Consider the following 72,089-nt stretch of genomic DNA (forward strand, 5'->3'; position numbering starts at 1 on the left):
GCACACTTATTATAACAAAACTTGTAGAGAAGCCTGCTTTAAAAGTGGGTAAGGCCCTGCCTCCCAGCTGTCTTGGAAGGAGGCCAGGGAAAGTAGCAGGGCCTCACCCCCTACGAGGAGGCCCACAAGTGGCAGGATGGGCTGCCACCACTAGCAAGGAAGCAAAGAAGGTGGTTGGACTTGCCTACCATATGGCAGGCACAAACAGGTTGGAATGAATCACGGAGCCTCACTGGAAGATGGAGCCAACCTTCCCGGCAAGACCCATAGTTGGCCCTCAGTGGTGGATGGCTCTCCCACTGAGTGCCAATCAGAGGTCCAGGGGAGAGCATGCCAAACTTCTGATTGGCCCTCAGTGGAAGGGCCCTCCCCCTGAGGGTTATTCAGACAGCCAGCATATCGCTGGAAAGACAGTCATGATTTTATGTAATATCATTATAGTGAGATCTAGTTAGACATTGTATTTTTGTATACGTTTTTTATTTTTAGTTTTTTACTGGCTGGTTTAAACGTTTGGAATAAAACATAATAATTTAAATAAATATTGATTTTTAACAATGAAAAACTTAATTTTCTGTTGCAAGAGTTCCTTAATGTAAAGGTAAAGGTATCCCCTGTGCAAGCACCGAGTCATGTCTGACCCTTGGGATGACGCCCTCCAGCGTTTTCATGGCAGACTCAATACGGGGTGGTTTGCCAGTGCCTTCCCCAGTCATTACCGTTTACCCCCCAGCAAGCTGGGTACTCATTTTACCAACCTCGGAAGGATGGAAGGCTGAGTCAACTTTGAGCCGGCTGCTGGGATTAAACTCCCAACCTCATGGGCAGAGCTCTCAGACTGCATATCTGCTGCCTTACCACTCTGCATCACAAGAGGCTCTTAATGTAGTTCCTTAATGTAGTTCATAGTAAAAGTTAAGATTCAACATACTAATTGAAAATTATAAAATATATACCTTCAACTGAAAACCAGTCTAACAGAGATTCGCTGCTAAATACATCATGGAATTATCTTCTAAAGCTTGCAGTAGCAGATTACACTGGGAAACCAGGTTGTCATTATGGAAAAGATCTTACTTTGTATATCTGCAAACTCAGCCTTCACATACAAGTAAATGCCCAATTGACTGACACTTGTCAAAAAGATTAGATACAGTAGAACAAAATCATAAAAATCAGCTCTGAAACGTAATCACTTGCTAGTTCTAATGGTTGGATCCAACCAATTTTTTTGCAGGTCTAAAAGACAGTGGGAAGGCGGCATAGCACAGCCTGTTCTCATCAGGTCTCAGAAGCAAAGCAAGTTCAGCCCTGGTTAGGACTTGGAGGAAGGCAACAGCAAACCATCTGTTTCTCACTTGCCTTGAAAGCTCCTCACTGGGGTTGGCATAAGTGAGCTGCAACTTGGTGGCACTTGATGGCTACAAGAATCAACACCCCCCCCTCCCCATCCAGGGTCTGTGAACTTTATGGGATTAAAGTAGAGCACAATGCATGTTTCTAGCCTTTCTAAATAATTGACGTCTTCATCATGTATACTAGTAGTGCCAGTGATTCAGTATCCTTCTCCACATAGTGAATACTGGAGTAGTCTTGCTACAAAGCATAGTAAGGTGTGACTGCATTTATTTTTCAAATTAGGATGGTACACTGCAGTGGTGAAAAGTAGGGTTAGAAAGGAAGAATGCACAGACTTCAAGGAGCTAGAGTTTTGACCATTCTTCCATCCCAAAAAGGAGCAGGCATGTTAGTATTCCATAATGTCCTACAGACTGTGGGGCCACTGTGTGTATATAAGGCAAGGATGAACCAGCCCAAAGATTCACACCTATACCAAATTTAGGAAGACTGGAATAGAGTTCTTTTGGCAGTAAGGCCACGTAAGTTTGAGGAAGGTTCCTTAAGGCTTAAGAAAGATCCCAAACTTTGCTGAGCATAGTAAGATAGCAGGATATTATGAGTAAACCTGTGCTATGTGCAAAAGAGAGGGATACTGTATAGAGATACAGTCTAATTTTTTAAAAAATCCTTTGCTAAACAATAGGCCAATTTTTTAATCAAGAACCCATCCCCCCCACCCCGGTTAATGGTGTCCCACTTTACCAATGTTAAAATCTGGTCACCTTAAGTGAGTTACAATTAGAAGAACTGTTTTTTTGTACCCCATTTTACCCAAAGGAGTTTCAAAGTGGCTTACAATTGCCTACTCTTTCTCTGCCCACAACACCCAGTAAGATAGGTGACGCTGGGAAAGCTCTGAGACAACTGTGACTAGCCAAAGGTCACCCACCTGGTTGCATGTGGAGGAGTAAAGGTAAAGGCATCCCCTGTGCAAGCACCGAGTCATGTCTGACCCTTGGGGTGACGCCCTCTAGCGTTTTCATGGCAGACTCAATACAGGGTTGGTTTGCCAGTGCCTTCCCCAGTCATTACCGTTTACCCCCCAGCAGCAAGCTGGGTACTCATTTTACCGACCTCGGAAGGATGGAAGGCTGAGTCAATCTTGAGCCGGCTGCTGGGATTGAACTCCCAACCTCATGGGCAAAGCTTTCAGACGGCTGCCTTACCACTCTGCGCCACAAGAGGCTCATTGTGGAGGAGTGGAGGAATCAAACCTAGGGCACTGCTCATAACCACTACACCATGGAACTGGCTCAACGGAATTAGTTCGTCACCTTGCCAGGTTGATACCTGAGCATACATAATTAGCATAGCAGTTCCTTTTTGAATCATGACAACTATTCTAGTATGTCCAGAGTGGCCTCTAGTGACATCACTGAAGTCAAATCAGAGAAAGTCACGCTTAGGCCCTAGTTAAATCAGTAGGACAAGTTAAGGAGAGCTGAGGGGGGATTTGTACAGTCTGTTGTTATCGGATGTTCATTTTGTACTGTACAGCAGCAGTCCCCAACCTTTTTGTGGTTGAGGACCGCCTCCGGGGGTGGGGGAAAGCTGGCAGCCTGGACACTGCACACGCATGGCAGCTGCATGCAAATGTGCATGCGCAGAGTTGCTGCGCATGCACATCTGCACCAGCAGAGGGCGCAAACGCGCATGTACGGCAGCTCCGTTTGTGCGCGTTTCCGTCCACCGGCATGCCGGCGGCCGCACCTGCCTCTTTCTCCCCCCCTCACAGTGAGAAGCTAGCCGGGCCGCGAGCGAAATGGCCGTTTTGGCCACGGACCGGGGGTTGACGACCCCTGCTGTACAGTACAAAGAACATCAATGGGTATCAGAATACAGCATTTTGCTATTTAAGGCTATATCTGACATGACACCTTTCAATTAAAATTTATTATCTGCTGCTACTGCTGCTGCTGCTGCTACTTATCAAGTGCACGATGCCATGAATATTCAGGAAATGGACAGGAGATGGGCTATTCCTCCGGAGTTGCTCTGGCATCTATGTATGCATGTGTGCATTAACTTTTCCATATGCTCTTTCACTGAGTTCTGGCAGCGGCCTCTTTCCAAAAGTTAACAATCTGAGCTGTGACCGTTCTAAGAAAAATGAGTGACGTCTTCCATCATCTTATGACTCAAGATGTCTCATGCTACATGCTGTTGAGATTGCTAACCCTTTCACAAGTATAAGAACAATAGCCACTTGTCTTTTAAAAATGTAACTTGCTCTGTTTGCTCTACCCACATTTAATTGACATATTGCCTAAAAGAGATACCTGATTATTTAAGAGGCAAATAGTTCACTGTGATTTTTTGAAATACTTTTTCTGAGTCTTTCATTTGTACAATGAATATGCATACAGTCAGGCAACAGAATCCAATTGTCCTGTTTCATTTTGCTTAACAGTAGGCAGTGTTATGAACCAGAAGCGTTGCTGTCTCAGTAGTATGTGATGCTTTTTATCATTTGGTACCCAAATATCAGAGAATATGCTGTCAGCTTCGGATTTTCTGAGCCTCTAAGAGCTGCGTATTCAGGAGTGACTCAGCAGAGGAGACACTACTAACAAGAGCACCGTTGAGATGGTACATGCCACTCTTCAGAGCTGAGCATGAGAAGAATGCAGAGCTGGATACTCTTGGTTCAATGAAGTCTGTTTTCTTTATTTATGCCTGCTTTCCTGACTGTGCTAATTCCCGCTCTTACCATAACCTGCACACCATTTGGAAAAAATGATGTTCTCTGCATGTAGAAATACAATTCTCATTTTTAGTCTTCCCTAGTTCTGTAGGCTTTTAAATCTTCTAACCAACACAGGAAATGGCAAACTACCCTGAAACCCCTATAGCAGGGGTAGTCAAACTGCGGCCCTCCAGATGTCCATGGACTACAATTCCCAGAAGCCCCTGCCAGCATTCGCTGGCAGGGGCTCCTGGGAATTGCAGTCCATGGACATCTGGAGGGCCGCAGTTTGACTACCCCTGCCCTATAGGATCAACCATAAATTGAGAACAAATTTGCAACAAATGAATCCCGTGACATGCCATGCAACAAGTGAAAACATTATTAGGGGGTCAAAGTCTGCATTTTCTTCTGCTTCAACCAAGCCTACTGGGAACTAGAAGAAGAAGAAGAGTTGGTTCTTATATGCCGCTTTTCCCTACCCGAAGGAGGCTCAAAGCGGCTTACAGTCGCCTTCCCATTCCTTTCCCCACAACAGACACCCTGTGAGGTGGGTGAGGCTGAGAGAGCGTTGATATCACTACTCAGAACAGTTTTATCAGTGCTGTGGCGAGCCCAAGGTCACCCAGCTAGTTGCATGTGGGGGAGCGCAGAATCGAACCCGGCATGCCAGATTAGAAGTCCGCACTCCTAACCACTACACCAAACTGGCTCTCTACTACTATTACTACTACTATTATTGATGTGGGAACGCATCTTATGCCACGTTTGGGGGCTGGAGAGAAATAGAAATGACTACGGATGTGACATGCATCCATCCCGCCCCCTGCCCTTCCTCTCTAGCCCCCCCCCCTCGAGAGTGGAATAAGAAATCACACAGATTCTGCATTGGGGCAAGAGGGTGAGGAAGAAGACAAGGACTATGATGATGAGATCAAAGAAGGAGACCTTGACAAGGTGAGCAAGAGTTCCTCCCACTCACCCAGGCTCTTGGTGGTGGGGCTGGGCACAGAAACGGGCAGTGGTGGTGGCAGAAAAAGCAGGGCTCAGTGCCAGGCCTGGCCAGCTGCTGCCACCTCCACCACCCATCTTCCATGCCTGGCCCCACCACCAGGAATAGGGGTGCAGGAGGAATGGGTGCAGAAGACGGGCAGGAGAGTTGGCAACTGGCCAGGCCTGGCACTGAGCTCTGCTCACTCCACCTCTGCTGTCCATCTTCCACGCCTATTCCTCCTGCACCCCCACTGCTGGCAGCGGATTCGGGCACAGAATATGGGTGGCGAAGGCGGCAGCAGCAGCAGAGTAAGCAGGGCTCAATGCCAGGCCTGGCCAGCCCAACCCCACTGCCAGGTGTGCGGGTGAGTGGGGGGGAACTCTTCCTCACCTCATTGAGTTCTCCTCCTTTGGTCTCCTTCTCGTCATAGTTGTCTTCTTCTTCCTCCAATGCAGAATCCTCTCAACCATTGGTGCCCTCTACTCGACTATCCAACGGCCCATACTCTCATCTCTATACCCATGCTGCCACCTCCCTACTCTTCCGTGCCTAGCCCCCAAGGCCTAGGGCCCCGGTCTCTTTCTGGCTTCATGCTTGGGAAGGAGGCAGCCACAAGGACGGGGTGGCCCCTGCCACAGTGGCCACCAGTGAGAATCAGATTGTCCCAGATTATGTGCTTCCACATAATTTGCAACAATCTGATCTTTGGCAAATATTTTAATTTATTTAATTTCTATCCCGCCCTCCCAGCAAGCCAACGCAGGGCAGTGTACATTGATTAAAACACACAAATATGCAATCAAGTCAGTTTAAATCAAATTTTAAATACAAATTCTAAAATCATTAGGATAATAGGATAACTATTTAGGATAACTGTCAGGGCAGTGGGCATCTTCAATGGGGGGGGGGGGAAGAAGTAGATATTATTTCACTGACCCCAATCAAACATCTCAGAGAAGAGCTCCATTTTACAGGCACTGCAGAACTATGACAGTTCTGAATAAATGTAAGTCTTATGATCTGATTTTTTTGTTTGTTTGTTTAACAGAAGTTGAACAATACTAGTTCAGGAAAAGCTAGCAGTTGAATTTGCTGCTAGACTGGGGGGGAAATCTGGGCATAAGATCAAGCTGTCAGTTATGAAAACTGAAAAGTAAAAAGAAAACCCCTTTAGATCCCAAGCAAATAGTGCAGTGTTTAATTTTTGAAATGCAAAAAACAGCCTCTGTTGTCCGTACAAACACTGGATTTTATATAAAAAGAGAGCTATTGTAAGGTTTGGTTCACATTTGACTTTCCTTCAGGCAACTCCCCCCCTACTTGAACTGTGATCTCTCTGGCCATTCTCAAGCAAGCAGCTTCCTCCCCAGTGTTCACTTCAATCACCTGTTTACTCTGACTCAAGTAGTCCTCATGCAGGCGCACCCAGTTTTTGACAGAAAACCTCACTCAGGTAACAACATTCTGCCAATATCCTTCCAAAGCCATGTAATAACATGTCTTGCATTCAGCATTTGACGTTATTCATTCAGGCCAGCCACTTGGCTGACATGTCAGGGCTTTGAGATTATAGGCACAAATCTGAGTAAAAGATCCCGAGGGCCTAGTTCACCATGGTACTGCTGTGCTGATGTGCGGGTGTAACTGTTCATCTGATAGGAGACAGAATGAGAATATTGATGTCTTGTGTCACACACAGGGATGCGGATCAGATCATCCGAAGGAAAGTGGGAATCTTGTCACTATTCCAGGGCTACAGCCACACGGTAAAGAATCAAGAGTTGCCTAAACTCAGACTGTTTCCATACTAGAAATATTGTTCAGATTTGCATTTTTAAAGGGATGTCTTTTCCCTCCGTTTCTGCATTAAAATTCGTCTTTCCAGGCACAATCTCAACTTGCCGTGCACTTTGTGAATTCCCGGTTACAGAGATTTCATCAGTCAAGGCAGAGTCTAATTCACGGCTGCCCAGTGCGGAAATGCATGCATTCAGGTTTTTCCTAGCACCTGCCATTTTGAGTGACTTGGGCATGACCCTTTCCTTGTTGCCATCCTCCCTCTCCCCTCCCCCTCCAGTGGGAAAGGTGCCCAATTGTCTCCCATCCGCTGAAATAATTCCCAATAAGCCTCTATTAAAGGTACAGGATTTGTTTTCCCCTTCTGATAGTTGGAACCCCCTACAGCAGGGGTAGTCAAACTGTGGCCCTCCAGATGTCCAGCAAATGCTGGCAGGGGCTCAAGGGAATTGTAGTCCATGGACATCTAAAGGGCCGCAGTTTGACTACACCTGCCCTACAGGGAAGCCAAAAGGGCAAGAAGATTAAAGGATGAAGAGGCGGGAGGGAAGATACTAACAATGCTAAGAAGGGATTTCAAGGATGAGGAGAATAGCAAGACACTAGAAAGTACTTACTCTGAAGAAAATATGGTTAGGATTGGGCTACATGTCCACATTTGCACCCAGTGTGGGGTCTGTCAAGCTGGGGGGGAAACCAGTTCTTTGGAGGAAGGAAAACCTCTCACAGGTAAACAACGGTAGGCTTGGAGCCTGTTAAAAGTTGAATCTCAGTACATGAAAGCAGATAACTTGCCTCTGCACTTGTTTTGGCATCTCCCAGATAAAGAAGTTATGCAGTTTGACAAGGCACTTTGCTCTTACAAGTCGTAACAGAACCACAGTGGTCCCCCCCCCTTTTTCTTTTTACATGCCTCCATTCCAGCACCTGTTGCAGGAAAGACGGGGGTGGTCTTCCTGCAGTTACCCTCCACTTCACCCTCTTTCTATAAACCCGTTTTATATCCAACAATCCATATCCTTTAAACTGTGAAGTCTTTCAGCATGCTTAGGAGCATTCCGTCTTGAATTTCATGTCAAATGTTAAACTGTGTGGATTTATTTGAAACTGTCCACAAAGATACCACTGACCATTGGTATTGTGTCACTGCTGAAAACGAGTGCTTTAATATTACCTGGAAATGGGGTGAGGGGGGGGGGGTGGGATGGCATGATATAGCCCAGTCTAGGAAGCTAAACAGGATCTGTACTTGGAAGGCAGCCTACCAGGGAAGACTATGCAGAGGAAGGCAAACCTCTTCTGCTTAATCACTTGCCCTGAAAACCCTCCAGGATCCCTATAAGTGGCCCGCAACCTGGCTGCACTTTACCTGCACAGCTACCAAATGGGACAATGAACCAGTCCTTCCTGATATGGATGCTGGCTGAAAGGAAAACAGAAATGATCTTTTCTTTCAGCTCAAGCCTTTTTGTCTGGTAACAGGGCCAGGATCCAGAGTACGCTCTGCTCAGCACCCCTCAATAAATAAATGAAATTAAAATCAGCGCTGGCTGCAAATACTGCACCAAGAAATGTAAACTTCTTTGCATTGCATTGATCAGCCATCAAGGGCTCGTGAAGCTTGAAGGAATTTAGACGTAAATGGATCTGCGCTGGACGCAACTTTTGCTCCTGTGCAAGTAGGCACAGAACTGCAGCCCTACCGACTACAGCGCGGGAGTTCTGCAGACCAGAATCAAAACTTTCTGCACGGATCTGAGTTGCGGCAGCGGGCGCGCCGCAGGAGAAGTCTTCCCTTAATGGCCCTGATCCAAATGAACGGCAGCTGCTCCTACTTAATTCCCATGGCTTTCAAAGGGACTTAAGCGCCTTTCGTTGGATCGGGGCCATGGTTCCGTGCAGCCCGCTCTTCCAAAGGCGAAGTCTACCCGCTGCAGGCTGCACCCGCCTGCTCCGAAATCCTCTTCCCTTCCCAAAATAGCACGCCCCACGTGATCCGGCGAAGGCTCTCCTTGGCCTCTTCAAATGGCCTGTGTGCGCTCTTGGCACGACTGCCCCTGGCCCTGGTTTTGGCCCCGCGGAACAGCGCGGTATCCCCGGCTGCGCTCCCCAACTCAAGAGCAGCGGAGACCGCGGCTAGAGAAGTGCCGCTCCGTCTGCAGCGCTCTTCCCCGTGAGCGGGCATTGGAAGCGCTTCCCGCGAAACCCCCTCCGCGCAGCGCTCCTTCCCCTGCTCCGGGAGCCCGGTGGGAGGAGCTGAAACCCGAGCCGCGGTTCGGAGTCCCGCGGCGGGATTGGAGCCTCCTCGCCGAGCGCAGGCGGGACCCTCCGGGCCGAGCAGGCCGAGCGCGTCGCCAAGCTCTCCGGCGGCGACCGCTCCCCTGATTGGAGGGAAAGGAGCCCCCGGCCCGCCCCGCCCCTCCTGCACCTGACCCGCGGGTATTTACAGCACTTTTCAAGGCGCCGCGGCACTGCCGCGTTTTTTCTGCGTGGGGTTAGCGGGGCAGGCCATGCTCTAGCAGCCGGGCTGTGTGCCGCACGCAAGCCGGGGACCGTTATCCTGCCCGCAAAGGCGGCCGCGGAGGAGCAGGGCAGCCCGCGATCAAGATGCCGCGATCCTTTTTGGTCAAGAAGCATTTCAACTCTTCCAAAAAGCCGAATTACAGTGAACTGGATACGCACACAGGTAACGGGGATCTCAAGGAACGGCTTGCGTTCGCTCTCCTTTCTCTCTCTCTTTCGCTCTCGCTCTCTTGCTTCCACGGCTCCAAAAGTAGGACTTGCTCGCTAGTTTTCACACGTCGGTGCCAACTTTCCCCCGTGTTCCCCTGCAGTGATATGTCAGTGGCTGCCAAGGCAAAAACTTCTAACTTTAGAGTTTTCAGTGCTTGAGCCGGAAAATAAATGCTTGGAAGATAATTTAGCGTTCGGGTTCTTTTGCGCTCGGTTTGCGACAGGAGAGTTTGAAAAATGTAGGGGAAGGTGATGTGGACTTTGAGGGCTGAATACATTTGGGAGCTGAGATGCAGGGAGGAAAACTGAGTTTATCACTTAGCGGGCCCCTTCTTGAACTTCTGACTGTAGCGCTGCAGACACCCATTGACACCTCGGTATGTTTCCTGCACACATTTCAGCTGGTTCCAGCATTTCTAGCCTGTGGTAGTGCTGGCTGTGTTGCTCTTCTGCAAAGCAAATCTCTTGCCTTTTTGAAATGAGTTTCTTTTTCCTTCCCCAGTGATATATTCCCCGATTCCCCTCTATGAGAGCTACCCAATGCCTGTCATTCCTCAGCCAGAGGTCCTGAGCTCAGTCGCTTACAACCCCATCACCTTATGGACTACAACTGGGCTGCTGCCTTCCCCCTTACCCAGTGACCTCTCACCTCTCTCGGGATACCCTTCCTCACTGGAAAGAGTCAGCCCACCTCCTCATTCTGACACGTCGTCCAAGGATCATAGTGGCTCAGAGAGTCCCATTAGTGATGAAGAAGAGAGAATCCAGTCCAAGCTTTCAGATCCCCATGCCATTGAAGCTGAAAAATTCCAGTGTGGTTTATGCAACAAGACCTACTCGACCTTCTCTGGACTGGCCAAGCATAAGCAGTTGCACTGTGATGCCCAGTCTAGGAAATCTTTCAGCTGTAAATACTGTGACAAGGAATATGTCAGCCTGGGAGCTCTCAAGATGCACATCAGGACCCACACACTGCCTTGTGTTTGCAAGATTTGTGGCAAGGCCTTCTCCAGACCCTGGTTACTTCAAGGACACATCAGAACTCATACTGGTAAGGGAAACTGTCACTATAATTCTGCTTTTTTTCAGTTCTCTGTTGCACATTTCATATTCGTCCATTACAGACACTAACCTTTGCCAGACTTCTTGTCTTGTTAAGTGTATCTTATGTGAGTGGGCCAGAAAATATATATAAAGCTTAGTTGTTGCAGTGAAGTTAAGAGTTTACTTCAGCAAGCTGTCACAAATGCTCCAGCTGGCCATAGGAATGTCATGCTTTTGCAGCTTACATGCTCTAGCTTGCAGTTGGGAAGAAGGCAGGAGCGTGATGGAAGGAAGGAAACAATAAAGGGGAAACAGAAACCCTAGTTCCCAACAGAAATCTGCACAGCCAAGTTTGTGTCCAGGTGGCACAATTTAGGTGGTGCATCAATATTGAATCAAACAAGTATTGTTTGGATATAAGTTTCACTGAAATTCTTTTATCCAAGAAATACAGTTGGGTTCCCTTAGATCATGTCTTAAACGTGATCTCTGAACATCTCAGTCCTAAATCCATATTGCCTAGCCCTATATATGTTTACTGTAAAGTCCCTCTAGCATTTACTCTAAAGTATGCCTAGAGCAAATGCATTAATTAGATGCAAGCCTGGTTTCTTAGAAGCCAGGTGCACTAGCAAATGCATTCAGGAATCACAGCTTGCAACAGGCATGTAGTTGCTAAAGCTGCAAGCTGATGTGTGCTTATCTGGAATTGTCATAGGGAACATGATTTAAAAATATATTGTCAACGTGAGGAACAAGATAGTTGAGACAGCTTGGAGTACACCGATTCACAGAGTACTAAGGACTCAAAGGACGAAATCGTATTCCTGCTTACTTGGGATTAAGCTCCAATGAACACAGTTGGGAATATTTCTTGCATAGGATCTTCCATGAGATCTTATTAATTCAGTGGCACTTACTTTCATATAAGGTTTACAGGATTAAGATACGTGCCAGCAGCTTGTGCATTAGTTGCAATGTGATACTGAGCATTATTTAGAGAGGGCCTGAAGCTCAGAGTAGAGCATCTGGTTGGCATGCCTAAGGTCCCAGACTCCATCTCTGACATCTCCAGTTAAAAGGATCAAGTTGTAGTTAAAGCCAAAGACCTCTGCTTGAGACTCTGGAGAGCCACTGCCCATCTAAATAGACAAACGTCTGTGTTTAGTGCTTCTTTATTGATTCCAGTCGTGCTCCCCAAAAAGCAGGGTGTAAATGCCTGAAGCATTCAATCAGATGGGAGTTGTGCCATTCACGTCAGTGGTGTGTAAACTGCAGCCTTGGGCAGCAGTAGGCGTTCCACAGGATACAGTAAAAGAGCAGAGGGAGCATCTGGGAATATTGGGTGGAGCCCCACCTACAGGCACTGGCTGCACCTGCTGAGACAGAAAGTGTTGCAGCTTGTCATTCATTGCAATGTGACTCCAGCGAACTCTGAGGAGTATGAAATAATGACTGGTGCTCAGCAATGTAGTGAATCAAGGACTATTGAGAATGGAATGGCTCTTCTCAGGGACTCTTTCCCCCATCTTCTGTGCAAATCCTTGTCCTCTCCTATGTGTAGTTCTTCATTTTAGCTTTTGAATGATTAAAATCCTTCATGTATATTTTTACAGGAGAGAAGCCTTTTTCCTGCCCTCATTGCAACAGAGCATTTGCAGACCGCTCTAATTTGAGAGCACATCTGCAGACCCATTCGGATGTGAAGAAATACCAGTGCAAAAATTGTTCCAAAACTTTCTCCCGCATGTCTCTTCTGCACAAACATGAGGAATCTGGCTGCTGTGTAGTACACTGAGTTTACCTCGCTCCATGAATTGCTCCATACCTTTTCAGCAAGAGGCAGCCCTGGATGCATTTGATCTCCAGCTTCCCCTCAGAAGATAGAAAAGCCCAAAGTCAGTTGCTTAACTGTGACACTGTGATACGAAGGAAGTGTAAACATCTTGCACAGGAAGAAGCACATGCCAAATGAACACAAGCTCTTGAGCTTTTTGTTGGTTTGTTTTTATTTTGCTAAGAAAGCACCATGATCCTAATAGTACATTCCCACCAGATGAAGCCTTCCTAAGAAACATTTTTGCTATGGAAAATGCAATCCAATGTTAACTTGTGTTTGAGAGATACCAAATATCTACAGGAGTCCTTCTGAGTATTCCAAATCAAGCCAGCCTCTGCCTAATGGGCTGGTTCATTGCTGTTGTTCGAGAAATCTGTGCCTGTTGGCTAGACACCAGAAATGTCTTCAAACACTCCATCATTCATAGAGGAACAAAAGAATGTATGTCCAGTTGCCATGTTTTGAGAATATGTGCCTTTGTAAAACTGTCACTGCAGCCATTCCTGCTGCCTGCTCAATTCATATTGCCTTTTTGTTGTTGTTTTGTGATTGTTAACTTGTGTTTTTTTTTCAAAAAAATGGGAATAAGTGCAAGAGTGAGGGTTAATGGGAGTTTGACAATGGAATTCTTAAAAGCTTTTTTTCCTAAATGCACAAAGGAAATGCAATATCTTGAGCAATACCCTCCAAGTGCCTTTTTAAAAAAAAAGATAACTTGTTTTATGTGGACATAATGTAAATAGTTTTATTTTTATATGACTGAATGTGCCCTGTTACCTATAGCAATGCCTATAGGCATCTTGAAGAAAGTGTGAAGCAAAATGTCTTCAGTTTTTTCTAGAAATAATTTTTGTACAATAAACATTTTGGAGTAAGAATTGTGGAATTCATCCTGTATTCTAGATGTGTGTGCTGGTCCAGAGTCCTGTCAGTATGTGATGCACATGAATGGGGAAACGTATATGGGTGGATGGGAGACTTTTTTGTACATATTGGAATTTCCCTAACTTCTGGGGGTTCTACAACTCAACCTTATGTAAGTTTATTAAAAAGTAAGCCCCTCTTTATTCAGTGAGTTTTGTGCTTAGATAAGTGTGTATAAGATTGAAGCCTGGCAGTGCCATCTTGGCAGTGCACCTTTCTAAGAATTGACTTCAGTTGAGCTAGAACTCTTCTTAGGATAGCAGTGTTCTACTGAAATCTTGAGGTCACTTACTATGGAGTAAACTCCATTGAATTCAATGGGCTTTGAATAAACTGTAATAGGATCTGCGAATACTGTGAAAGAGCCTGATAAAACATTTCATGTATGAAACCTAGGCTGTTCCACCCACTGGTCAGGAGGGTAACTTAGAATGTATTTCTTTCAGTTCTGAAGAGAAAAAATGAAACACACGTGGAACAGTATTCAGTAAATCTTGAAGCATTGCTCCCTAAGATCTATTTATGGAGAGGTTTCCCACAGCAAATGTTTTCTGCTCCCCACCCCTTCCTGAAAGGTTATTCCTGGATGTCAGTAGAACCTCAGGAGCAGCATAGGTGACAAAGTGGGGTTTACAGAAGGAGAGGGGAAGTCAGGGGAAATTGTTCCAACTTCTTCCAGGCAGAAGCTTCTCTAGAACTGACTTGGATAGAAGCCAAATTAATATTTGTGCATGAATCATTGGGTTGATGCTAAGAAGCAGTAGCTCCAACTTTTAAAGTATGTGATGCTACATAATTATAAATGCCTTGATTTTTAATCAATAAATAGAATGATTAAATCCATTATGCACATTTCCTGCAATACTGGTTTGCTCATAACAAGAGATACACAAAAAAATTATAGGTTTTGTTGGTTCAGGTCTAAAAAAATATTTCTGAAAAATCCCAGATCCCAATAAAGTATTTTATTCAAATCTGGGATTCAAAAAAAAAGTAAGGCATTTTTAGTCCAATAGACCCAAGAAGAAGAAAAAATATATTTTTAAAGCCAGCTGGCTTGGCTTGGATTCTCCTGCACCACATTCTCCTGCACCACTTGGATTCTCCTACACCACATTTCAGGAGCAGCTCTTCCCAGGATCTGCATGTTTGTGTGGGGGCAGGGGGAGGTCTCTTCCTGCCACAAGTAGACCTGGCTTGGCATTGTCAGCTCCTGCTGCCCAGGTTGATCTTGGACTGGCATCTCTTGCAACTTGGTTTAAGCTGAGCTGCTACAGAAACCAGTCCCAGTCAAGGTGGTGCAGAGCTGTCAGCATCACCCTGGAATGACTGACAGCCCAGTCCCATCACCTGTGCCCATGGTAAATACCTGTAAATGTTTTACTGAAACAGGCACTGCAGCATCCTGTATGAGACAAACGGCAAAAATGACTTGATTGCCAAGAACACAAGGGAATAACCCTTGCCACTGGTCTCAGCAGTTGCCAATGCTCTTACTTTGGGGCAGGGCGGAGGGGCCTTGGGGGACACTGAGCAAAGCCAGCTCCTAATGCAGTAATGGGTTTAAACTACAAGACAACGATATAAAATTTCACAGTCAGAGTAGTTCAGCAGTGGAATAGGCTGCCTAAGGAGGTGGTGAGCTCCCCCTCACTGGCAGTCTTCAAGCAAAGGTTGGATGCACACTTTTCTTGGATGCTTTAGGATGCTCTGGGCTGATCCTGCGTTGAGCAGGGGGTTGGACTAGATGGCCTTTATGGCCCCTTCCAACTCTATGATTCTAACTAGCCAGAGGCAAGAAGCCACAAACAGTGTAAACAATGTGTGTTTTAAATTCCTGTTACTTCACTCTTTTTTAGGAATTGACTTGGTTATTGTGATACAATGAATAAAATTAGCAAATCCTATATAAGGTGTGAAATAACTTTATGCCTCCTGGATCGTATTATATAGCAATAAGTCAGGATCACAATGACATCCGCACTACAGGATTGAAAACAATGTAAAAGTTGGGCAAAAAAGAAAGCTAATAAGCATTTTTCCTCTGCAATAAAGTGTCTTCATTGCAGTCATATTTCTGATCACATGTTCTTTAGAACAAAACTCTGGAACAGAGGCTCAGGATGTCCCTGTCTGCTATTGCACTAATAGATTTTTACAAAAATGAATACGCATCGACAGCAAATATGGTGCAATATATAAACCAGTGGTGTTCTAAGGCAGGAGTAGTCAACCTGTGGTCCTCCAAATGTTCATGGACTACAGTTCCCATGTGCAAATGCTGGCAGGGGCTCATGGGAATTGTAGTCCATGAACATCTGGAGGACCACAGGTTGACTCCCCCTGTTCTAAGGCAGTGGTCCCCAACCTTTCTGAGGTTGGGGACCGGCAGGGCATCGGGGCGCGGCCCGCGGCCTGCGCGGGCCACGCCCACGCATCGGCCGCGCCCGCACGGGCGCGGCCAGCCCTGCTTCCCTCTCTCCGCCCTCCCGCAGTAAGAAGCTTCCCGGGCCGCAAGCTTGCGGCCTGGGAAGTTTTTTACTGCAGGGGGGGCGGGGAGAGGGTGCCGCGGCCCGGCGCCATGGCCTTCGCGGCCCGCAGGTTGGGGACCACTGTTCTAAGGGATCTCTAGTGGCAGCAATCCACAGGCTACTGTACATGTCTGCCTGTACATCAATTTAATGCCTGTACACAAATTTAAACCCATTTATTTCAAAAGAGCAATATTCATTAAATTGTCTAATTACAGATTTTACATCATAATGTTTTCACTCATTGAAAGAATGGTAAGTTATCCTTGCACAATGTACAGGAATGTGAAAATGTAAATGTTGCAGGTTGTACTTCACCAGAAATCACAGATAATTCTCAAATATGAAGATTGTTTCACTCAACATCAGCCTATTCCAAAAAACAGTAATTTTTGATATTAATTGTGGATTACTTAACCGTCATTGTGTGAAACAAATTAGTACCACTGAAGTTTATTCTATTGAGTGGCTACATTTTAGTGTTAGTCACTGAAGCTCTGAGGCTTCAAAGTAAGTTCAGTTTGCATGAAGGTTTTTTATTCTTAGTAAAAATTTAATCTGTTACCTGTATCAAACATTTTCACAGATAGTGTAGCATTGTCTTCTTTCTATCTGCTTTGAAGATATTTTGGCTTGCTTCAGTTCACATGACCGTGTCAAGGGAATTTCCAGTTGTAATGGCATGAAGTGCAAGTTTCGTATGCCACAGAAAACAGGAAAACCTGAACTGGGGACAGATATTTCTCTGGTACATTTAATTTTATTTATGACAATTAGACCAAATTTGTATAAAATGAACCACTGAATTTTTCTTAAATCATTCATTATTAATAATACTAGTTGTAAAACCCGTTGTGTTCTGTAATCTAGCGATCCCCAACCTGTAGGCCGTAGACCACATGTGGTCCGTCAAATACAGAAGGTGGGCCGCGAAGGGCGCCTTCTCCCCCCCCTCCCCGGCCCTTTACTTCATCCCCCCCAGCCCTTTACAACACACTTCGGGTGTCATTGTCTCCCATCACTCCCAGATGGGACTATCTCGTTGCAGAGAAACAAGCTCAGGGTTCCCATTTATTTGTCATTGTCAAGAGTTAAAATTTCCATGAATATAAAATGTTCCTTATGTTCATTGTTGTGGCATGTCTGTATCTTACTTTGAAGGGATGTTTAAACATTACCATAGCAACCAGAGTCAGAGAGTGTTAGGGCAGTGGGCCTCAGTAAAATTGTCAAGCGTTGAGTGGTCCCCGGTGATAAAAAGGTTGGGGACCACTGCTGTAATGAATAGGCGATCGCTCATGGTTTTGCTGGCAGGGGCTCCTGGGAATTGTAGTCCATGGACATCTGGAGGGCCACAGTTTGACTACCCCTGGTTTAGCGCCTCACTTTGAAGCTGGCAACCCTAAGAGGAGGTCTCTCTGTGCACAGCAGTCTTGACCCTAGTCAGGTTTATGCACATCTAGGTAGTGTGGAGTTCCAGAACATGAACCTACATCAATCTGGCAACCTTACCTCCTCTCTGCAATGTTTTCTTGACCTAAAATAAGTCAGGGGGTGCTAGGTGGCTGCGGGGGCATTGCACACTTTTGAGGCCCCACTTCCAAACTTCAAGGAATATGTTCAGACCAGGGACATCCAACCTCCAGGTGGGGCCTGGAGATCTGGAATTGCTGCTCATCTCCAGAACACTTAAGGCCTACTGCTCAGGGTTGTTGTGCAGATGAAACAGGAGGCAAAATAACCTCTGCAGCAACATCTGCACAACAACCTCGTATGATCGGCCTCAACATTCAGAGAGTTGCGGAGAAGAGACATGCATGGCTTGGCTGTCTCCTCCCTCCAGCAGTGAGGCCAACCACAGCAGTATTTTAAGTGAGATGGGGCTTTTCCATGGCTTCCCTGTCAACCAATCATTAGGCAGAAGGAGAAAGCTCCCTGTCCTCAAAAGGAATGCCCACACCCATGCCCTCAGACTCCCCTGTGTTGCTCTTGGGAACACCTCCCTGCCCTCAGTGAGGGGCTGTTAGAGACTCCCTTCACAGCCTTGGTCATGAAGAGCCTTATAGGTAATAATCAGCACCTTGAGGCTGGAAACTAGCAGGGAGTTGATGTAATTATAGAACCACTATGGATGGATATGGTAGTTAACTCCAGATGGCAAATGAGCTGCCTAATCTGCATTAATTGAAGTTTCTAGATAGTCTTTAAGGACAACCTCATGTATAATCTGTTACAAAAGAGAGGTAACACTACGATTCAATTCAGGTGGGCAGCCATGTTGGTCTGAAGTAGCAGAATAAAGTTTGAGTCCAGTGGCAACTTTAAGACCAACAAAATTTTATTCAAGGTGTAAGCTTTCATATGCATGCACACATCTAAAGTGGGTTGCAGATGTGTGCATGCACATGAAAACTTCTACCTTGAATAAAACATTCGGTTTTAAAGTTGCCACTGGACTCAAACTTTGCTCCACAATGGTTTGATGCTACTCTTAGATTGGTTTGCTCAGTATAGAAAGGAAGCCAGTTTACATGCAAGATGAAACTGGACAAAATGCACTCTTTGCTATCAACCCCCCCCACACACACACACACACACACACACCTGTTTTTCTAAGCGAAGGTCTGGATATAACAGAATTTCTGAACTTCTTACAGAATCTGAAAAGAACAACTGAGCCAATTTTGTGCCTCACTAGAAGAAACAGGTTTTGAAAAGAGACTGATAAGATTACTGAGATGCTAATGTTAATGCAGGGGCAGTCAAACAGCGGCCCTCTAGATGTCCATGGACTACAATTCCCATGAGCCCCTGGCAGTGAATGCTCATGGGAATTGTAGTCCATCTGGAAGGCCGCAGTTTGACTGCCCCTGTGTTAATGTTTTCTGAGGGTGTCTGAAGAAAACCAAATAGTGACAATGAGTACAGGAATCTTTGTACAGTTGCAAGAGCAAAGGTCTTAGGAGATCAGCTCTAATGCTGAGAAGTTTCAGCACCCTGCCCAGTGCTTCTCACTTATCCCAGTACACCAAGTTCCCTCTATTTCTGAACTTCGGTACCATAGAATCAGGAAGGTATTTCAGTTCAGTTTAGTGCCAAGCAGCTGGGGACAGCTGAAACACAGTTTTCATGTAGCTACAGGCTGGTCAGGACTACTTTGGCTAATACCTGTCAGACAGCACTGGAGACAACAACTGAGGTGGGGCCAGAAGGAAAGATCCAATTTGGGCATGTTGAAAGTCAGATTTTGGTGAGTCACTCAGGCAAAAATATCAGAGAGGCAGCTGGAAGTCTGAACATAAGTGAAGGGGGAAAGGTCATGACTAGAAGAGATAAAGCAATGCGTCACAAATAAACAGGTGGTACTAAAGCATGCACATGGTATTGATTAGTTTTGTGAACCACACCAGAGATGCCTGCAGGGAAAGGAATATATTTAATTCATCAGTGGTTTAAGTGAGCCAATAGTGTTGCTTGCTGGGAGAATAAAGCAAGCGAAAAGGCCAAAATCCAGTGAAAAGTTTCCATTCACAACACTGTGATGAGAATATGAATGGGGAAATCTGTCCATTTCCAGCCCCCGCTCACAAACCTATACTACCACATATTTCCTGCTGTAGTATTAAAACAGTCATTCCACTTTTTTGCATATGTGCTACTGAAGTGAGCACTATTAAGGCAGTCACCAACTCTCCTGGACAGGTGCTTACTGGTGTTGTATTCAAGTGATAACAAATTATTTTCATCTTTCTTCACAGTTTAAAATCTGGGGCAGGGGTGGGTGGGAAATTGATCACTGAAAGTCAGGTTTACAGTCCCCTGGGAAGGGAACAGTGAGGGGCTTTTCGCACACCTTCAAAATCGCACAATGGTTGCCAATTGAAAACGCTACTGATTTGCCATTATGCCCAACGTCGTTGACAATCTGCCACACACCTGAAACCGATCCGCAAAAAGCGCTTCCTTGTAGCGCTTTCAGGGAAATCCCCAAAAGTGGATTCACCCTCCGGAAAGCGATACACTCCTGCAACCAATCTGCATCACTAGCGGGAAAGTTCTGTGTGTTACCATTGTTGTGGTTTCTACAAAGTCCCTCCCCCTGGCTCTCTCCTCTGATCTTCTCGCGAAGCGATCGCCATTTTTTTTTCTCCGAGCGAGCGAAGTTCAACCCACCAGCAAGCCTGTTTAGAGGCTTCCCCGGCTTCAGTCCCTCCCCAGAGCTGTTTATTCACTAAGCACAAACAACAGACAAGCCCGTTTGCTGATGTATTTTCCCTTTATTTTTTACACTGTTTTTGGCCGAAAATCGGGCCCGTGAGGGGGGGGATTTTTTTTTCACTTGGGGGGAGCGTGGCAACGATGAAACGACAGCTCAAACACACCTGCCAGCTGATGGGTCTCTCCGTTGCAACGAATCAACACATATTCGTTGCAATGGGTGTGTTTTTTTTTTAAAAAAACCTTTCTTAAAGGGAAAGGGGCTGTTTGGGAGCATGCTAACGGCTGCCCATTGGCTGCTTGACGGCCAGGGGCGGGACGAGCTTGGCAATAGCGCTTCCTGTCTAGCGATTTTTGCTGAGACCGGAAGCTTGTGGGAAACGATAGAAACGCAACTGGATTCCACTACAAAGTCAGGTATGCATAATGACGAATTGCACTATTTTAAATGGCGATTTTTCGTTCAGCAAACAATTTGCTACAAGGATCCCGGTGCGGAAAGCCCCTGAGTGTTTTTTCCTGGTTGGAGGTTGGGTCCCACTGGCACAAGGAACTTTTCTCTAGCACAAGAAGCTCTTGCACCAGAGCTTCAGCTCCTGCCACCAGAGAAATGGGCCACCATTAGCACAGTAGATGGTTAGGATATACCCCCCTTCTCAGGACTAGGCCTTAAGGTACATCCCTTAATTTGTTTTTATGCTGCAACACAAACTGACAAACAGGAAATTGATCTGACGTAGGGCTGCAAGGAGAAGCAACTTGTGGTGGAGGAAGAATTCTCTAAATGACGAAAACAAAAATGATGGATTTTATCCGTCTGCAGTTTTATTTTCCTCATGACTGCTTTTTGGTGGGGATAACAGCCTATGTGTCGTAACACCTCTGCAATAAGTCAGGCTGACTGCTGTGACCTTTGCTGCTTCAGTCAGGCTGATTAGCTACAGATTTCTCTGTCCTAATCTCAGTTGACAAGTCAGCCCCTACAATTCTGCTCATACTTATATAAATACAAAAATTGTACAATGATCTTTTGTGCTCCCTTTTTTATGAGGCTGAGACTCATGCAATAATGAAAAATTAAAATATCTTTTTGAAATAATTTTTCTGATTAAAAATAATAATAAAAGGCCAGTAAATCTACTGTAGGTGTATTGTACGGGTGGTTTCCTATGATTTCTTTTTAAAATTAAAGTTCCTAGTATTCCTCTCTTTCTGCAACCATGCAAACCCATCCCTTCTACCGTTTAAAGACAGAAGCTGTCTTGTTCATCAGTCAGTAAATGGAACAGAAATAAACTGGAGGAAGAAGAAGATTTATAAAAGAACTAGGGACGAAGCCTGTTGCATTCAGGAATACAATGGATGCTAAATGGTGTTTGGAAGAACTCGGCAGATGGCCTCTTCCTCCCTCCAGGACCTGGAAAGGCTGCAGGCTGGAGGCCCCTGGGAAGGGAACTCACTGGCAGGGGCAGCTCTCACGCAGCTGGGATTAGCAGCCTCTGAGCCTCGGAGGGAAGTGGAAGGAGGAGGGGGTGGTCAGGGGTGGGGACGGAAGACAATTGGCTGACTGCTGGACAGACAGGCAAGCCAGTTGGAGGAGGGGGCACTCAGGGGCAGGACAGCCTTTCTGAGTGGGTGTTGTGTTGAGTGGCACTTAAGCCATGAGACCAGCTCCTCTTCCTAGCCCTTACCAGTATATTAAGTGGAACAGATTACTGGGCTTGATTTACTTGTCAGGAACGCTTAAAATGATTTTAGGTTAGGGATTTCTTCTTAGAAGCGAAATTCAGACCTATGGTTGGTGTTATTATTTCCAGTCTTACATACATACATGCTTCCTATTATCCCAGCCTCAAAAGTTGCCTTGATATATTTTTGTAGTTTATTGTTCCAGCTTTTGTATTTAAGGGCTGAATATGAAATATGTCTGCATACCGGTGTACTCTAGACTAGTGGTCCCCAACCTTTTTATCACCGGAGACCGGTCAATGCTTGACAATTTTACTAAGGCCCGGGGAGGGGTAGTCTTTTGCTGAAGGACATCACCGCCGCCGCCGGAGCCCCTGCTCTACTTGCTTTCCTGCCGGCGCCCCTGATTTCCCGCAGCCCACTGAGGGGCGCTGCCAGCAGCATGGCGGCCGCTGGAGAGCACCAAAGGTGAGCTGGTGGCAGAGTGGTAGGGTAGCCCCCAAGGCAGTAACCGGGGAGGAGGACAAGGAGGAGCTGCAGCCCGGTACCAACTGATCCACAAACCGGTACCAGTCCCTGGACCGGGGGTTGGGGACCACTGCTCTAGAGCATTAAAACTTCTATGACCTTTCCAAAGGCAACACAGAAACTTTTCAAAGAAATTAATAAACATGGTGGAGAAAAAGTAATTTCTAGTAATTACCACGCAACCTCCAATTATGAATTCAGATAGTAGGGAAGATCATATGGGATTATTACCAAAATGAAAATACTGGCTGAATGTCATAATGCAAAAAAAAAAAAAAAGACATGTATCCCAATCTTTTGTTTTTATATTCAGAAGCATGCTTTGTGTAAGTTGTTCTTTATGCACTTCATTGTGCCAAAGGTTGAGAGGAATGCTCACCCAGAATTTGGCTACCCATTAGTGTACATAATTGCCTTTGGCACTAGTCATGTTGACAGGACAGGCTCCTTGAATGCTCTTATCCTGGATCTACTGGGTTGCCAGAGCCTCTCTGCCTCTGTAGGTCTGATTATGCATGGCAGCAGCTGCACTAGGCAACTGCCGGGTGCTCGTGGCGGGGTAGTATGCCTTGTGGCTTCCCAAGAATGCACGGGGGGTGGAATCCCCCAGCGCACATGGACTGCCCCGAAGTTGTGTGTGCGTACACACACTGCTGGGGCTGGAAGAGCCCTTCGTGCTGTGCAACAGCAGCAGCAGCAGTGGGACATGGGGGGCCCACCACACAATAGCAGGAGAGTGACATGCCGCTAACCCACTATCACGGGGGTGGGACAATGCCCCGTTAGGCTCCGTGGCTCTGCAAAGCTGACTGGGGCATTGGTGTTCCTACAGGGGCACAGTAGGTTGGGACTGGCCTGGCAGGGCCATGGATGGCAACTGCAGCAACACAGGGAACATGGAAGTATCCGTGTTCTGTTACTGCAGGCCATCCGAGGTCCTGATTTGGGCCAGGGCTGGAAGGCAGCTGGGATGGCAGCAATGTTGTGCATAACCAGGGATTGGCACCACTGCCCCATTGCCGCCAACCTGGCCTTTCTGCCTGTGTATAATCAATCGGTCTAGGAGTGGCAAATAACATTCCTTTGGATGTTTGTAATGCAAAAGATTCCTTGAAAAAATAAGGGATAGCTCTACTTGCACCTCCTGTACTCCTATAGGGGAAGTGAATGTTTGCTAAGGAAAACAGTGCTAGCAGAAAGTTCTCAATAAAGTCCTCAAGAATCTGCTCAGGGCTGTTGGTGGTCTTGGGGGAGGGGGTTGGCTTGGTGAATACACTGAAAGATTCATCTTGTGAATGCACTAACCATTGCTCAGCCTGAAGACTGCTATGACCATTAATTGTAGTTGTGTTTCTTTTAATATGCTTGGAATCGTTGCAGTGGATCTTTTTGTTACATAATGGATACAAGCTCTCTTGCAACTCTCATTCCGATTCAGTGAGGCTTGCGCAGGAGAACTTCCAGGGGAACTGTGTCTTTTGTTTTTTTGCTGAAGTTGATCGGTGCTTATCCTCATCTTTTGGAATACCACTGCAAAACTAACACGATTACTATGTTAGCATTAATCCTGACATAAGCATCCCACGCAAGGGTTCTCTGTGACACAGCTTTGAAAACTCTCAGTGTTATAAGGGTGCCAATTAATACTGATGATATCTATGTTCCCATGAATCTATCTGGATTTAATGGCCCTTTATCTCTACTGTCTATTTATATCCTGCTTCTAAATCTCTGTGAACATTATCCAGAAACCACAAACTGGGATAATTTTGGTCCAAAACATTATAATATAGGCCTTGGTCCTTGTTCTCCTTTGCATGGTCCAGATACTGGAAAACTTGTACCGGGCAGTTTTTGAAAGGCACTATAATGTCTCTGGCTTAGAATGTCACACACACAATAAATTTCAAAAGATAGCCTGGAAACAACTTCCTCTGTTCCAAAAATCACAACAGCAAGTAATTACAATCCCACTTTATCCTTTCCTGCCTGGGCCCTTTCCTGATGGAATATGAGACTGAGTTTCACCGATGGCAAAATCTGAAGGAACAATTTCAGCCATCTCTACACTCCTCCTCAGTTTCAGTATTTGGAAGTTTGGGTTTCATATCCTTCTCTGCTCAATCACTTTGTGGCCAAATGTGGTGCATTTTTCTGCTGTTTGCAGAATCAAAGGAATTGCAGATTACTGAAGAAGCAGTTCAGATTTGAATACTTGCTTCTTTGAAAAGTATGATATTCCAAAAGCTTCTGCCATTCTCACAAGTGAGTAGGTGGCTTGGCAAGAGGGATGATCTGCTCTTTCTTTAACACTCAGTTACCTCCACGTCTGCCTCCCTACTAGATCTTCTGTTATTATCTCCTGCTACTATTTCTCCCTAAGCCATATATTTAAGAGATAATTTGGCATATCAAGAGGCTTCTACGGAAGAAAACTATGGCATCTCCTGGCTTGCAAGGATTTCAATCTGGCCTTGCTGTTTTGTTTGCAGTGTTGCAATCCATGCAAAGGTCTTAACCTCTGAAACCTGCTGATTTAAGAATAAGTTGCCAGCATGATGCCACTGTGACCAACTAGTGGAACAAATAAAATTACCAACCATTTCAGTGCCTTGATTGTTCTGTCCCACTGCATGACTTCATGAGTCCCCTGAAGGAATTGACCAGCTCATAATAAACAAATTGTTTTCTGGGTTTCATTTCTAGCTCCTGCAGGGAAAATACCAAAAGACAGTACCCGGCTGTGTTGATTAGACTGGGCAAAGATAGGAACAATTGTGAGGTGGAACCCAAATTGTTAATTCTTCTGAACTCAGAACTATGAGGCAGAGATTCTAATCAAACACTTTAGTGTAACCAAACTACATAAGTAAGTGAAGAAATTAAGATGCTGCTGGGTATTAGTCAGGCCTTTCTATCTGCATTGTACTACTCCGTGTAGGGAGGAAATTTCGTATCTTGAAGATTACCCAGTAGATTCTGCCATTTGTCTTGTTAGAGTAAAACCAGACAAAATGCTGGGAGTTCCATGCCCTGAGACCTAAGCATTTAAAAAACGGTAGTTACATATATTTTGGGGAAGCTGGTACAGAAGGAGACTTGCCCATGATCTTGTGTTGTGGTCCCCAGTCAAATTGGGCCCCTATGTGCCTGCTATTTTTTTAAGATGTTTTTTTTTACATGGAACTCTTAGCAATCATTTAGTTTGTCCCTAAATAATACCCTCCAGCTATAGTATTAACTGGCATATATATATATTTCCTAACAAGCATAGATTTCCAGCATTTACCAAATTCTTCTCAGTATTATAGTTCATCTGCCAACTGAACCTATTTGACTGCCACAGTTCTGTCCTACAGACTTGGAATCTAGATTTCAAAATTAATACAATTATTTATTTTTATTTATTTACTGGTTTTATAGACAGTTCTTCCCCACAAGCAGACTTGGTCAGTTCACATCATATTATAAAATTACAGATAAAACAAAATCTTGTAGTGCTCTGTTTTCCTGCCTGTTACTTGATCAGTCAATCTCTTGATCCACTTTATGGACATTGTATAATTTCAGTTTTTAGTTTAATGGTGAGAATACCCCAAAAATGAATGGCAGGAGGCCTGCAGCTTTTATTGGCTAACTTAGCTAATTAGCTTGTGCTGGCTTCAACCAAAAGCCTGGCGGAAGATGGAAGAGCACCATTTTGCAGGTCCTGCAGAACTTAAATAGTTCCATAAGGGCATGGAATCTTGCACTTATCTCCAACATTTTTAGACTACCAAAATCCATTAATTTATTTAAATTCAAAGATGTTTTTTTCTTTGTTGTAGATGTACATTTTGGACAATATCTAACAAATTCTTGGGGCCACATAACAACACAAATATATAGATTTAGTATGCTCACCGAACTTGTTCATTGTTCTCTAAGCTGCCATTTAATAAAATAAATATTCTGAACTTCATGTTTATTTACATGAATTTTCTGTTTTCCTTTGTCAACTAAAGGAGGGTATGATAGAGTAACTTCAGGAGAGCTAAAGAGAGCTAGTTTTAGTACACATTTGGGTAATTCAAAGAAAAACACAGGACTGTAGGCCAAGCATTCATTTATTGGGAGGGGGCAGATACTTTCCATGTTTCACACAACTTTTGACACACTGCGTTACTAGGCAATAAATTAGGCTTTCCCCTAATGAATGCATTGCTTGTTGTAAACCTCCATCAACTGCTTCAACAAGACATTTAATTAGGCACTTTTTCTGAACTGCATCACATGTGTAATTATAAGTCGTTCATATATTGAAGTTTCAAAAGAGAAAAGGATATGTAAGAGAAATTACAATATTGTAAATGTATCAATTCTAACGTGTCTCAACAGGCTCTTTACATGAGGATAAGAATTCATTTTGTGAACTTTATTTCTAGAGGAATGTATATTTATTTACCGATTTTCAGACTGTGCTCTTCATATTAGATTGAGAAGAATTAGAATTGTATTGTTTCCTTGATATTTTTGTAACAAAGGATGACATATGTTGGGAAGTAGAAACTCTCACACTATTGATATAGGTGAGAAAGAGAAACAGCTATATTACATGCAATATGTTATTATGAAATACAGCCACACGACATACATCATTGTAGTTCAACACTCTATCATAAGTTTTAAAATCTGGAAAGCAATTCTCATAAATCACAACTAATATGTTGCATAGTTTTTATTATATTGTTCCCTCATTGGGACTGTACAACCTTGTGTGGACCCTATTAATTAAATTCATAGTCTTCCATTTGGATTAGAAGGAATAAATTCAGGGATTAGTAGATTTATGGCATGTGGTTTAAGTATGTCAGGAGCATGAAATAAGTTCATTTCAACCACACACAGAGACACTCAATCCAGCATGGAAGCATTATTATTTTGTAAGATTAATTTAGAAAACAAGAGCCCTGAGTGGCTCTTATAATCCTAACTGGCCTCACTCAACAAAATGTATAAAATTTTCAATTTGAGTAGACTTCCTTCCCAACTGTGAAATTAGCCTCTCAAACTCCCATCTTGTAAAATATTTATACAAGTTAGTTTATTTATACTATAAAATTAATTGTTTATTTAAATAATGTCTATGCTACCTTTTTAGAAGAAGAGTTGGTTCTTATATGCCGCTTTTCCCTACCCGAAGGAGGCTCAAAGTGGCTTACAGTAGCCTTCCCATTCCTCTCCCAATTTAGTGTTCCCAGCACAGAAAGCAATAAAAATATTTAAACAATATTTTGAAATACCTACTATAAAAACAATTAAGAACAATTAAACAAAATGCATACTCAATTAAAACACATACACTGAGGAGAGCAAGTGAGGGAATGGTGTTCACCCACTGGTGGAGGACAATGATTGACATATCCAGGAGAGGTAACCCTATGAGTCTGGTGCCATGACCAAAAAGGCTGTGGCAGGAGAGGGAGGCAGGAAAGTTCCATTCTGCAACTGAAAACTTGTTCACAGTAATTTTGATATTACACCAATCAATTCCATCAGCAAAAACGACTGCAGGATTTACAGTGAAATCCTAAACAGAGTTATACCATTTTCAGTCCAAGGATTTATAAGGGTGTAATTGTGCGTAGGACTTCACTGTTACTGTGCAATCCTAAAGAGAGTTACTGCAGTCTTAGCCTGTTGAAATGAATGGGCTCAGACTAGAATAACTCTCTTTAGGATTATGCTGTTAATCGGTTTAAGTTAAATAACTAAAACTAGTTGATATACTGACGGGAAATATTAAGTGATGAGGAGGTGGTAGTAGAATGCTTGGGTATTTATTGAGTTCTTAATCTCCATATTTCATTTATCCTTTAGTACAAAATTTATGTACAGACAAATGATGCAAGGACTCTAGCTTTAAAAACCATGTCACAACCCAGCTCCTTTCCTCCATACATTCAATGGGTTAGATCTGGCCAATTTTTTTCACTCAATCTTATCCAATTCCACTTCCCCCCCAATTTCTGACCACTTTTGTCGATGGAGGTCTCACATTCCCTACCCCTAACATTTTTGGTGGATGGAGAGATGCCTTTTCACAACTGAAATACTGATTCAATCCAATCCAGTATGACTGGTCGTATGAACATAGCCTTTTTTGGATCTTTGTGGAGGAAAGGAACAGACTATATGCAATGTCTATATTTCTATATTGTGGAGGAAAGGAACAGACTATATGCAATGTCTATATTTCTGATTGCTGCATGTTAACTTGAAGGTTATATAACTTTCATATGTACAATGTTATATGTAAAGAGCTATCTCTCATGCATAAGGTTCCCAGTCATGCAAGAAAGTGCAAAGAAAATGCACTACATGTACAGCTGCACATGTGTAAACTATGTTCTGACCTTCAGCCGAACTCAGGGCAATCTCGGGAGTGAACACAGTGTACAGACTCCCCCATCTCCCCTTCACATCAGGCCTAAATGTGGCTCAAAACCAGAGTGTTTTAAATATATATATTTGACAAATACGCTACTGAATAGGGCAAGGACAACTATGATAAGGATCTGCTGTGTGAGTTACCAGAGCAACCTGGTACTGTACAGGAGGGCTGCAATTCCTCACAAGGTATTTTATTTAAGCTTTTAAGAGCGGACTGTTGCAGGCAAGCTCACATACGTTCCATCATTCTTCAGTAGCTTCTTCATACAGTAGATCACTGCTACATCATCATGGTTTGTCAGCTCTATCAGGGCACTTTAACATGTTGAAGTATGTGGTTAGTGTACTGTTTAGTTTGACACAGTAAGTCTGAGCCTCTGTTAAGCATTTCCTCTAGAAACAGCATGACTTGTGCCCACTTTGAGAGCTGGACAAGTTGCCCACCCTCACCTAACTGCTTGACATCTGGCTCTCCAGCTAAGCTGAAAAGCATCTCATGACACTTACATGATTGGATGAGATCATAATCATATGCTAGAAGCCATTAGCAAAGGACTGGAAAGCAAAACAGAGTGCATTATGTTGCCTGCAAAAATGTACCCATTTAATAGAACTCACACAGTAGACCAGGTTCAAACACCAGGGAACATCTGGCTAATATTTACATCTCCTGTTTAATTTGGATGCTTGAGTTTAGTTTTCAAGATGGCAGTAGAGAAACAAATTGAGCCCATCACTCTGTTGCAGTTTAGAAAAGCAAGTTTTGTTTATACTTTCTCATATTAATACCTCATCCACTTAGCCAGCAGGCCCCATGAAAAATATACCTCAATCACAAAACTCCCCCTAAGTAACAAAGCCATAATTCAGTGTAATGCCTTGTTGATGAGAGGGAGAAAGGATTCAAGTAAACTTCAAGCATCCAACCCATGAGGCAATGTTGGCCTTTAAAAACTTAAAAGTTAAATAGCTTTGCATTGCATGATTTGATTGTTGTTCATCAGACATCCAGTTAAAAGTGCAGAGGCTCCAGTCTTGCTTCCATTTATTATTAATGCCAATGGCAGCAATGCCAGTCATTTTCACTTGCTATAATGATGTCTAATTTGTAGGACTGGCATTTGAGAAGGTGATAGCTTTATAACACAAATATAATTTCAAGATGCATCTGAGGCAAGAAATGCAAGTGTATAATGCCATCAAAAGCTAACTTATGAAAGCAAAATTGCCCTTCTGGCAGTACAATGAGCTCAGATACAGGATGTGTGTATTTATACACAAATGGCAGCAGACTCAAAAGATACAGTGTTTTGAGCTTGATGATACAACACACTACTAAGTCGGGAACCTGGAAAGTGCAGGAAGATCAGCAAAAACAGAACAAAAGAAAAGTCTGCTAATAACCTGAAACTGTGTTCATTCAATGCAAAGGGGCAGTAATAAAGACAACGTAACTCTCTCCCTAACCATAGTTCAACCTCAGACATTTGTAGAGAGAGATTCCTGGTCAGTGTGTGTGGTTCCCAAGGAGGCCTGGATCTCTGATATGTCCTTGAACCTATTTATCTTTTATTTTTATTATATACAAAATTAACGACCCACCTTTCCATCCTATCAGGGTCACCAAAGCAACCAACTAAAAGCATTGTACAAGTACATCTTTAAAAAATCAGTTAAAAGCAAAACTAAAATACACACATAAAGCACACAAACAGCATTTAAAACATCAGGGGGGAAGCAGGATCTTTGAAGGAGTACAAGACAAAACAACATAGTCTTCATAGAAGAGAGTGATAGGAGACAGACATATTCCTGAGGAGGGAATTAACATAATTTTGGTACTACAATCAAGGGGGCCCTATCTTGGGTTGCCACCTATCTAACTTCAGAAGATACCTGAAGCAGGGCATCCGAAAATGACTGTAGAGGTCAGATAGGTTCGTGTGTGAATAGGGATCCTTAACATAAACTGGTCTCTGACTATAAAAGGGCTGTAGATGGGCCAAGACTTGAATTATATGGTCCCTTAGGTACAACAGCACCTGCAAGCTACAGACCTGTTGTTTCAAGTGGAGTGCAACCCCACCCAGAACAGGAGCCACCTGTTATAAAAGCTTTGCTGGGTGCATCCGGATTGGCCCGCTGACCCGGACAGCATCCAGACAGGGTGGCCCTTTGGACCCGGACACTGCTGTTTTAAAAATATATGAGCCACAAATGGTAATGATATATAGATATAGATAGATATAGATGATATAGATGATATAGATGATATAGATGATATAGATATAGATATAGATATAGATATAGATATAGATATATACTAGCTTCAAAGTCCATTCCTAAGAACGGGCCTTGAAAGGGTCCCCTCTCCTGGACCCCAGCCAGGCAGCTTAAGGTGGCTTTGGGCTGCAGCTTGCAGCCGGATCAAGTGGGGTGGGCAGGCTTGGAACAGAGTTCCTTAGCAGCCAGTCAGTGGGCCGGGAGGCCCTCGTTAGCTAGCAGGCCAAGAGGTCCTTGTTAGCAGGCCCTCCACCATGACCCTTTACCCAGAGCCCTCTCCCCTTACCTGCTGCTGGCTCCAGGCACTAAGGTGCATCTGAGAGCAAAGAGGCTAGAGTCCAGGGACAGAGGGTGGGAGCTGCAGGGGCAGGGCCAATCAGGGTGCAGCGGGCTGCTCCCTGATTGGCCCTATTCCAACTTGGACAGCCAGACACGTCCCACCCCCCAGGCTGTTTCACAAATAGAGGAACCATGGATAAGTATGTGGGTGTGTGTATCTATATCTATATCTATATCTATATCTATATCTATATCTATATCTATATCTATATCTATATCTATATCTATATCTATATCTATATCTATATCTATATCTATATCTATATCTATATCTAGAAAGAGAGAGAGAGATTTTATGTAGAAATTCAATTTTATATAATTGTGAATCACATTCCTTGTTCAAAAGCAAAAAGCAAAGATGATCACTGCTAAATATGAAATATGAAATCATTTGCAACACTTTGTTCAATAAAGTTACTGTGCCTACTTTAGTTGCTTCTTATCCACAACAGGGACGCATGATTCTCAGGAGTAGAAAATTATCTAGTGTCATGTGAAGAAGACTATAACATAATTTTTAATCTCATAATCAGTCACACATTCATAGACAGATGAATAGAGAGGGGAAATTTTAATTTTTCCCCTTTCCTTTCCAAATAATTTCCTTTCCTTTCCAAATAATTGACAGTCGGCTTGGCATCAGGTGATATAAGGTAGGGCCCAGTGGGTGAACCCATGCACTACTATGCAGTACAAGCAACATCATGAGTAAATCGTGAATATTGCACAGGTGTACCAGTGTAATCTGATGCCATTGTGCCAATTGCCAGCAATGGGAAAGCATAGCTATCTGGGTGGGGTACAGATGGAAATTATGCAGTACCCTAAAAATCTTATTGGTACTACACAGCCTGTTAAGAGAGTGCAATTCTACCTAATTTTTGATATCACAGATCCAAAGTACAGACATCAATATGGCCCATTATGCATGGCTGCCGAAATGGTGATTTCGGGTCACATGGAAAACGCGGAGGGGGAAGAAGTGAAGCAAACCGCTTATGCACAGGACGGGACACAATGGTGGCAAAACCCAGAGTAACTGATTATGCACGTGGCGACCCCGGCGTCGCTTCTGGTTGCACCCCGGTCACCCGGAAGCTGCACTTTCTTCCGTGTTTCGCTAACGCGGCTTTTTCGGTGGCATGCACCGAATCTGCGGCCGATTGCAGCCGGCTCCATGCACTATTGGTGATTTTAGTCGCCGCCATTTCACCCCGAATGCGCACTACCCCTTTCGTGCAGAATGGGCCTATGACTAATTATCTGGGAAGCTGACTGTGGTTGATTAGCTTTGATCAGCAGGCAATAATAGGTGGTGGATCTTATTTCTTTCCATCCCTTCTTCAGGATGATGCCACACACATCCTTACATGCACGACTCTTGAGTATAATTATAGGACTGACAAATAAAGGAACATCTTTTTAAAATACATCCTAGCACTCCCTTTTGTGCCTAGCAAGTAAGTTAGAGATCGTTATATTTTGATTATTTAATGTTCTTTCTTTTGAGAGCTATTTTTATGGGCTGTTACCATTCAGTTACTGATCTTTCCTATATATTAATTTTTGTATTTCTTGACAGAAGAAGGGGACAAGACAAGGAATGCAGCTTTCTAGGCTGTTGCTTCTGCAGCAGGGACATTTACACTGTATAGACCTCCTACCCAAGAGCTTTGGCACTTGGAAAATCATTAATGGCAGGCCTGGTGGATTTATTTGTTTTGGAAAGAGTCTCTGGGTTAAAGCAGTTGGACTAACTGCTTATCTGCTGCTCTCTGTAATAAAGAGACAAGGTGCTGCACGTTTGGTGTTGAAGTGACTAACAAGCCCTCTTGCCTAGGCTTGAATAGTCATACCTATTTTCAGTTCCTCACATACTTTTGGCTCTCCCACCTCCCCAGCCCCATATTACAGCATTCTGATAGAGGTTCTTGGGGAAACAGGATGCCAACTGGATAACCAGCAGGAAACAAAGCCTCCTCAGAAAAGACAGCAGCCTCAGGGCCGTCTAATTACAAGTCCCTGCGCTGCTTGAAGTTACTCAGCTGACATGCCTGAACTGTGCAAAGACCTTCAAGTGAACTGTTATACAAAGCTCAATGTATCACATGGCTGTGAAGCAGCTGCTAAGACTCATTGTAAATGAGGCACAGAGATGATAAGTCACATACCCTCCTGCTTAAGGGTGGGGGAGACTCATGTTTAGAGGAGGGTGCTGTGGTTTGGGATGAAATTTGGGAGGTAGAGGGGAAGTGGAAAGGGGAACAGGATTAAAAAGCTCAGTTAAAGATGTTCTAGACTACAATCCTAATGTGTTTACAAAGAACTGTTTTTGCAAAGGGATTTGTTACATGCATTTAGGTTCTTCCAGTAACAGTAACATCACTAAAGCTTAACAAAAATTGAGTCCAATGGTACCTTTAAGACTAGCAAAGATTTATTCAAGGCGTGAGCTTTTGAGTGTATGACTCTTCCTCAGAGAAAATGAAAATATATATTTGTTCTCTCATGATCCTTTTTCCATTTTGTCTGAGGAAGAGTGCTTGCACTCAAAAGCAAGAATAAATCTTTGAAGAAATCTTTGCTGGTCTTAAAGGTGCCGCTGGACTTAATTTTTGTTGTGCTACTTCAGACCAACACGGCTATCCACTTGAATCTATCTCTAAAGCTTGATCTTTAAACAAAAGGAAATAAAGATCTGTGTATGCAAGTGAATGGAGAGTGACATTACAACTTACATATACTTTCCCTTTCTGTCATCAGGCTAGTTAATGTGAGCTTCCTCAGAGTGCTTTAGGAAATCAGCCTTAACACAAACTACAGAAAGTAAAGGCTGCAACCTTGTGCCTTGCTGACTTGGAAGTAAAACATGCTTAGTGTTAGGGCTGCATGCCAGAAAATGGGAAGATCATAAGAAGGCCTCTGCACACTCTAGGCCAATGATGTTCTACGGAGACAGCCCACCAGTTAAGAACTGCCTCCCAAAGTCACTTGTCTGTGCTCTCAACTTCAGACAACAGGAGGATGGTCCTCTGGCAGTAGGCATTTTCTGGAGTGGCATCTCAGCTTTGGAATGCTTCCCCACAGAGGTTTTTCAGGAACCTTCAATTCTGTCTCTTAGGCACCAGGCCAAAGCAGTTCTTCTCCCAGGCTGAGAGTCGCCCCCCCCCCCACAGTCTTTTAACCTGTTTCATGGTCTTCTTTGGCTATGAGGTCTGTTTTTATGTACTTCTTTATGCTGTTTTTAATGTCCCCAGTTTGTTTATAAGCTAATGTTGGCTAATGTTGGCTTTTGTCCTGTTGATAATTTATTTTGATTCTGTATTGTTTTTACTTGTAAAGAATTCTGTCAGGATTCTGGAGACACTCAATACATACATACATACATACAGACAGACAGACAGACAGACACACACACACACACACACACACACAGGCAAAGTTGAAGGCCATTTTTAAAACACAGGTAACTGGCCCTATATGTAGTAGCTTATGATGAAATATCAGCAGGAGTTGCATGAATGGCACACAGCCCTCTTTCTATGCTTCCGTGAACCATGCAAAGGGGGTAGCTGAGTTCTCTCCTGCAGGAAGTTGTGAAATTCTTATCCTCTCCATAAGATTGAATATAAATAAAATAATAAACAACAATCGGACTTGCTGGGAATTTGCAGCCACAAAATTATTGTCTTAGCCAAGATTTTTTCTCTAACCAATATAGCATTACATACATATACAGAATTACACTGCTTTTGAAAGGCTCTGACTTTCTGTGAAATCTGGGCAAACTCTTCAACATCAGTACAATGCAAAGGAAAGCACTAGGAGGAGGGTTCTAAAGTGTTCCAGGGCTGCATTTGCACAACTGGTATTTCACTACTGTTACACTACAGGAATCATTTGCAACTGGGTTATTTTGCTCATGCCAGAGAATCCAATCCAGTGCAGATGCAGCTGAAGTGTAATATTTCTGGGTGTTTCTCCCCTTCTGTCTCCAGATCTCTTCACTGGAAATCTGCTTTGACAGGAGGTAAAGAAGTGTTTGTTCTGAAGGTATTAGTGGTCTGCGAATAGATTGTACCAGCAGACCTCACATTAGTACAGTTTCATAGCATAAGATGTCACCCCAGCATTTTAGGGACTTGGCATGGCCCCAACTGCAGCCCAAGCCCAGGCCTCACTGACTTCAAAGGCCGCACTCATGAACAAAATTAAATCCATATTTCCATTTCTCAAAAACGATCAGGAGCAGTTACCACTGACAGATCGTGAATCGGTTAGGTGGCACAGTCCACTGACATTACACAGTGTGCACCGATATGGAACACAAATACATACCAGCTTGGTGTAGTGGTTAGGAGTGCCAGCTTCTAATTTGGCAAGCCGTGTTTGATTCCCCACTCCTCCTCCACGTGCAGCCAGCTGGGTGACCTTGGGCTCACCACAGCACTGATAAGGCTGTTCTGACTGAGCAGTAAGAACAGTGCTCTCTCAGCCTCACCTACCTCACAGGGTGTCTGTTGTGGGGAGAGGAAAGGGAAGGCGAATGTAAGCCACTTTGAGACTACTTCTAGTAGAGCAAAGTGGCATATAAGAACAAACTCTTCTTCTTCTACATGTCCACTGTGGATTCTGCCAATTACCTCAGCCCGCAGCCCGCAGACAATGAGGCCAGACTTCAGGGATGCTGCAGCTGAGGCTGACCTTGGAAGGTGCTCCAGCACAGACTTGATTGGGCAGCTCAAGAGACTGAGTACCCCAAACCTTGTTGGAGGAGCATGCTGGAAGGTGCCTGGGAGCCACCATTGCTCAATCACTCAGTCCTCTCCATCAGCCGTTAGAGATCCTGGCCTTATTGGGGCTATCAAAGTTCCAAAGGGCCTGTAAAACGGTATTCGTTCACCAGGCATATAGTTGAGGCCAATGCCAGTACATAGTGATATTGGAACGGGCTCCTCTCCACTTCCCATCATCTGATCCTGGAATACAAATGCTAAACCAAGATTATACTGACCCCTACTATTGCAGCAGCACTGGAGCATTCTTTAAATGGAAATTTAGTTTTAATTGTTAATGGTTTAAATTTGTTTATGTACAGGTTTTTAATATGTTGTTAGCTTCTCCAAGACTGCTGTCAGAGGGGGGTGGCCTACAAATCTAATTAAATAAATAAATAATGCTACTGTGGCCTTGCAAATAGATACACTGACTGAAATGTTTAGGCTCAGGGGATAAAGGTAATTAGTCAGAGCAGTTTTATGATATTATAGAGGCTTAATAGATTGTTTTTTTCACTCTTAGCAGTATCATCAGTGTGACATTTTAGGACATCAAAGACACACAAAAAAAGGTATTTTGGCTGCTTCACAGTTATGTTGAGACTATTTTCCCCCAGTGTCTTATGAAAGCCAGAATGTGAACATCCTTCAGAATCAAAATAAGCCCATTTTTAGTTGGACTAATTTTGTAAATGCTGCCTCAAGAACCAACTGGGATTATTGGCTTTAGGCAAATTTCTGCTTAGCTTTGATGATATTTAGAGCTTTATGTGCTCTTAGATCATGTGTGAGCAAACAATAAAATGTCCCTTTTGTCATTTAGATGCCACCTTTGGAAATGGTTTGTACAGAAATCATCACTCAGACATAGTTAACTGATGACTTGGAGAAGGAAAGCAGTGTCGCTTCCTGTGCTATGTGGCAAGTCGGGATGGGCACAAAGCAGGGAAATGTGGTTCAGTTCATGATTCATGATATGCACAGTTCAACACACACTTTTGATTCTAGAAGAACTGGTTCAGGTGGTGAAGTTCGTGATGCTGTAGAACACCCCCTCAGCATGTTAGAGGCACTAAACTTGCAAGGGATTTCCAGATCATGCTCTTCTATCAGCCTTCCAAGTCTGGCAAAGATGCCCCCAGGAAAGAATTTTCTGAGCATATGACAGGTGCACATTCAAGAGGTTCAGAAGTGTGTGGAATAGATCCTATGCAAGCTAGAAACACCAAATTCACTGTGGATCTCTGACTGACACTCTTCTACATGCTTCATTTTGGTGATGATTGAGTTAATGGGGTCTGAGTTATACACACACCCCAGGAAGATGCCCCATGCTCCATTGTTTCCAATGGAAAAAAACAACAATAAAAGCTAGGGTATTAGAAACCTTGCAGAACAGGATCAAAGTCCCAGAGCACCTCTGCAGTAGAAACGGAAGGTGGGGGCAATTCTGCAAGCCCAACAGAACCCTTGCAATGTTCCCAGTAGAATGAGCACCACTGTGGCACTTTAAAACCAACAGGACACAACTGGTTATCAGAGATGAACTGTGAAGACACCAGCAGCAGAGTTTACAGGCATGCAATGGTGGAGGATTTGGCAAAGATGATGGTAAGGTAATACTTTGCTAGGTGAAAAATGCCACCTGTTACTATAATGTGGGTGGAGATAATCTGCCTGGAAATGCATTCATTCACAAACCACCGTGAATTATTGAAAGTTGACCTACCACAATTTTCACCTCATAAACCACAGTCTAGCCAAAATTCATCATGAACCAGTTTGTACCCATCCCTAAAAATTAGTCCTATCCATCTCTGCCTCATTTTTCAGAGCTGTTAATTGTAGCTATCCTTATTTTGTACTGGAGTAAGTCAGAGACAATTCATACAAACAACTATTATAATTCCGTGTTTTCCTAACATTTATCTTCCATAGAAGATTGCATCAGTTCTCTATGTGAGGGGCATAGTTCTATACTAAACTCAATGCTGACTCCTATACTGGAGTACTGTTCCTGATCCTTTCTAGAGCATAGGTGGTTTGTCTTATGTAAAGATGGAGGGCTAAAGGGATGCATAAGTTTATTCTCATACTGCCACACTAAGCAGTAGATCTCTTTTAGAATTTTCTGCTTGTGGACACTGTGATGTCATTGAGGTAAACTGTTACCTTCATGTTTTATGTAATAATTGATTTAAGTGAAATGCATGCATTTGTAATTTTCCTCCTCATGTGATACTTTTTTATCACATTGGAAATCCTTAAACCCTTGCTAAAGCAAGGCAGTGAAGAAAGGTTGTTGAAAATTCTCTTCAGTTTCTCTCCATTAAAACCATCTTTTGGAACATGCCAACATTCTGTCTAAGGAAATGGAAACCAAATAAGAGCAGAGGTCATGGACAGCAATTCTTGCTTTGAGTTGGAGACATCTCTCCAGACATGTTTATTATCATTTTGTACTGACTTGACTTCAGGTTTAAGAGCAAAGTATAAAAGCTGTTCCATTTAAAGGAAGATGTAACTCATTTAATGATCAGCCAACTGACCTCCAAGCAGCTGCTTCCATATGGTGCTACTATCAGGACCAAAGCTTTGTACAATGGCATCTTTTAAGACTAGAACAAGCAGTGTAAAATATACACAACACAAAAGTGAGATAATTAAACACAGCGATCCTCTCCAGTAGAAGACGGATTTCATTTTACTCAGTGATGTGATGAGGCTACATGACCCAGACAGACTGTGATAATGTTGGCTAACACTAACTTGTATGATATTCTGAGATCCTATGGTAGATCAGAACCCTTTGTAAAAAGTAGTTAAAGACACTTTGGATTATTGGTTTTTACCTTGAATATGAATAGCCAGGATTTATTAGGGGTTGATCTTGCTTTTCACTATCATATGTAGAGGTAACATGGCTATCAGGGATCTGAGAGTCAGATTGTGTAGTCTCATAAAACAACAGAAAATTAAACATAAATAACATGTTTACTAATATTGTGCAGAGGGCAGTGCCATGTCAGGTACATCATACAGACTCAGGAAAAAAATTCAGCCCCCACCAACAGTGTAGTCAAGTAGGTCTTGCCACTAGAAATGGGTATGAACCAACTTGTAAACTATATGGCCGGTTTGGTTTGTGGCACAATGTTCTTGGAAAGGCACCTGGCTGGCACAAATATTTCAGAAACTTGGGTGCTATTCATGGTGATTTGTGATGGTTCATGAATGGATACATTTCCAGACAGACTGTCTCCACTCAACTAAAATATTACCAAACATCAAAGTAAGAGGTGAGGTGAAATTCTCCAGCCTTGGAAACAGCAATAGATATTGTCTTAATTAAAGAAGTGACAATTGCAGTATTTTTAGATAGTTGGACACCTTTTATGGACTTTCTGTGTGACATAAAAATGAAGCATTATTTATTTATGGATCTTGCAGTGGAAGAAAATTTGGTTATTTGGTCAGGAAGAATATTGGCTATTTGGATTAACCCACAATAAATGCATGAAGTCATTTGAAGGCAGTAATAAACTATGACACTATCAAATGAGACTACTGAAGATCTAAACTTTATGAGAAGTAAGGTAATAATGTCCCTCAGCCATCTTTCAGATACCTCTGAGATTATCTCTTTCAATTTATTCTGGCAGATCCAATGGCCTGCTTTGTCCTATGCTTGTAACTAAACATTTTTCCCTATTTCCCTTTGCTGGGCAGAGTAGCCTCTTCATGAACTTAACTTTGCCTTAATTTTGTCATTTTTGTCCTCAATTACTGGTTGAGCAAACCATTATGCTGGTGAAAATGTCAAGTGCTGTTTTTCTTGGCAATCTCAAATCCTTTGAAATGCAAAAAACTTTTTGCCATCCTCTTAACTACTGACAGCAGATAATTGAAAGGTTAAATGAGAAAATAAAGTTTTGTTTCCATTAAGATGGTAATTCTCAGCAAACAGTGATTTAATTCAGATAAAACCAAACCACTTTACAGCTTCTACAACTAAAACTGAGTATTTTACAAAACACAGTAAGAACTAGAACCATTTTTAAAAGTGAGTGAAAGCTCAAACACTTTGATCCAGTTTCAGAAACCATAAAGGGGATGCAAAAGCCCTCAGAAAACCTCAATGTAATCTAACTGACGGCCTGCTTGTTTGTGTGCCATGAAAGAAGAGAGAGCAACATGGACAGCTGGATCGAGGTGAGGGCAAAGTATAATAATGGGGAATCATTGGGTGGTGGCGGAATTTTTCATCTAGCAGAGCTTGACCCACTTTCTTTTTCTGAGGTGAGCTGGCCTTTACTAAAGGGCTGACACATGCAATTCACTTTAGAATGTGCACCTACACAACTTTCACAACCATGGACATAGAGGCACTTCTTTCTCCTACAACCCATTTGATTGAAATCCCAACATACCCAACAGCACTGATCATGACTAAAAGGAACCTCCATGCTCCAAGGTAGCAAATATCTGGCCATTTTGTGAAACAAAATACTGGACTAGAGGGACCATTGGCCTGATCCAGCAAGGCCTTTCAATGTTTTTATGACAACTATAGTATACAAGGTATCTGGGAAGTATCAATAACACAGATAGTCTCTTTCCAGTTTTCTCGCTGCCATGAGTATCATAACCAGTGAATCTCTTCCCTTGTCTACAAATAGAATCCACAAGATTTCTGAAATGGCTGATAGAACCAACTGCTTTGTTAATGCTGGGCCATTACTTCATCCTGCTTATAAAAAAAATGCTCTGGTTGGATAGATTATGTGAATAATTAAACTCAACAAGTGGCTGCTGAGACCATTTCTGCACTGAGAACTTCACTGCCCCAGGTCCCATGCACAAATATGGGGCAGACAACGTGCACCAGGCAAAATGCTCCCCTGTGCAGGAGCAGGAAGAGGTGGGGCAACCTGCCTTGACTCAAACTCCAGTCTGCAGCCCGGCATAAAACCTCCAGTGTGGAATGATTCAGGGTTGTCTAATGGAGAAATGGGTCCATTTGGTTTTTTTTCCTGCACCCATCATTTGAATCATTTGTGCATGCCCCTTTCCTTGTCACCATCATCTCTCCCCCTCCCTTCCTTCCCCTTCCCCCCTCTGTCCCCAAAATCTGACTTTAAAAAAAGAAAGAGAAAATGGAGTTATCAAGGGGCTCAATGAAAAGAAAGATGGGTGCAGGCATTGTTTGGCAAGGAAAACATTTTTGAAAGGGGGAAGGAAACAAAGCATGATGGGAGGTTGCCTCTGTTGGACTCACATGCAGAAAGCATATTGCAGATTTCAGCCTGGGAAATGAGAGAAGAAAAGCTTAAATGCAGAAAGCCTAAAGTCGATTTGCAGCATTCAAAGGAAATCCAAAGGGAGGCTAAAAAAGGTTATGTCTCCTAAGGTGGAAATGGTCCATGAGTACAAGGGGGTGTCTTGTGGGTGACATTTCCACTGGATACAGGAGACAAGCTGACAATTGAAAAGAGTGAAAAGGTCATAGTAATAGAATGTTACAAGATTATTATGCTACACTTTCATTCTTAAAAAGTCTGAACAAGCTTTCTGGTGGAATGGGATTAAAATGGTGGCTGAGGAGCAAGTATAGGAAAATGTGAAGAAAACTGCCATGTGAAAGCTGTACTGCCACTGGAAGTGAATTTTTAGCAACAATGGCAGGTATACAGATAATCTTTGCACTGTGGAAGCATCTTTGGATTTTAAAAAATCTCAGTTTTTCATTTTCTGGCTTTGGGCCTCAGGTCCCCATCTATAAGAATGTAGACAGCAATTTCAGCAAAAACAGCAAAAGCCAGAACCAATTACGAATTGTGGTGGAAGAATTTCATCCATCTCTTCTTCTTCCATCTCTAATATTCCTGTCTACTGATGGACTAATTTTCCTCTCTGTCTAGAGGACTGGCCTGCTAAATGTGCCCTATGTTTTTACAAAGGAAGGATATATCTGGATACTATCTTGCATGGAATACTGGTTAGAGCATTGAACTAGGATTTGGGCAACTACCATGGAAGCTTTGTGGGTGATCTTAGGCTGCTCACAAACTTTCAATCTACTCTAACCGAACCTCACAGAATAGTTGTGAGGATAAAATGGAGGTGAGAACAATGATGTGATCCACTTTGGGTTCCCATGGTGGGAAAAGGCAGGGTGTATATAAAGTAAATAAATAGCTAAATATTTCCAAGCTATGCATGGGTACAGAATAGGCTAGCTGAAGAGAACTAAGATAATCAAAAAGGCCCATGAGATTAAAGCCATCGACTATCAAACAACTCCTGGAAACAGATTTGTTGACTGGTTGGTCTGCAATTTGTTTTTTCCTTGTTACTTCTTGCTATTCTAATGTAACATAAACCAAAATTTATTTCTAAGAATTCATTAACAGACATAAACTCATCAGTCACGCTTTAAGAACATGTATCCATAATGTGACACATCATGCTGGCTGAGTGGTTATACACTGACCTGCATACCATTTCCTTAGAACAAACCTCTTTTATTCAATTTTGCATCCCGTGGTTCTCATAAATAGCCATTTTTGGCACTGCTCCCAACTTGCCAAGCCTAAATGAAGTCAAATTGTTTAATTGGATTAGCCAAGAGAGAAGTCTCCTTTGACCATGGCCCATAGCTAAAATGATGGACCAGTAAACAGAGCATTGACTTAATCACATTCCAGCCATAAGCATAGTTCCTAGCTATTTTGTATCTCTGTAGGCTGGTTCATATTTAATAGCTCTAGACCTCTAGCCTAGTTACTTATATTCATGCAACCAAATGTTATGTCGTTAACTGCTGTTATTAGCAACAGAAGTCTATGTGAACTTAAAAACTAGGAAATGGCATTTTAGATTATAAAAGACATTGCTTTTCCATTTCAGTCTTCATATAGATGACTCTCCATTGGATATAATGGAGGGATGGGAGCACCCTCTTTGGGAACCGCTAGATGTGGACTCTTTGGACCAATCATTTTGCAATTTGGAGGGAAGTCAGTGAAGAGCCTCCCAGAGCTACCCTGAAAGTTTGGAAACTGTACCTCAATCCCCCACTTCCCCAGACCTCAGGAAAGGGGGGAATGCTGACATTCCCATTATAGTCTCTGGCACCATTGACTTCCATGGGCACTGAAGCCGAAGCAACAAAGTCCTTTGATAAATAAGTAAATTAATATCATTCCAGCTTTTTGGGGGGAGAAGAAAACTTTCAAGAGCCACGCTTTGTTGAATGAAATATTATTTTATTTCTGACATTGCCTACACGTATGCCTGCCTATTTGTTGCTCCAGGAAGTTAGCCATTTTAAAAAAGTAATTTTCATTCCTGGGAACAAGGGAGAGGAAGGCGGGAGTAAGGGCGGGATGCTGCAGATTAGTGTATTTGAGCCTTCATACCTTCCTTCTGCTCTCCGGTGCTAGCACTTTTTAGGGTGCTGAATCCGCTTTTTGGGATTCCTAGAGAAACACTTCAAAATGGAGGGTGTAGCGAGCATCAGTAGGCCAGACACTGGATGTGGGTAAGACATGTGAAGGGGCTGGAATATTCAGCTTGCATTTGATTGGCATGACACTCCATTTAAAGGGTGTAGAAATCCAACGATATTCTGACTTTGCTTTTAGAATATATTATGCCTAGTAGTTCACTTTTACATCCCCACACCAGTGGATGCACTGTATCTTGTGGCAGATAAGTCAACCATATGATATATTTAAGGTCTTACTGAAGTTTGTACTTGGACTATTAATGTTAGCAGCTTGTAATGCTTAGGTGCAAGGCCAAAGAGTTCCCAGATTTTACTCCAGCTCAAATGATGCATTCAGAACATTTTCTCCAGCACATTCCAGCTTGACCCACTCCCTAGTACAACTAACCTAGTGCTGCTGTAATGTATATGGGTTAGTCAGCTAGCCAGGTGCAGGGAAACATCTCCCTGCAACAAGAAAATTGAGAGCTTCAGTAACCATGGTACTGCAAGGGATGTCTCCAGTAGTGCTTGAGCATTCCAAGTCACTGGAATAATCAGAATAATCTATGCTATCTCATCTTATCAGCAAATAGCTGTGTTGATCCAAGCCCAACCTCAAAGCAAGTGGGACAGGTGGGGGGAGTTTGTACATTGCTAAACCAGGAGATGCAGGGGGGTCACTTTAAACCCTTTTTCTATTCCATGGATCCCTGTTTGTCTTTTTTTCTAAAAAATAAAACCCCACTAATATCCATTTACTCTTTTCTCAAAAGGAGATTTTTCAAGTATTTAGTCACATTAGGGATGGAAAGTTGGTGGTGGGAAGGGGTTGGTGGTGGGAAGGGGTTTGGGATTGAGAGGTTTAATTGTAGGATGTTTTAAATTTTTATTGTGAATGTTTTTATTTTATAAACTGCCCTGAGCCCGTTTGTGGAGTGCGGGACTATAATGATGATGATGATGATGACAAGAAGAAGAAGTCGTCCTTGCCCTGAGGCTTTTCTTTCAGTGATATTCTGCAAGCTGAAGGTAGAGTATCTGGTACCTTTTACTGAGGGCTGATAAACTCAAGTAACAAATTGCAAGACAGAAACTCCCACTGGCTTTTGCAACACAGCGAAGTATATGCACCCCCTTTGGCAATGTGATTCATTTCAAATTTAGCCATTCATGCCCCTGTGTTGAAAATTATATGAACCAGAATGACTAAGGGGGATATTAAAAATGATTTGGCAGGCTTCCACTCGGCAAGCCCTGTAGCAGCAAATAATTTCAAGAGTGTATGCTCAAACCCATGCCACAGGATGCCTGACAGTTGCATTCAGGCTCCATCTTGTTGTGACTGAACTGTCTAATTTCACTGAAGAGTTCCATACATGAAAGTAAGGGCCACATTGATAGCATCAGGCAAGCTAGTAGATTCCCAGAAGAGTCCTGAAAAAGGTGGGGCTGTTACTGCCCTTTCCCATAGGATCCAAAGGTCTGCCAGAGTGGCTCCAAATCTTCAGTTTGGGTTGTAAAGATGTGGCTAGTGATTGTTGGCCAAAATCCAGCTCCCATTGCAAAGACCTTCTCACATTGGAAAATGGACATCTCAAAGACCCATGAGGACAATGGGACCTGAATGACTATTAGACTCCCTTGGTTAAATTGGGGCAATTGTTGCCAAGAGGAAGCAAGCAGATTAGATAACAGGCAGGATAGAGATATTAATTCCAAGTTTAAAAAAAAACCCACATTTAAAAATAGTTTTAGCAAAGGCCTTTGCTGAAATGCCTAGCTTTTCACTAAAAATATAAATGACAAGTGGGGACCTGAGATACTCCCAGGGAGGAATCCGTCTACTCCCATTGCTGTTTTCCTGGTACATCTGCCATCCACCCCCACCATCGCTGCTGCGAAGGGAAGGGAAGGGATAGAAAGGACTGTTGTGCTTCCCCCACCCAACTCCCTGTTTGCTGGCTGGGGGGGGGGGTAGCAGATACTCCCTCCAATTTACCCTTATGACTCAGTGCGCAGGTGGGCTTGTTGTCTTTGCAGGGAGCAGTGAGGACATCAGTGCCCCCTCAAATCCTTCGCTGACAGCTTGATGCAGGAACAGTGAGGACTCCCCCCCCCTACCATTTTCTCCTTACTGACTCCATGGGGGACTGTGAGACTCACGGATGGGGTATGCCATAGCCTCCCTTAATCACCTGCTGCAGCTTCAGACCTCACTAGCTCCCATTGAGCCTAGCTGCCACTGTCTCACCACTGCAGCATCCTATCTCCCACTAACCTCTCTGCCACAGCCATTGATCCCAAGCCCAGCAAGGCTCCCAGCTTCTGTTGCAGCTTCCTCCTCGTTTTGCAACACTGCCACCACTGCTGATCTTGGGACCAGTGAGGTTCCTGGCCTCTGCTGATGAGCCGGTTGAGGGTCCCTCTCCCAAACACTGCCCTCAGAGCTGATTTCAGGTCTAGTGAGGTTCCTGCCTCTGCTGCTGTCTCAGCTTCTTACAGCACTGACATAACTTCTGCCACTGATTCTGGGCTCAGTGAGGCTCCCAGACTCTACTACTAGGCCCGTTGAGGCTTTTCCCACAACAACATTGCCACAACCATTGCCCCTGGACCTGGACCCAACCAGGCTCCTGACCTCTCCTGGTGGGCCTGCTGAGGCTGTCTCCCCTCCCTCCACATCCCTGCTGCTTCTGCTGTTGATCCCATACCTTGCCAGGCTACCCTCTGAAATGTACTAAGTTTTACATTATCTACAGATGGGCACACAACACTTTCATTTGCCGGAGTGGGGGGGATTTACACCTTCCCCAAAATGTGAGTTTTGAAAGCATTTCAGAAACACAGGGGATCCCCCCCCCCACCAATAGTTGCAGAAATATATGTTTTCTTTCTGCGTTTAGGTATCTGCAGATAGGGTGTGAACTTGGGATGTCGATATGTAGTTATCACTGAGATATGCATGTGGCATAATTGTATCTAAAATACATAAGTTATGCCAAAATGCATCAAAACTGTACACCTCATAGAGTTATATTCTGCCTTTTACCTCTCTTGCTAGAATCTACACAATCATATGTAAAACTGCTATTGTCTGCTTTGAGTTGGACAATACAAGAATAGTTTGCAGCTTTTAAAAATCATTCAGAACACATTCAAAATACAATTCAGTCTAGTATTTTACAACTTATGATCCATCCACAGCCCTTGATCTGGGGGAAGAACTCCTCTTGATCTCAGTGAGAAATATGAGCACCAGCAGGAAACTGACTAGAGGGCTGAACAGGCCTTTCCCATCTCTAATTTCCATGATTAAAGTGTAGGATCAAAGGCTCTATAAGGCTCTAAGTATAACCACATTCACAGAATGAACCAGGTTCAAGGACTAACACATTTTAGGAAGTGAGAGGGAAATGCCATTGTAAATTTATTCAGACACTAACTGCATTCCTCCAGAACTGGTTCAGCCTTTTTGTTCTTGTGACCAGATCCTATAAGCTGGCAAAGCAGTTTGTAGGATCTGTTGCAAAGATTGCCATTCTTGTGAAGGACTACCCTGCCCAAGAATGGGAGTTGTTCTAGGATGTTGTAGTGGCAGCTCAGAAAGCCTATGCTATTTTGCAGGGCTATCAGTCTCCATGGCCATGAAGCAGAGTCACCATTTCAGGTTTCAGTGTATGCTTGTGGGTGTGCACAAACACGGAAGGAAAGGACATTCACAAGTTTCACAGTCTTTTTCTTGGATACATTTGAAATTAAACTGAAAAAAATTAAACACTTTCCAAACATTTGATGTACAAGAAGAATAATCATTCAAAATCTGAAACACCAGTATGCACTAGACAAACATTACCTGAGGACTCCCCTTCCCCGAACAAATTCCATCACAGGGGATTAATGTGAAAAACTATTAAACTATGGAACTGGAAGGGGTTTTAGAGATAATTAAATGTCAATTAAATATTTCTGAATACAAAAATACCATCATCTGAATGGCACCATGTATAATAATTGCCATATATTCTCCAAATCAGCCACATAACAAACCTAATCAGGGAATGTGGCTTTATTGCAACCAGCCCTGTCAGAATAACTCAGACAAGTGTGTCTCCCCCCAGGCTTCACCCACCATCAGCTCTGAAGGCAAAAGGTAAGGGCATTTCTTGTGCATGCACAAGCACTTTTTTTTTAATTGGGGAGGGGATTGAAGCCCCCAGTGCATTTTTAAAAGATTTTTAGAGACATAATTTAAAATTTGAAGAAAAATCTGTTTCGTGTTGGCATGGCCCATTCCATGAATTTAGATGTCCACAGATGGGGGCCACATGTCACTAATAGGTATCTAGATATTAGAAACATCTAGGTCACATTTTAAAACGAGTATATAATATATAAGAAAACATTTCTTCCACCTAAATCCCAGTTTTATGTTTTCAGTATGTTAACAACATGCTATAATATTGAGGAATGTAATTATCTATAGAAGAAGGGAAATGATGACCTCATGACATTTTGCATGTCCTCTTGGCTTCTTGTTACCCCAATTGGGCAAGATAGTTTGTTCTTTGCTGTTAATCCAGTTATATTTGTTTGTTTGTTTATTATATTTATATACTGTCCTCCCTGGAGGCTCAGGGTGGTTTACATAAAATGTAGAAAACAATACAAGAAACAATCCATAACATATAGATAACCATAATGTTAATACTATTAATTGATAATGGTAACAATGGTAACAGTGAAACAGGTCCAGGAGCAGAATGCATTGATGGATTTCTGGGAGGGAGGGAGCATGTGCCCTGCATATGTTATTGGTTATGCCTGTTCTTAACAAAATGCCTGGCAGAAGAGCTCCTTTTTGCAGGCCCTGCAGGACTGTTACAGCTCCATCAGGGCCCTGATCTCCTCCGGGAGCTCATTCCACCAGGTGGGAGCCAGGACAGAGAATGCTTCTTTAGGGCCAGAGATCATTAGCCTGTTGGTGGTGGTGGAGCATAGAGCTCTTTGAGGGGCATAGGCAGGGAGGCAGTCAGGTATATTGGGCCCTGACTGCATATGGCCTTAAAAGTAATTACCAGAACCTTTAGCCTGATCTGTAATTCAACTGGCAACCACTGCAGTTGGTGGAGAATGGGCTGGATGTAGGACCTTCCATTGTGTTGTTGTGAGGATCTTATCCTTTGTGTCTACTTTTCTTCCCAGATGTGATGTGTTTTTCCAATTAAAAGCTAGGTCTTCCTAGTTGCCATTAAGATATGAGAAATAAGATCTTTACTAGTTTTTCTTGTTTTGGTAGAAACACATTTAATATTGCTAATCCAGGATACGTATTGAGATTGTAGTTAGTAATCCTGATAATGACTTTCAGTAATAGTGACCAACATTTCTATATGATTGTGAAGTTTGATCAAGTGTGGTATGTGGCTCCATCCACACCCCACGGAGCTGGTATTTGGTCTACCAGTGAAAAAACAAACTGGTATTTATTTCCCTTCATGAGGGAAATTTCCCTCCATTACCTGGCTATATGCTCAGCTATGGCTGAGGTGCTGGAGGTATCATCAATTGGGTGCTTAGCAGCAAGGAAGCATTTCCAGTTTCTGCACCACACAGTGTGCTGCATGGCCATGCAACTCCAGGTCATCCATGTCTTTGCTGTTTCTGCTATGCAACACAGCCATCCACTGTCTCCACTAGGATAAGGAAAATGGCATAAATTAAAACCTCATACACATCCTATGGCTTTGATTTAGACTCCACACACACTCCACACACGGCTGCTTTTTCTCATTTTTTACAAATCCACAAGAGACTCATATTGTGGTTCACCTGTATTACATGATCCCTCATTCCCAATCTTACAGGATGGTTTCTCACTGTGACAGGAATGTATCCCCCTAGGCCTGATTAATTTTAATATTAGCTGTCGACATTAGTAGTCAAGTTTCATATGGCAGGAACTGAAAACCCAGAATCTATGATATTTGGGCGATCTTTGGTCTGGTTACTCTCCTCTTACTTTAGGAGCAAATCAAAAAGGAACAGCAGTTTAATCCCCACTAAAATAGTTCTGTGAAGATAATATAACTGCAAACTAGTGTTGTTTGAAAGACCTGGTGTGAACAAACCCCAGGAGGTAAGCACCCCTGGTATTTACATCTCTCTAGATTATACCATGCTATTTCATTGTAAAGACTTAAATGGTAAATCATTGCGGTTAAAAGCATGGAAAACCCCTAATCCAAATTCCTGCTCAACCATCACTTCTGGCTTCAGCAAGGCCCAAGACCCTTGTTCACTGGCTGTAAAGATTTTTATTGAAATAATACTGGAAAGTCTATGTGTCAGGGATTTAACGTTTGGTTTTGACCAGACAAACTTGCATGCAAATTGTACTCAAACAATACAGATGCACTGTGATCTCAAGCCAGTCATTTAGTTTGTCTTAACATGCCAACTATGCCATTCTAGTCTTGGGCTACAACTTCCCCACCAGTGCAGAGGGTTACTCTAGCAATAGGAAGCAGTGTTGCTGCCCCAGCACTCAGCTGCAGTGCAGTGGTACTCCTTTAGCATATTTTCAGGTTGCACTGCCATATCTCCAAGATACATCAGCATACTAGTTGTGCACCTTCACAAACACACATGCACACACAGAGCCCACAAACTGTTCCTACATACACATATGTACACAGAAAGAGTTTTAGATGTGAGGCACTGTTTTATGTTATATTTACACTGGATTGAAGTGCTAATTTAAGGTTTGTATGAAATACTGCCTTGTTTACTGATGTATTCCCTGGACTTTGGGGGCAACCATTAGGCACATTGACATAAACAAATTATAAGAGAAAATAAACTGTAAAAAAATGCATTTAAACATCAGTTGCCACCCAAACATAAAATCTGCAAACAGAAAATATGCAAACATATTTTGGTTTCCTCAATAACATATTGGGAGGAAGGGATCTGGCTGCCTCCCAGTAGCAAAAGAACCAATTTTCCTGCAAAAATTGGAATGATTATTTTGATTGTGCAGTGAAAATAAAAAAGACTAGAGACCATATCATGTCATCAGACCATGGAATACAAATACAAATCAGTGAATGGCAATGTCGACCATATAGCAGAATTTTATGGGGTACAAGTTGTAACCCATGATACTCACAGTGGGGATTCCTCCCCCATCTCTGCCAATTCTCCTTCAGGGAAGGCTGGGAGATTTGCGGGGGAGGGGGTCCGATCTTGCCCATAGCAGTTCCAGGTTTCACCACCTACTTGTAACTGTGCCTGGGAGTTGCTCTCTGTGTCCTCTGCTGCCACAGTCGGACCTGGAGTCTCTCCTAGAGTGTTCTTCCATAGCATCTGAGTTTGAGACAGCTTCCAGAGTGCTCTGCCACAGCACGTAGGCCCAAGGCAACTTCTGGAGTGCTCCGCCAAGACGGGTTGACCCAGAGTGGCTCCTGAAATGTTCTGCTATGGTGCACAGGCCTGGAATCTCTTCTAATGTCTGCTACCAGTGAGATTTCTATATGGCAACCGTACTGAGAAGCTACTCACTGTTGCTGTGACAACAGGGATTCAACATGGTGGGTTCCCTTGCATTTTCCCAGACCCGATCCCCTGCTGTCCCAAAGGATGACTTTTCAGGTGCTTTTTAAAATGGTAGCTAACAAATCACTAAAGTATTATAATGATATAGCAAGTTGTCAAATTAAAAAAAGAACAGATCTCCCAATGCATTGGGGGCGAGAGGAACGGCCACTATCAAGAGCAATGGATCATGCTAAAATAGTTTGGAGAATGTTCAATAGATGGGCATTTTTTCATGCTCGGGGACTAACTAAATAGATTAAAAGTACAATCCTGTATTCAGTTACTCCAGTATAATCCCATGGGTCCCAATACCTTAGGACTGCACTGTTAAATTGATAAAAACTTTTCCCTTCATTTTTTCATACACATATTATTGATCTCTCAATATATTCATTGATGTAAAGCTAAGCAAATTTGAAAGATGATTTTCTATATGACCCATTATGCACGGGGGGAATAGCACACATTCGGGGTGGAATGGCGGCAACTAAAATCACCGATAACGCACGGTGCCGGCTGCAACCGGCCGCAGCTTCGGTGCATGCCGCCGAAAAAGCCTCGTTAGCGAAACGCGGAAGAAAGTGCAGCTTCCGGGTGACCGGGGCGCAACCAGAAGCGGCGCCGGGATCGCCGCGTGCATAATCAGTTACTCTGGGTTTTGCCGCCGTCGCGCCCCATCCCGTGCATAACCAGTGTGCTTCGCGTCTTCCCCCTCCGTGTTTTCCATGTGACCCGAAATTGCCATTTCGGCGGCCATGCATAATGGGCCTATGAGTCACTTGAAGTTTGGTGACAGAATAATGAGAGGCTTGAAAATGAAGTCCATCTTGTTTATGGATTTATAGAAGCCAGGTGTACACACACACATTTAAAAAATGTACCTTCTGGAAGGCTGATTATAGTTACATGATACACTGCCAGAAACTGTGGGTTATGTGCTAAGAGCCATCTGCATGTTGTTACTTAAAACAGTGGTCCCCAACCTTTCTGAGGCTGGGGACCGGCAGGGCATTGGGCCGCGCCCGCGCATCGGGCTGTGCCCACGGGCCGTGCCCGCGCATTGCGCATGCGTGGATGTGCCATGCGCATGTGTGATGCGCGGGCATGGCCCGCACGGGCGCGGCCCAGCCCTGATTCCCTCTCCCCGCCCTCCCGCAGTAAGAAGCTTCCTGGGCCGCAAGCTTGTGGCCTGGGAAGTTTTTTACTGCGGGGGGGGGGGGGGGCGGGGAGAGGGAGCTGCGGCCCGGCACCATGGCCTTCGCAGCCCGGCACCGGGCCGCAGCCCACAGGTTGGGGACCACTGACTTAAAACAATAGTGAATCAAGAGTCACATACATTTATGATCAGCATATATGATGAAGGACAACATGCATGTGTGTGTTGTTCTGTTTGTCTGGGCCAAAACTAGTACTCAGTTTCCCCAAAAAGATCTTTGTCAAGGAAAGAAAGCCTTTTGAATGAGGCTGATCATACTCTCAGGAGTGCTTCACACATTTGTACAACATGGAGATCAGTCTTCTGGTCGGTAAAGGAGCTGATGCTGGAAGGGCAATGTGTCATTTTTTCATTTAGTGCATGTGTACCATGAAGCCATCAGCAGGAAGTAGAGCATATACCTTTAGAATTAATAATAAATCTTCAATTTCTAATACTGTGTCTGGAGAAACAAGCAACAAAAATCTCCATCAAGGCTCCTTAAGCTCTCTATCAATGGCTTATCTGTTACCCTACAAACTGCCCCCAACTTTACCACAAATCTTGTGCTGAACATATTTGATAGTCAGCTTTACCATACTTGAATTAGATGTCAGCTGATAACTCAATCTACTCAAATGGCAGTGAATGACATCAATGCTTGTCCAATAAGTTTGTACCTTTCCCAGGTTTGCCTCTTCCTTTTTTATCATAACTATATGCAGTTGCAAAAGATAAACATTAGTCTGAGGAAGAGTGCTTGCCCTCGAAAGCTCACACCTCGAATAAATCTTTGTTGGTCTTAAAGGTGCCACTGGACTCAGAGAATAATATGTTACTGAATCTACGAGCAGCATTTGGAATGGATATGAATAGCCAGTCATCATATTTTTAGACAAAATTGTAGAATTGAAAATAATCATGCCACTTCAAGAGTTGGGATTTGAACTGATTTTTTTGGTTCATAGCTTGATAGTGGCTATACTTTTCCTATCCTTTCCCCAGTATTGTATTTCCCTTGCCCTATTGTGTCAATTACCAGGGTCCTTTGCTTAAAGCAATGGAAATACACTCATCTAAAAATGCCAAGGGGAGAGAAGAAGCAACCCTTTAGTCTGTTAAAGTAGGTCAATGAAACCATTTGTAAATACTGTAAACTGTAGTCCTTGCCAGTACTTGTGCAGCCAAAAAAGCACAACCAGCTAGTGATACCACAAAGCAGTGTGGAGCCACTCTGGGAAAAAGAAAACTCAGTAATCAGTTAGACCCACAGAGAGGAAATAAACTTTCATATCTCAGGATGCTATTCAAACTAAGTTTTTTTTTCTTTTTTTGGCCATCAGATTCCTGTACTAAAACATACTTTTCTATCCTAGGCTAAATCTGACCAGACTACCCAATTGCCTACTTTTAAACGTTTTCATTGGGCTCTTCTCCTCTTGGCACATCAGGTGAAGATGAAAAGAACATTCAGCTGACAGGGGCTGGAATTTTGGATCTCAGTTTCCTTCTATAGTACTAGTGTACAAGAAAAATAAAATTACAGAAATAGAACTCCAGTGAGTTAATAAATGAGTTTGGAAAGCATAATGTAATTTACTTTTGGAATGCCTACAGTTATGGATGGTTATTAACTGGGTTTTGAAAGGGAATGATATGAGAATCCCCCAGAGTAACACAATTCAAACAGATTTATCATTAACAAAACAAACTAAAGGCAAATAGCAGCCAAGTACTCTTGTTAACTCAAGAGAGGCTGGTCATATATTGCAGATTCTTATTCCTATAAATAATACATTTGATTTCTCAAATAAGAGAAAGTCAAGTAGACCAAATTTCAGGTCAGCTAGAATTAAAATGACTTAATGTCAAATTACGAGTTGGATCCAACCAGGTTTTGCTGGTGGGAATGTGGGACCTGCATGGACAATGGATATGTTCAACAGGGGCTGTAATAAGGAGGGGAAATAGGTGAGACTAAGTGGAAAAAAATCTGGATCTAACCATGTATGTCAGGAGCACATTAATCAGGGACAGATTTATTTCTTTCCATATGCATGGTCTAGATCAGCCTTTCCCAACTTTTTAACCATTGAGAAACCCCAGAAGTGGTGCAATTGTGCAGAATATGGTTGGGAAGCATATCTGTGTACAGGCCAACACGGGCCCCTCCCCTTTCCATCTCATCCAGGCCTATCATTGGCCATGGTGCGGGGGTCAACATGACTATATATGGCCATATCACTCGATACATGTTTGATAAATTTAAAAGATATATTAAAATTAATTAACTCCCTTCCATTTGGGAAACCCATCTAGGAAACCCCAGGGTATCATGAAACCCTGGTTAAGACTTTAGGAAGGTTTGCCCTCTGCAAGAACAGAATGAAGTCTCCAGGTCTTTGAAGTCTTATTCCAAATGAGCTTCAGCTGGGATTACTAAAAATCATGCTGTGGCTTTACCTTGACCTACAGTTACAAAAACTTACTGTCTACCCAGGCTATCATCCTAACTACTGGCAGAAAAAAACATTTTTAGGCACAAACAGTGATGGCAACAGAATTCATACTGTCAAGGTCTATATCATAAACCTGAGCAGGTAATGTTCACCTTCATTACAAATTTGAGCATTATGGCCCTGAATTCTTCTCCAGCTCTTATTTCATCTGCCTTCTTTCCATCCATTATCTGACTACTGCTGTAGATATGGAAAAAGTGCCTCTCTGGCATCAGGCATCTTGGGAGAATTACGTGTCCCAGCATTGTTCTAGATATAGAGCAGAGGAAGGAATAGTCAAAGAGTGAGAACAGTATCAGGGAGAGATCAGCCTCCTTCCCTATTGCTGCAACAGCCACAGTACAGGATGAACAAAGATAGAGAGGACACTGAAGCAGTCACTGCCAAGATCATGGGAGGCGGGGAAAGGAGAAAGCCAGAGTGAAAGGGGCTGGCAGGATAGAAGGCTGGGGAGGGAACATGGATTGGAGCTGGAAACCATGAGGCAATTGTTCATAATATTCATTTCCACTCTGTACCAGTCCTGGGGGAGTTCACAAATCACTGATAAACAATAAAAATTACTGCATCATGTTTTTGGTAACTGTTTAGAATTTTCTTTTTAGCAGTGAGCTTATACATTTACCCCAAAACAATATGGTAGAATAGACTGATCTATCCAAAATACTATACAGTGACTAAACCAAGCCTGGAATTGACTGAATTTTCCTTCATCTGCATATTGACCCACCCATCTCCTGCAGTGGCCACTGAGGAATAGAGCCATGGATGGAGTTTCTGTGTCAGGAAAGAGATGACTGATGGTTTGCTTGGATACATTTTGGAAGAGCCACTGATTTAAAGCATATTAGTTTCTATTTTTAGTTTTCTCTGGAGGACAGCCCAAGAACTGATAAGATTCAAAAGATCTCCAAGGATTCTTGACATCTTTGGAACTATGTAACCTGGAAGGTTTATGTGCTAAAAGTTTCCTAAAGGATGGGTTTGATGTTTGAGATCTATTGATGAGTAATTATATCATAGAAATACTATATTTTCCCCAAGAAATTCCTCTAGAAGCAGATGTAAAAATAAACCAACTTAAAGCACACAAAGAGAAATAATTTTTTTTATTATTCTGAAGTAGTAACAGAATATAGATCACGTACAACTGACTGCAGAGGTTGACCAATTTTTTAACAGCATAAAAATAAAATTTGCTCTTCTTTGAATGTTCAATAATATGCAGTAAAAGTTTGCAATTACAGAACCCCAAATACATATGAAGAAGTCAGTGACTATAAATCGATAGATGATTGATAGGTGACAGACAGACAGATATTATAACTCAAAGCCCTAAAGCAGTACATACATTAAAGCGCAGTCTTGAAACTAAGTTTTTCATAATGGAAAATAAGTTCCATTCAAGCCGCAATGAAGTATGCTTAGGAACTATACACTTCAAAGGACTGAGATATAACAAACTGTTGACATAAGTAGATTGTGAATATAACCCCCCCCCCCATTTTGATTTAAGGCTCATTCACATGATTGTTGGACTGGAGACAGTCCAGTCTCCTTTAACCCAGGGGAGGACTTGCTTGGACAACATACCCAATTAATGTGTTGCCAACTATCTCAGTATGAAAGAGGCATCCAAACCTGGTCACTTTTGCTCAAGTTGAGAGGATCACACATCTCTCTGTGGGACATATCCTACCACAGTGCTCAGCAAAGTTTGAAGCTTTACAGCATAGATTGTAGGATACAAGTCATTCTGAGCAGGGAAGTGTCACAAGATGAAGAAAGAAAAGCAGTATTCATGCCCCTCATGTACACTTGTGAGCAATAATTATTCATTTCTTAAGGATACATCAATATCAGGAGCCAATGTGGCCACACACGTCCGTATACCACCCCCCCTCTTGCTGTTTGCAGTCCTGGATTCACATACATATGGATGGGGAGAAGCCATCTTTCTTACCTGAACTGTAGCAAATAAGGGCTTGTCTTTGTTCTCTTTGGGGAGCTCTTCCCCTTTAGTACTTTCTTATGTAGCCTGAGTATGAGCTCCCTCAGTAATGACACAAACTTGAACCCTTGTGCCAAACTGTAACATATACAAGCTAATAAATCATATTGGTCATTTTATAAATATGGGCTTTTGCTCTCAAAAGACCTTTATAGGGACATTATGGAGATGCAGGTTCCATTTCCTGGCCTGCATTCTATTTGAAGCAATAAAATATTCAGGTGCCAACATCTGAATTATATCCTGCCTCATTTGCTGAATGAAGACATATGTATATATGCTTTGCATTCTAAAAAAGCAAATTATTTGGCAACTGTAGTTTATTTCTGGATGTTGCACAGTAAATGTAAATCCCATTTCCAACAAGTCTTGTTTTGCGCCAGTGAAATCATGAGTCCCCCTTTCCAACAATGAAGAACAATCTGGCTAAAGCCCAATGCTACAGCTAACAATCACCAAGGATACATGGCTGCTATTTAAAACTGGCTCCTGGACCCTAACAATGTTCCTGGGGAGTGCAGTTTTTTTTTTTCTCTTTAGCAAACATCTAACTCGTTTGTAGTCTTCTTCTGGTCCAGAGAGGAAGGCTCCTTGGGACACATGAAAGCTTCAAAATTGGCTAAACAGAATGGTAGGATACAAGCTAGTATCTCCCATAAACTAAGAAACAGTATGCAGCAATCCATGCAAGCATTGCTACTGCAAACCTATTCACTTCAAAGAACTCCCCATTTAATGATAGGGGAAAACATGCAATGGCATGTGTAGTGCCAGCTTGGTGTAGTGGTTAAGAGTGGCAGCTTCTAATCTGGCGAGCCAGATTGGATTCCCTACTCCCACACATGCAGCTAGTTGGGTGACCTTGGGCTTGTCACACCACTGGTAAAGCTGTTCTGACTGTGCAGTGATATCAGGGCTCTCTCAGCCTCACCTCCGTCACAGGATGTCTGTGGTGGGGAGAGGAAAGGGAAGGTGATTGTAAGCCACTTTGATACCCCATCTGGTAGAGAAAATGGGCATATAAGAACCAACTCTTCTTCTTCTTCATTGCCCTGGTTGCCACTTGATGGACGTGCCAAAGCTTTCAAGCCTCATTCCACCCTGCTCTCTGCCTGACTGGGCACAACTCTCCACCTGCCAGGATGCTGGAGAAAGGCCAGACATGACTGCACATCCCCACCCCTGCATCACCAAGTTCCCCCCCACACACACACACACTTGCTTCTCCTCCTGGGGTCAAGAGGGGTTCCGCCTCCACTTCAGCTTTCCAGTTGTGGCCAGCAGTTGTGAGTGTCCCATGTGATGCCTCCACCACTGCCTCCTCCCACCTCTACACACCACAGATGGTGCAGTGCAGAGAGACTCCCCCACTGGCATATCAGTGCCACTGACTTTTCATCTGACTGGCAGCATGCTGGGGAGGTGAGATGGAGCACAGCCTTCCCGAATCCACGGCCAGGTGCTGAGTCACTTGCAAGGGACTGGGGGGGGGGGGAAGCCCGTGGAGATGCTTTTGCTCTACTTTAAAGGGTTGGAAAAGGGATGAGGAAGAGGAGCTTCTGGGAAGTGAGTATACATCTGGTGATCCCTGGCCTTCACAAGTGACTGCCAGGCAAAGCTCAGGTGACTCAGTTGTGCAGGAGGGTGGTAGCATTAGGTTTGTAGGGTGCTGGCACTGGGGATTGAGGTGACTGAGTACCTCCACTCCCACATCATGAAGCCCACCCCACATCAAGCACTGTCCACTCACCTACCCTGGGTTACAAATGAGCTAGATATGCCTCTGGAAAGGTCACAGCCTGCACTTGGTGGGTTTGTCTCCAGCATGTATTTATATTATTTATAACTGCTGTCGTTTTGTAAAAATGAGTCTGAAGAACCTGCCCTTTTCTTGCCAGTAGATATTTCTGCATTTGAGTCTTCAAGGATGAAGCTCAATAAAGTCTTATTGCACTGTCAGATTAATTATTTCAATGTTAAGACCATATGAGTTAGGAAGGACATTGAAACCAGCTTAAAATCATTATACTTTAAACACTAATTTCAAGGCTAATGTTAAGTATTAAAATTATAAGTTGTTTTGATAACAATTATTCATAATATCTATGCCAAAATTTCAAAATGAGTAAAATCTATCGATGCAGGATCAGAAGTAAATGCCATAAAATTTTAGCTTTTGTATGTAATGGAAATTAAGTCAGAGATTCCCAAGAACACTTTTGTTAGAGGTTTTGTTAAAGGCAAGAAGAAAAATTGAGCAATTTTCTGCAGATAAGAAAGGTCTTTTGTGTACAATATGTAATGTTTCGTAAGCCAGAAGCTTTTTCCCCTGTGAATGAATAAGTACATGTTTGTGACACCCTTTTAAATGTTTATATTTGTAAATGGAAATTAATACAAGCAGATTTATCCAGATGGAAAAAATTAAAAATCTTGTGGATTGGATGGGTATTTGCAATCAAAATGAATGCATTGCCAAAACTATTTTTAATTCTAAATTCTACCTATACATATAGAAGAAAGAATATTGATAAAGTGGCAGGCAGATCAACAAATTTATTTGAAATTATAAGAAACCAAGAATAAGTTTTAAGTTTATTACAAGTTAAGAAATATTACAAGTTAAGAAATATTACAATATTACAAGTTAAGAAAAGACAGCAGTTCCAAATGTAAAATTACATTACCAGGAGGCAAGCCTAATTTGGATTGCAGATTGGATTAGATACCCAAGACCAAGAATAGTAAAACCTGAATTAATCTACACTATTATGTATGTATTATAAATGTTCAAGGGAACATCAAGTTCTGCTAAGATATAAGAAATGAAGGAATCAATATTCAATGGTTGCTATACTATCAATCCGTTTAAAGATGAAAAATTATCAATACGGAAATTAGAGCTTTAAGAGATATAACTGAATTTGAACAGCTGATTATAAAACAAAAAGACCATTTACTACAATGGATATAGAAGTTATTACTTCAGTTAGAAACAGAAGAACAAGTGAAAAATGCAGAATTAAATGGATGCAGAATTTTAGAGAGCAGATACCTCTGCATCAGTGGGAACAGCTAAGGGAAAAATAACTTTATAGACAGCTAGGCTGGTAAAACTGATATAAAATATTTTAGATTGTATATATATAACCAAAGAAGACTGTGAAAGCACAAAAATTACAAAGAAAATGCTGGAAATATCAAGACCTTTTAACCATAGGTGATGGACTTGTAAAAAAGCAAAAAGATATTGGAAAAGATACATGAAAAATGAAGAACATCTAAAAATTTTAATTCTGTATGGAAGCAAAGAATATGGAATGAGGCATATTGCCTTAAAAATTACCAACAATTTTGAAAGTTTCCCAACTTGCTCTACTTCTGCAACTCGCTCTATACTGGCCTGCCCTTATCCTTGATCCGGAAACTGCAACTGGTCCAGAATGCAGCTGCCAGGGGCCTCACAGCAACACCAAGGAGGTCCCACATCCAGCCCATCCTCCTGCAGCTGTGCTGGCTTCCAGTTGAATTCCGAATCAGGCTTAAGGTTTTGGTCATCACCTTTAAGGCCATACGTGGTCTGGGCCCAGTGTACCTAAGGGATCGCCTCTCTGCCTACACCCTTCAAAGAGCCTTACGCTCCACCATCTCCAACCTCCTGTTGATCCCTGGACCCAAGGAAGGCCGCTTGACCTCAACCAGGGCCAGAGCTTTCTCCATTCTGACCCCCACCTGGTGGAACGAGCTCCCAGAGGAGATCAGGGCCCTGATGGAGCTCAGACAATTCCACAGGGCCTGCAATAGTGAGCTCCTCCACCAGGCATTTGGTTGAGGTCAACCAGTACCACAGCTTCCAATCAGCCCCCCTCAGCCTCCCTCCTCCAACCAGCATTGCAGGCTCACCCAACCCATCAGTAAGCATTGAGTTATTGTTCTCCCAATGTTCTTTTGTTCATAATGTTATCGTTATTATTATATTATTGTATATTGAGTTATTTGTACAGTTATTTCTGTTTGATGTAAACCGCCCTGAGCCTTTGGGAAGGGCGGTAAATAATTGTAATAAACAAACAAACAAATAAATAAAGATATATTCAACTAAATAGTGACAGTGGCTAGAATTCTCTACACAGAAAAATGGAATTAGGCATCTGTATAAGCTTTAAAAATGGAGAAATGTATTGACTATGCAGCAGAATGCAGGAAATTCATAACTAACTGCCCACCCACAATGACCCCAGTTCAATGAAACTAATAATGTAATTCCAAAATAAATCAGTAATGAAATTTAAAATGTTGAATATAAAAGTACCCCAATGAAAGTAAGGAGCATGGTATTTTATAGATAATGTCTTAAAAATTATAATGAATGGGATGTTGGGGAGAAAAATTTTCTGTTTTATACATTCTGTAATATATAATTATCCTTAATATATATAATTATGTTACATAATCCCCTGGGTACTATTACTTTGTTTTCTAAAATAAATAAATATAAGAACATTTGAAAAATTTGTTAGAGGTTTTGTTACAGGCAAGAAGAAAAAAGCAAGTAATCTTCTGCAGATAAGAATGCTCTTTGGTATACAATATGTAATGTTTCATAAGCCAAAGGCCTTTCCCCTGCAAGTTAATAACCACATGTTTGTGACACCTTTTAAATTTTTTATATTTGTAGATGACTTCTGAGAATTTTCTGACCTTTATTCATTTATGTCACTTCTCATGATACATTTCCTGCCAAGCTGTGGCATGACATCATGGGACTTGATCATATGAGACTTTGTTGTAAAGGGTTCAGTCCTTTCATTTAGTAAGTGCTTATAAGAAGAACCAGTGAAGTTTTGACAAGAAAAATCTCTCTCTTTCTCTCATTCTCTCTCTGCATTATGAGCTGATCCATTGGAACAAGCCAAATACTGAGGCATCTGAACACTATGAATACTCATCTGAGCTGTCGGTGAGATACTATAGTGCAAGACTGTAAGACCAGGTTCAAATCCCCCACAGCCATTAGGTATACCATAAGCCAATCACTGTTTCCCAGCTTCATCTACCTCACATGGTTATTTTGAGGATATGAGGAATATTGTATGTGGAGGAACCTTGGAGGAAGAGTGGGGAGGGGGGGGAAATAAACAAATAACCCAATGGAAGTCCCAAAACAGATACCTTGGCTGGGATGCAGAAAGCAACGTCTGGTACACCTAAGCTTTGTCTCACCTAGTAGGATTTTTGACTGATCCTCCTGTCATATGACAAGCTGCTTTTAAACGTCAGATCTGCTTGATAAGTCACTTGCCATATGGCACAGCAGAGCCGGAATTCAAGAAGCCCTCTTTCAGAGCCTCCTCAGCATATGGAGCTAGTTGTGTAGTGCTTGGCTACTATTGCAAGGAGGACTCTGTGCGATAAATATCAGTCAGTTGCTGATCGAATGTTTCAAAAGTGACTCACTTATGGAAAAAGAGTCCTTGTAATAAAAGGCCCCTGACCAGTTGCATTAAAAAAAAAAAAGAAATTTGCAGCCCAATTGGATCAACATCTGTTGTAATAATACAATACAGGCACAGATCCCATCATAATAAAGCTGATCCCTATCCTGTCATCTGGCCTCACATTTGCCTGTCATAGTGTGGCAGGGAATGTGATACTAGCCTGACAAAAAAGCAGTCCTCAGGGTACCTGCAGAGCCCCTTTGTTCCTCAGAGTCTCCCCTGCTGTTTTTCAAACTCCAAATGGATCCCCCCTGATATCTCCTGGAGCTTTTAAAGCCAAATGGCCCAGTCAACTCACAAGCAGCAGGTGCTCCCCTGCTTTGCATTTACTCCTTCCAATCCAAACACATGCCTCTCCTTTTCAGGCCTGAGAATACATCAAGGCCTTATCGGTTTAGATTTACACTTTGACCTTTGGCTGGGTTTTGTTTATCTCTGGGTCTGTTCCTGGGAACATATTCTTGACTTATTCAGTGTGGTGACAAACATGGAAATTGCTGATATACCTAGTAAAAGAGAAAGGGGGAGGACAACAGTTAGTCTCAGTAGTTTTTCATTACAATATTGTTGTATAAATTCAAATAAGAGTTCTGGTAGCTATTAAATTGTATTAAAATTAAAAAATACTAGCATTTATTCTTAAAGTTTTGGATGTATGTACCTTGTTGCAATTCTGTGGAAAGATTTTTTTTCACTGAGAGGTTAGTGCTGCAATGTCTCACTAATCCCTGCAAGGTGGCCAATTTTCTCATCAATCAAAAACTCAAGAACATATATAAAATATAAAAGAATTTATAATCTGGAGACACATTAGGCTTGGCTCAGCATTTCTTCAGCGAGGGCAAATATCCAACATGATGACTTCAATAGGTTTGAGGATGTAAAGTGAATAACCTGTAGATCTTAGTCCAAAGAGCATAATAACAACATGAAGTAATGGTTCCCTCTCTCCATTGAGAAAGATTCATTGTTCATTCCTTCTATGGTTCACATGATATAGTTATCTTCCCATTTCCAGCCCTTGAAACACTGAAGAGTGCTGCTTCTTCAGCAGAGATGATAGTGTCTCTCCAAAATAAAAACTCTGCTTTTGCTTCACAGTTGTATAATTTGCTTTATATTTAACATTTTGTAAATATATTTGAGGAATAAGTTGCTTTGAGAGCTAATCTGTCTGAAAAGTAAATGTAAGACATTAATAAGTCATACACAAACCACTCTCTAAAAACTCCATTAAACAGGGTAACTTGGAGCTACAAAACTCCTCAAGCTGTTTAGTTTCTGCAACATTCTGCTGTTAAAAGCACAGCAGCAGTGCTAAAAATGTTGACAGTACTACAGCTTGCTTGTTGAGTTGAAGGTGCTATCAGAAGCACTCTCACCAGACAGGAAATCCCATTGAATGCCGTGGGATATGCTATAAGAGACTATAGGCAGCTGTTTCAGCCTCCCGATCTGAATGAAGGCATAAATGAAGTCTGACAATTTAGAAAGTCTCAACCTAGCTCACTCTCACATAATGAATGAGCAAACAAAAAAAGAGAGCTACAAAAAAGGTATCATTGTCATTGCATACCTTCAGTTGTCATGGAAGGCATAGAAGAAGAAGGAGAAGGAGAAGGAGAAGGAGAAGAAGAAGGAGGAGGAGGAGGAGGAGGAGGAGGAGGAGGGAGGAGGAGGAGGAGGAGTTGGTTGTAATATGCCACTTTTCTCTGCCAGAAGGAGGCTCAAAGGGGCTTACAGTCGCTTTCCCTTTCTTCTCCCCACAACAGAGCATACTGTTGCTGGTGAGTGACATTAGAGCTATCAAGGCTAGCTAGGTCAGTTCCTGTATTTTTCCTCGATAGCTTTCTCATTGTTTACTTCTTGCTCCTTTGTCTAAACATCACGAGATGTTTCCACTGCAACTTAGGTAGATAACTAGAACATTTTTTCCTACCATTCCTATCCAGCACGTAGATAGAAGTATTAGGATATGACCACCTAGTCTGCTCTGCAACAGCCAGTTTCTCTGCATAGCTTCCAGGGGGTAGAATCAACAAGTTTGCTGATCTCCTTTGCAGCTACACTGCCTTTGATGGTGGTAGGTAGCTTCTGTTTGGTGTAGTGGTTAGGTGTAGTTTGGTGTAGTGAGAGCCAGTCTGGTGTAGTGGTTAGGAGTGCGGACTTCTAATCTGGCATGCCAGGTTCGATTCTGTGCTCCCCCACATGCAACCAGCTGGGTGATCTTGGGCTCGCCATGGCACTGATAAAACTGTTCTGACCGAGCAGTAATGTCAGGGCTCTCTCAGCCTCACCCACCCCACAGGGTGTCTGTTGTGGGGAGAGGAATGGGAAGGCGACCGTAAGCCGCTTTGAGCCTCCTTCGGGTAGGGTAAAGCGGCAGATAAGAACCAACTCTTCTTCTTCTTCTTCTTCTTCTTCTTCTTCTTCTTCTTCTTCTTCTTCTTCTTCTTCTTCTTCTTCTTCTGTCTGCTACCACCACCACCACCACCATACTGCCTTTCAGAGAGGGCAAGCAGAATTACATACATTTGAACACTAGCCAATTGGATTCACATTCTGCTTGCTGGACACAATCAGAGAATCAATTTTTCATGAGGCAGCTCAGGTGTTCATAAGCAGCTTGACCCCAAGTGGAGGAATATATCCCATGTATTAATACAGTATAGTGCAGTGCAACTGACAACACACTTACTGTCCACGTACATTTGCATACAGCCTGATACGAGTCTTAGATTTTCCCACACAGACCTGTCATTATTGTGTGCTTCTCAGCAGACAATCTTTTAAAGACTCAGAAGCCAGGTAGGCAGTGATGGTAAGTAAACAATGTATTGTGTGGGTTTTTTTTAAAAAGTCTTGTTGTTTAGTAGTCCTATCAGTCCATGCCATCAATCTTGTTCCATGCATACATTTTTGTACAGTACTATGGAAGTTGTAGTTAGGCTTACCAGGCACCCATCCATGGCAGGCAAACTTCCGCCCTTGCCATCAATAACCTGCCCCTGAGCAGCTGAGCAGCAGGAGGAAAATTAGGGAAGTGGAACATTGTGTGTGCTCTGAAATCCACACCATTCTAAAAATCCTCTCCCCCATCTCAATGGTCTTTGCCTCAGATATTGAGGGGATTTCCCACAATTGTGATGGCATGTGAGTGACCACCCAGACGTGACAATATAGCATTCATGATGCTCCCCTGCTTTGCCACCATGGGTTCACAAGCACAGGGCTGGCAGCCCCACTTAAAGCCCCCTCCCATATTACTGAATTGCCTGGCCGGGACCCTAGGGCCAAGTCACAAACACAAAAGAATAAACTGAAATGCCATCACAACAGCTATTGTGCAGCGACTCAAGCCAGATGGCAGTGAGGTCAGGAGATCCAGAGCTCCATTCCCAAGTGACCTGTCAAATCTGTCAAACATGCTCACTGGAGAGTTTTCAGCACCACTAAGCAAAACATTTCACTCTTACAGTGCCTATGCCAACTACAGCACCAGAACATAGAACAGGATAGCAAGCAAACAAGACCGATTTCTTATATAAACTATATGAGAGAGAGAGAAAAAAAAACTCTCCAAGCTACTAAATACAGTAGAGTGTTTGACAGACAGTGGGTTGTCATTATGTCTGAATGTAGCCACAGATCAACACGGAATGTACATTGGTTACAGATCATCTCCTTACAGACATTTTTAAGAACCTCAGCATGCTTGCTGCCTAGGCACTGAAGCCCCATTGAACTTGTGCCACATGGAGCAGGCTTCTCAAAATGTGGTGTATACGTTTTCAAAATAAATATGCTCAGTAGGATTTACTTCCAAGTACACATACTTAGGATCAGAGAGTATAAGATACATTATTTACCTTTTCTATGATTTTTATCCTAATTATGCAATGTATGTGATGGGATTAAAGCTAAGAGCAGGAAGTTGTGATTCACTCAACTGAAAAATGAATCAAGGAGGAAATGGCATGATTTGTGATGACAGTGTTCAGTACTACCTGTTGTGACGGTGACTGCTCATCATTCCCTACTCCACCATTTCTTGGAAATCAGACAAGTAAACATGCCAGGCACACTTCAGCTATAAACCACTACAAAGCGACTAAGAGCTGTTTGTTCTTTTACTACGCTTTTCACTGCTGGCAACTCCCAAATTCTTTCAGTGCCAGGCTAACTACATCAAGGCACTTGGAAAGTGAACTGAAATAATTCAAGGCAAATTCTGAAGCGGAGAAAATACTAGAAGAGTAAAATAAAAACATGCTCTAAAAAATCAGTTGCCTGCTGATATTCCTTGAAGTATTAATGAGTCATCCTAAATAAATGAAGTTCATTTTTGACAGAAGGATGTGACTATTGGGGCAGCCAGGTCTGTTGTAACCCTAAACCTCTAACAGGAAAAGGAGTGAACCTGTAGGAATTCAGGCAACCCCTAATTCACTTTCCAGATGTGAAGTTTCCTTCCTGTGTGTCTTTGTGCCAGTTTCCTTGACTCCCTGCCTCAGTTTCCTCTCATGAGAATTATAACAACAGCAAGCTGAAACTACTCACAATTGTCCATGGTACAGCTGAATGAGGCTTTCCCTTTTCAATTATTTTTCAGCACTTGTTGCATAAATATTTGCGTTTTTCATCTGCACCATCCTTAGATTAATGTCTTTCAATTGGCCCCTAGTGGAGTAATAATGTAACCAAATCTGTAGCATTTTGACATCATCCTGTTTATTGGATGGAATCATCCATATGGCTAATCCAGAAGGGAGGGATTAGGCCAGTCAGAAAAAACAGGACCAGGCAAGACAGGAAAAAGAGTGTATCCTAGCTCAAGCGAAGTGTTTTGGGAAAACATTTCTGCCTAACTAGAATGGCCAGTGTTGTGTCTGTGGATACAAAGAGACATTGAGCTTGGGAGCTGAAACTGGGATCCTGAACCCTTGTTAGGGATTCACTGGTTCTGAGGTTTTAGCCAATCACTGGACAAACTTTATGGACCAATCATGGGCCACTGATAACAGCCAATGGCATGCCTTGATGGGAGCTTGAGACTGTATATTAGTTCAATAGTTCTGTTTATCAGTGTTCAATGTTTCTTGTTCCAATAAAGTTACTGATTGTTTGGAGCTAAATGTCCATGTCTTGCTGAATCTACAGGTTTAATAGCCAGGTATTAAAGGTAAAGATATCCCCTGTGCAAGCACCGAGTCATGTCTGACCCTTGAGGTGACGCCCTCTAGCGTTTTCTTGGCAGACTCAATACAGGGTGGTTTGCCATTCCCTTCCCCAGTCATTACCATTTTACCCCCAGCAAGCTGGGTACTCATTTTACTGACCTCGGAAGGATGGAAGGCTGAGTCAACCTTAACCAGGCATTACAAAACATCAAAATGAGAATATTTCGTGCACCTATAGTGAATGTATTACATATACAGTTTCTTCCATAAATGAATCATTTAATGGATGTCACATGGCCTGGGAGATACTTCTTGTATGCTGATGTTTGCTGCTGCTTATCTGTCTTTCTGTAATCTGGAAGCTCATGGACGGGGTTGTGAAATTTCCCCTAAAGCAAAATTGAGAGAATTACAATAAGGCAGAACCATGATGCCAAACTTCAGGCGAACAGGAAAGAGGAGGGCAGAAAGGCAAAATGGCCAGGATAAGCGCACTGTGAAAGTAGGTTTAATTCTAGTGTTAGTTAAATGAATAGTTGAAACCTAACCTTTGTTCTACCTATTATGATGCCCTGTCAAGATTTTTGCTCACACATCTTCTAAATGAAAGGAAATGTTACAGCTTCATGTCAGTGAAAGGTGCACACACATTAGAGACCTCAAGGTGAGCATTACAGGACTTTGTGTGTTGGGACCGTGCTGTGCAGCAGCTTTTCCTCTCCATGGGGGCACCACAGATGGAGGCAAGGTTTAACTCCCATAGTTGCAGAGAGGTTTCTTAGCATCTGGAACTTAACACCAATATCAGCTCCAAATGACAATGTTATAATGAAGACTGCACATTACGATCCTTGGTACTCAGAGTTGCTGGTAAATAAACATGGAAGTAAGGCAACAAAGATGGTGAGTGGTTTGGAGACCGAGGGCCATTCCGCACCAGGATCTATGTTGCAAATTGGTTTTGGAACGAAAAAACACCATTTTAAATAGTGGAATTCGTCGTTATACATACCTGCCTTTGTAGTGGAATCCAGTTGTGTTTCTATCGTTTCCCACAGGTTTCTGGTCTCGGCAAAAATCGCTATCCAGGAAGCGATATTTGCCGAGCTTTGTCCCGCCCCTGGCCGTCAATCAAATGAGCAGCCAATGGGCAGCCGCTATCAGGCTCCCGAAAAGCCCCTTTCCCTTTAAGGCAGGTTTAAAAAAAACAAACAAACACGTTGCAACGAATCTGTGTTGATTCGTTGCAACGGAAAGACCAATCTAGCTAGCAGGTGGCGTGTGAGCATCATTGCCACGCTCCCCCCGAATAACCCCCCCCCCGCATGGGCGCGATTTTCGGCTGAAGATAAAGGGAAAAATAAAGGGGAAAAAACCTGCAAACGGGGCTGTGTGGTGCTTGGTGACTTAAAATAGCTCTGGGGAGGGACTGCAGCCGGGGAAGCCTCGCTGGGTGAATGAAGGCTCGCCGGTTCGTTGATCTCCGCTCGCTTCGAGAAAAAATAATGGCGATCGCTTCGCCGGAAGATCAGAGGAGAGAACCAGGGGGAGGGACTTTGCTGAAACCGCAACAATGGTAACGCACAGAACTTTCCTGCTAGTGTTGCAGATTGGTTGCAAGAGTGTAGCACTTTCCGAAGGGTGAATCCACTTTTTGGGATTTCCCTGAAAGTGCTACAATGAAGCGCTTTTTGCGGATCGGTTTCAGAAGTGTGGCAGATTGTCTACGACGTTGTGCATAACTGCATTTTTGTAGCAATTACAATTTGCCACACTCCTGCTACAAAGAATCTGTGCGGAATGGCCCCAAGACATGAAGAAGGGTTGGGGGAGCTTGGTCTGTTTAGCCTGAAGAGGAGACGACTAAGAGGGGATTTGATAACCATCTTCAAGTATTTAAAAGGCTGCCACATAGAGGATGGAGCAGAGTTGTTCTCTCTTGCCCCAGAGGGACGGACCAGAACCAAAAGAAATTTCATCTCAACATCTGAAAGAAGTTCCTGACAAAGAGGTTTCTCAGTGGAACAGGCTTCCTCGGGAGGTGGTGGGTTCTCCATCTTTGGACATTTTTAAACAGAGGCTGGATAGCCATCTGACAGAGAGGTTGATTCTGTGAAGGCTTAAGGGGGTGGCAGGCTACAGTACATGAGCGATTGGGATGTCAGTGTCCTTCACAGTGTAGGGGGTTGGACTAGATGACCCATGATGTCCCTTCCAACTCTGTTATTCTATGATTCATAGGCTAAGGATGCCTATGTTGAAAACATCAAAAAAAGAATCGGGCACTTTCACACAAGCTAAATAATGTTGTTTCAATCCATTTCAGTGACTGTGTGCAAGTTGATTTTGCCCTTTCATACATCAGAACCCAGTTGCCAAGTGCACTGAAAGTAGATTGAAGGTATGTTAGTTATAGAACTGATGTTTTATGAAATTCTTGAAAATTCATTTACTGTTTGAACTGTCCTAGTTTTTAATATTTGGACAGACTGCCCAGTCAAAGGAATTCACCAGGAAGTAGACATGTGTCTCCCAAACACATTTTTAAAAATATATAACATGAGTCTGGAGTTGCAAAACTCTGCTCAGTTGCTCTGCAGGCCTAGGGAGACATTTACAAAACTTCTGACAACACATGTCTCAGCAAGAGAAGGGAAGAAAATGGTAAGCATGAAGATCTTGCCAGCCCCATGATTTGGAGTTCTTTTCCCTACTCAACACTTGCTGTGTTCCAGCATTTACAGGATTGATATAATGTGACATTTGGCCTCCTCATGGGATTTCGAATCTCAAATCATGAAAACACCACAAGAGTACCAGATGACATTTTATTTGGCATCATAAAGTGTGGCTTTAAAACAGCCAACGACAAAAAAAATCATAACACAAATGCTAACATTCTCAATTTAACTCTACTGCATCTGGATCTCTACGTCTTAACTTTGATCTAATTCTGGGAGGGTCGTGCACACACACACCCTTAACAAGCATGATTAATTCCGTCTTGCAACTCATCCAGGGCACTTGGGTTTGCCTTTCTGCAGCACACAGCCAACTGAGTAGCATCTATTCATTGTTTTAAAAGCTGGAGTTCCTCTGCTAAGTGTAAACAAACACCCGTCTGGTTATTCTGAAATTATCACCCCCAGCTCTCTTGGAGTTTACAACAGGGTTCTGTGTCTTCAGGCCAGTCAACTAGCACTGTTGTTCATGTAACCAATTAGATGACCATTAATTAGCCCATTTTAAGGCATTACTCTGCTAGCACATTCCTACATCAGAGACTCAAAGGCATAAACACAACCTCTGAGGATGAAAGCCAAAGTGTGGGGTCCCTGTAGTGGCTTTAACTGGGTAAAAACTGGTCTTTTGCATGCTCCAGCCATGTCACAACACTCTTGACACCAACTTTATAATCTTGGTTATTGGGACTATCACATAACTCAGGCCAGCAGCACCCAGGCATCACTTGCAGCAGAGACTTTGCTATTCAAAAAAAGAGTGTAGAGTCTCAGTTCTCTGAATGGGTTCATAACCTATGGTCTAGCTCAAATACCTTGTTACTCTATATCTGGCAAGAGCAAACCATCATGCAGATTCTGCAAAATTCTCTAAAAAAATTGGGAAAGGTCACCAGACCACCAACTATGATGGATGGGAATGAAGAAGGGCTATTGAAGTCAACTGAAATCTAGGCAATTAACTTAATTGCATTTGCCAGTTGGATGATGTAAAGCTGCATATGTTAATGAGTTTTCTCTTCAGTGCCTTCATTGGAGGAAGAAAATCCAGCCCACTCTCAATCTGTCCCTGTGTGTGTGCAGGATTGCAGTTTGTGCATGCATAAGGGAATTCCTATAGCAAGGACCCCTCCTGCGCACAGAAAAAAAACCCCCAAATCATCCTATAATTCATTCTAACCTACCCCAAACATTGTTATGTCAATCAAATAGGGGAGATTCTAAAAGAAGTGAGGAAAAAGCTTCATCTCATTTTACAATATACTGCCCCATTACTTTCCCTAATTTATAATGTCATAGATTGAAATGCTAGCTATTTTCACTGATGTGCGTAAATTAAGAAGAGGAAGAGGAAGAAGAAGAGTTGGTTTTTATACCCCACTTTTCACTACCCGAGGGAGTCTCAAAGCAACATACATCACCTTCCCTTCCTCTCCCCACAACAGATACCCTGTGAGGTTGATGAGTCTGAGAGATCTATGACAGGACTGCTCTGTGAGAACAGCTCTAACAGGACAGTGACTATCCCAAAGTCACCCACCTGGCTGCAGGTGGTGGACTGGGAAATCAAACCTAGCTCTCCAGATTAGAAGCTGCCATTCTTAAAAAGTACACCAAGCTGGCTTTCTATTGGGAAAGTC

General features: G+C 42.9%; 1 protein-coding gene across 1 annotated transcript; it reads left to right on the forward strand.

Annotated features, from left to right (window-relative positions):
* Positions 1–9,253: 9,253 nt before the first annotated feature.
* SNAI2 (snail family transcriptional repressor 2) lies at positions 9,254–13,373 on the forward strand. Its single transcript, XM_077352446.1, has 3 exons — positions 9,254–9,564; positions 10,114–10,662; positions 12,272–13,373. The coding sequence occupies exons 1-3, from the start codon at positions 9,486–9,488 to the stop codon at positions 12,451–12,453; spliced, it is 810 nt and encodes a 269-aa protein (XP_077208561.1). The 5' UTR covers positions 9,254–9,485; the 3' UTR covers positions 12,454–13,373.
* Positions 13,374–72,089: the final 58,716 nt, after the last annotated feature.

Source organism: Paroedura picta, chromosome 9 (genome assembly GCF_049243985.1).
Source record: "Paroedura picta isolate Pp20150507F chromosome 9, Ppicta_v3.0, whole genome shotgun sequence".
Classification (NCBI taxonomy): domain Eukaryota; kingdom Metazoa; phylum Chordata; class Lepidosauria; order Squamata; family Gekkonidae; genus Paroedura; species Paroedura picta.

What these genes read in the sequence shown, in the direction of transcription:
- SNAI2 (XM_077352446.1), top strand. Translation starts at nt 9,486, where the DNA reads ATGCCGCGATCCTTTTTGGTCAAGAAGCATTTCAACTCTTCCAAAAAG. An exon ending in TGAACTGGATACGCACACAG is followed by an intron (nt 9,565 to 10,113) that starts GTAACGGGGATC and finishes TTCCTTCCCCAG; the next exon opens with TGATATATTCCCCGATTCCC. An exon ending in ACACATCAGAACTCATACTG is followed by an intron (nt 10,663 to 12,271) that starts GTAAGGGAAACT and finishes ATATTTTTACAG; the next exon opens with GAGAGAAGCCTTTTTCCTGC.